The 72,089-nt window shown below is 46.6% G+C and overlaps 1 protein-coding gene across 1 annotated transcript; it reads left to right on the forward strand.

The window, feature by feature from the left end:
• Positions 1-37,610: 37,610 nt before the first annotated feature.
• Positions 37,611-52,139, forward strand: FOXF2 (forkhead box F2). The gene is made up of 2 exons (XM_084848127.1): positions 37,611-38,710; positions 49,550-52,139. Exons 1-2 carry the CDS (start codon positions 37,747-37,749, stop codon positions 49,717-49,719), a joined length of 1,134 nt encoding a protein of 377 aa, XP_084704253.1. The 5' UTR covers positions 37,611-37,746; the 3' UTR covers positions 49,720-52,139.
• The last annotated feature ends 19,950 nt before the right edge of the window (positions 52,140-72,089 follow it).

A 72,089-nucleotide genomic window follows, 5' to 3' on the forward strand; every position in this document is an offset into this window, starting at 1 on the left:
ACTGTTGCAAACCGCCCTAAGCAATTTGGCCTGCACTAGGAGTCATAGCAGGGCTGGGCACTGCACAGGATGCATAGATTCATAGATTCATAGAATAGTAGGGTTGGAAGGGGCCTACAAGGCCATCGAGTCCAACCCCCTGCTCAATGCAGGAATCCAAGTCAGAGCATCCCTGACAAATGGCTGTCCAGCCTCGTCTTGAAGGCCTCCAGTGTGGGAGAGCCCACCACCTCTAGGTAATTGGTTCCATTGTTGTACTGCTCTAACAGTCAGGAAGCTTTTCCTGATGTTCAGCCGGAGTCTGGCTTCCTGTCACTTGAGCCCATTATTCCGTGTCCTGCACTCTGGGATGATCAAGGAGAGATCCCGGCCTTCTTCTCTGTGACAACCTTTCAAGTACTTGAAGAGTGCTATCATATCTCCCCTCAGTCTTCTCTTCTCAAGGCTAAACATGCCCAGTTCTTTCAGTCTCTCTTCATAGGGCTTTGTTTCCAGTCCCCTGATCATCTTTGTTGCCCTCCTCTGAACCCTCTCCAGTTTGTCTGCATCCTTCTTCAAGTGTGGTGCCCAGAACTGGGCACAGTGCTCCAGATGAGGCCTAACCAGTGCTGAGTAGAGGGGAACTAGTACTTCCCGGGATTTGGAAGTGATGCTTCTATTAATGCAGCCCAAAAGAGCATTTGCCTTTTTTGCAGCCACATCACACTGTTGGCTCATATTCAGCTTGTGATCGACAACAATTCCAAGATCCTTCTCGCTTGTAGTGTGGTTGAGCCATGTATCCCCCATCTTGGAACTGTGCATTTGGTTTCTTTTTCCTAGGTGCAGAACTTGGCATTTATCCCTATTAAATGTCATTCTGTTGTTTTCTGCCCAGCGCTCCAGTCTATCCAGATCACTTTGAATTTTGTTTCTGTCTTCCAAAGTATTAGCTATCCCGCCCAATGTTGTGTCATCTGCAAATTTGGTCAGCATTCCCTGCACCTCCTCCTCCAAGTCATTAATAAACATGTTGAAGAGCACTGGGCCCAGGACTGAGCCCTGCGGTACCCCACTCGTTACCTCTCCCCAGTTTGAGAAGGTCCCATTGATAAGCACTCTTTGAGTCCGATTCTGTAGCCAACTGTGGATCCACCGGACCATTGTTTCATCTAGCCCACTTTGAGCTAGTTTGCTCATCAGGATATCATGGGGCACTTTGTCGAAAGCTTTGCTGAAGTCGAGGTATATGATGTCTACAGCATTCCCACAGTCTACAAGGGAGATGACTTGATCAAAAAATGAGATCAGATTTGTCTGGCAGGACTTGTTTTTGACAAATCCATGTTGGCTTCGAGTAATCACTGCATTGTTTTCAAGGTGCTTCCAGATGGATTGCTTTATCATCTGCTCCAGAATTTTCCCTGGGATTGATGTCAGACTGACTGGTCTGTAGTTCCCAGGTTCCTCCTTTTTACCCTTTTTGAAGATAGGGACAACGTTAGCCCTCCTCCAGTCATCTGGCACTTCCCCCGTCCTCCATGATTTCTCAAAGAGAATAGACAGCAGTTCTGAGAGTTCTTCTGCCAGTTCCTTTATGACTCTAGGATGCAGTTCATCTGGCCCTGGAGATTTGAACTCATTCAAAGTAATTAGGTGTTCCTTGACCATCTGCCTATCGATCTCAAGCTGCAATCCTGCCCCTTCAGCCTGTACTGGGAGCTTGCCTGCTTCTGTAGTCCCTGGACCAGCTGGAGCAGCTTGCTCTGCTCTGCTCTGCTCAGCTGGGAGGTGGGAAACCTCCCAGCTGCTCAGCTGGGAGGCGGGAGATGCATGCAGCTCCTGCTACCCCTGGTGTGGACCCCACAGGTTCCCCCACCCCTGCTGTTGAAATTTATGGGGGTGGCAAAAAAAAAAAAATTTTGCCCATTTGCCAGCAAAAATCAGTGGCAAAGTGTTGCAGAATGCTACAGTGGCCAAGCTTTGTTCAAAAACAAGCTACATTTGACCATTGCAGAATTCTATGGTGGTCCGCTGCCAAAAATCCATGGAAAATTGGCAGGCAGTTTTTACAATGATGCCAAATTCTTCAGGGCACCAGCAGCAGGAGTAGAGCCTGTGGGGTGGGGGATCCAGGTGGGCAAAAATGGCCCCTGGACCTCCCAAAGTTGCCCATCCCTCCTTTATAGCCTAGTGATCAAGTTAATCCCTCCTAGTGATCCCTCCTTTATAGCCTAGTGATCAAGTTAAAAATAACTTCACCACATTAATCATGGATTAGGGCCAGATGCCGTTGGACTACAACTCCCATCATCTTTGGCCATTGGCTATGCTGGCTGGGGCTGATGGGGTCTGGAGTCCAACAACATCTGGAGGGCCACACTTTTGACATCGCTGCTATGATTTAGCTCGTGCCAATATTTCCTTCAGATTCATTTTTGAAAATATTTCCCCTTCCACAAGCTCAAATTGTTTGCGTATTCTAGCTGAGATCACTTAATGTAATGTGTCAAACATTCCATTTATATTTGTTATTACTGTCAGGGGAAAAATCTATTCATAATTGTACACATGTGGATCATGCACTCACACAGACCACTCAGAACTCCACCCATTATCCTGACAGCAGAATAACACAGCCTATCAGACTCCATTCCCATTGTGAAGTGGGGATCCAGGTGGGGTGAGGAGAACGATCCATGGCTACAGAAATGGACTGCAGCCAAAGGCAAGCAGCCAAAGCCAAGGGCACCATTTCCACATTTTGCAAGACGTCTTCCATAATTGCTGAAATGTACAAGAACACATTCTCTTGTATCAGCCACTTTGTATCAAAATGGGTGAGAGTGAATCCAGAGTTGGGGTTCTGATTAAAATATCTATTGATTCCCCCGCAGCTGTATTATAACAACTTTAACTTCATTCACCTGTATTCCTTATTTTGTATGATTTTAGGTCTGGAGTGGGTAATTTGTGGCCCTCCAGATATTTTGGCAGATAACTCCCTTCAGCGCTAGTCAGCATAGGGGAGAAAAGCCCTAGTCAGATAATGGGAGTTGTAGGCCAAAACACTGGGAGAGCCACAAATTGCCCACCCCTGGTTTAGGTGATGGTAGAACTCAGCCCAGATAAAGGCATAGGTAGGATCACCAACTCCTTTGACTAGCCATTTTCCTGTGCCCTTTAACATTAGTCTAATACACAGGAATTTAGCAGGGCAGCATTTTCTTGGCATGGAAATAGCTGATGGGGAAACCTCACTTCCATAATTTCTGTGGATCAGGCTGCAGGAATAGGACTGATAAATAATGGTACCAGCCCCGTTAGACACAGTGAGGGAGAAAAGAGGCAGACAATGCCTGTGGGTGGAATAAGGTTTGTAGTCCTAACACTGTATAAAACATAAACCTGCACAAACATGTCAGAGTAAACATGGATAGAACTGCACTGCAAATATTTTACTGAATCTCTTCTGGCACACCTAGCTGTGATAGCAGTAGAACCCAAGGTGTATCCTCCCAAACTCTTATAAACGGGGTGGCAGAATTCAATGGAAGGTTAAGAAGGGGGAGATGAACCCTACCCCCACTTCCGCTTTTCCATCTGAAATTTATTTTTAAGCCATTTTTCTCCCAGCATGAGTTATTTCTGGCCTCTAAGCACCATCTGAAAAAAACCAGCCCCTTCTTTTTCACGTTCTAAGAACAACAACAACAACAAAAGGTTTCAAGGATAAGACTTTGAGGAAGAGGAATCAGCTCCCCATCCTGTCTCACCAGGCTCTGCTTTAAATTCCTGCATCCACTTCACAGGAATTCAGCGGCAGAACTAATTTCACACATGGCTCAGCCGGATCACATCTAGTGTAGTCCCACAAGTTGCCCAGCCCTGAAAGAACTCAATGTATTTTAATGGGAGAAAGCTAAGCAATTTGCTTCTCTCTCCCACTGAAACCAATGGAACTATGGGTCAGTTTTCACATTACCTTCTTGTTATACGAACAAGTCCACTCTTGAAAATATAAACTATGAATAAGAGGGACATGCATGCGAAGATATACATCAAACTTATTTGGACTTTGTTTCACACATTCATGTACATTGAGATTTCCTCTGCATTGGATAACTGGCATCTAAGTGGGCCAGTTTGTACAACATGACAGTTTACTGTGCATTATTGAATCCATGGTGAGGCTGCAAATTGTGTGTGGGGCATGTGCAGCAGCCATTTTGCATATCCAATCCCCAGTCAGGAGTTGTTCTGTCATGCAAACCCAGCAAGTGTGGGTTATGCGAGGGTTAAACAACCCTCACATATCTCTAGAACAGACCATGGGTTGTTTGACCCTTGCATAATCACACTTGCTGGGTTTGCACAATACGACAACCCCCAAGAAGGGGTTGGATATGCAAAGTGGCTCCTGGGTTAAATAACCTATGATAAGTAGCACCATGTCATGTGAAACAGGTCTGTGTGTGAACTGATGCCACTGAAATGCATCTCTTAGGAATGCTTTATCACTTGATATTGCAGACATCAAGGCTGAAGTCATCACTTGATGTTGCATGAGGAGACAGAATTAATGCATGCATGAAACCTGATTTGCCTCTATATAATGTGTGGAAAAAGCAAAATGTGCATTGCTAATCACATAAAAGATTTGGAGCACAAGCCCATAGGACACAAATCTGCATAAAATATGTTGGTACTAATTTATATCTATATATGCAGATGTAGAAATAATTACTAGGATTTATTTAACTGTCACAGAATGCAAGAGCAGCTAATTAATTTCCCTTCCAAATCACCTCAAATAAATTAATTTCTTCAATCAATTTGCACACCACCCCAGATCATCTCAGATCAGTAGTTCCTGTTCAGTTACAAATAATTTACAATGCTGTGAACTAATCTAAAGGGGGGGGGGAGTGGCTAGTAGGTAGTAGGAGGGAGGGAGAGGCAGAGGAGGGAGAGGAAAGGGGGCAAGGAAGGCAATTAGGAAGGAAAGCAGAGGCAGACTGGAAGGAAGGAAGGAAGGAAGGAAGGAAGGAAGGAAGAGGCAGGTTTGGGGATGGGCATCAGCGGGAGGGGGAAGGGCTAGCAATGACCCTGGCTGGAACCCTGAGCAGGAGGGCTCTGCACTGCAACATCCACCCACCCACGAACCACAGCACACAGAGGGACACAAGCAGAGTAGCCTAGGAAGCCCCACACAAAGTACTACCTCTGTGCACCACAATACAGGGCAAGGAGACACACAAAGATCCGGAGGAGCAGTACCACACACGGCCAGGATCTCACACATACTTGGGGTACTTGGAGAAGGACCTGCGGCCCAGGATGTTTAACCTTTCAAGAGGACAATAAACATATCTGTTTCTCTCTCTCTCTCTCTCTCCTGGAGAAAAATTGTCCTCATGGCATGCAATTAGCTTAGCGGGGGAAAGCTTCCATCGGCACCAATCAATGGTGCCGCTAGGTAATTTTAGACCCTGGAGTAATGATGGGGGGGGGGGAGCTTTAGGCAGCCATGTGTATTACTTTAGTTGCGAAACACAACTCATATTTCTCTTCTTCCCCCAACAACCGCCCTTCCATGATTTAAAACTAACATTCCTGGTATGTTAGAACAACAACAAAACTGTTTGCCAACCCTGATTTTAAAACAACAACAACAACAACACTCTGAGCATGTGCAGTTTTGCATTTTAAGCTCACTGAAATCACAGCGCCATCATGACTATAGGAATAAAATGGAGCTCGTTTCTGCTGCCCTCATCACCCGATTCTCTCTAGATGGCCACTTGGGGGAACCTGGGCTGTTGGGTCGGGTCATACATGGAAACTCCCCCCCCCCCAGCCTAATTGCCCTGTACAGGGAGTAACGACATGTGGGGAGCAGAGAGTAACCCTTCTCCCCCCTTGAAAATCCCCACTGCATGACAATTAAGTTGAGGAGTAAAACCTTCCACTGACACCAACGGAGGCCCTGGGAAATCGATTGGGGGTGTGTGTGTGACGCAGGCCTAGCAATATCCATTGTGCACTTTTGGATCCTTGTGCACTTTTGGATCCTCCTGTTTGGCAAGATAGAAGTAGGATCGATGGAACAACACCTTCCTTTCCTTCCAACGCATTAGCAGCCCAGTCCTATCCATTTTTACTCAGAAGTCCCCCCGGGTTCAATAGGGTTGCTGTTCCAAGAGCTTGGGGTGGGGACTGCAAAAAATAACAAAGTGGCTTAGCTGCTACTGGAATAATTCTCGCTCGCGCGCTGTGTGTGTGTGTGTGTGTGTGAGTCACCCTGCAGATAACCCCCCCCCCCGCCCGCCCCTTTAATTCTCGCTCCGTTGTATCCTGTATTCCTAACTGTTCGGGTCTGTTTCACTCGCTCTCTCCCTCCCATTTCCTCCTCCGACGTGGGTGTTCCTCGGTCTGTGAACTGGATTCCTCCCCCGGCTCCAAAAGTAAGCAAGATAGGGCCGCGGGGTTCCAGAGGCCGCGCCGCAGCGGGATTGCCCTTTGGGTTATCTGCCCAGAGTTATCTCGACGGACTTCCCCTTTCGTTTGCGGCCTCAAGCAGCCCCCTGCCTCAGCACCGATCCTCCAGTTCATGACACCAGCAGCACGAAGGGATGCTTCAAACAGTCATACTGTGACTGTCCTATGATCCAAACCCGGTTCTGTTCCATCCAATCAGCTTATATATCAACACTACAATCCCGCATAGGTCTACTCAGAGTAAATTCCATTGCTTTCTTGGGGCTTGATCCCAGGTAAGTGTGTATGGGATTTCTTCCTAAAGAAGAAACTTGCCTTAGTCAAGGAATGCATCGCCCTTCAGTTACTTTAGTTTAAGGTTTCAATCCTGTATTCCCTTACCAGGGAACTGCGTTCTCTTGGACTCAGTGGGACTTCGTTCTGAGTAGAGATGTATAGGATTGTGCTGTCAAACGCATGTATTAAAATTGCCACGACGACCTAAACTTGGGTTACAATCTTTTCTTATCTTTTTAACATCATAAATCCTATGCAAGTTTACTCAGAACGAAGCCTTGCTGTGTCCGACGGAGTTTACTCCGAAATGAAGTGTGCATAGAGTTGCTTCAGCCTTGGTCGGACGGAGACCCAACCTTTAAAATGCTTTCTCGGAAGTAAGTTTGAAATGAGAGTTTCTTTCCAGAACACGTGCTGAGCAGACTGGGACTCCAGGGTGGCTGCATCCGAAGAGCTCTGTTGATTGTAAATGCACGAATACCGATCGTTCTCAAGTTCAGATACTTGCAAAATAGGAGAATGCTTCCTTTGGTCAAACCTTGATCAGAAATTAATATAAGCTTAGATAGGTGCTACAAACCAATGGCCGGGCAACGAAACTGACGTGACGTTGTGAATTTCAGACCAGTTCTTGCAAACCCAGATTCGCTCCGGAATAGCCCGAGAAAGTATTGCCGCGGTGGCAGGAAACAGACAGGAGTATTTCAGTAAGAAAAAAAGAACTACCGCCCGCCTTTTGAGACATTAAAGCCAAGCAAATAAACTGGTTGAAATAATCCTTCCCTCTCACCCACCTCTCCTGGGATATAAACCATGAAGGGGGGAGGGCTGGATTGGCCAGACCCCCTTACTTGTAAACTTGCTTTCAAATCTCTGTACATTTCAACTCCAGCGTAAGCATATTTCAGGTTAGCAGGACCCGTTGAAGCTAGAATGGCGATTTCTCTCGCCTTTTTGGAGACAAGTGGCAACGTGGCTTGCTTTTGCCCATTTTTGTAAGCGGAGGCTTTGGCTGTCGGTTTGACTACTGCTGCTGTTTTATTGTCTCCTGCATTTCTTAGGTGTGTGTTTTTTTTAAACGTCTTATTACATATTCGCTGCTGCTTTTAACCTTTTTCTATGTGACCCTCTTTGGGATGTCCCTGCTGACAACGTGTGTGTGTGTGCAGGTTAGATACACACACACACACTTTCAACCGTATAATGTATAGTCTCTGTGCGATGCTGGGTCATTACACCTGAGTCCTCCATTCCCACATGCGTAAGGGATGAGTGGAGGAAGCGTTTCATTACAGTAAACAACAACTCGATTCACAAACCAGTTGTGCCCTGATTCCCATACAAGCTTCACAGTGTATGTATATACAGTATATGTACGCCTTCTGTATATCTTACTCAGGAAGTAAGCCCCAGTGATTTCAATTAGACTTACTCACAGGAAAGTGTATAGGATCGCAGCCTAAGTAAGATAAATGCTGCAATCATATACAAATTTACCTGGCAACAGATCTCACTGAACTCAGTGGGACTTACTTCTCAGTAGAAATACATAGGAGGATTGCGCTGAAATGACCTACACCTTTGAAGCAGATGGAAGTACTAGATTGAGGAGGTAGAACATTCAATTTCAGATCGCACGATGGGGAGGTAATTTTTTTTTGAACAACCAGAACAACCCCTTCATGATACACTACCTCATCAGAGATAAAGGTTTAGCACAATCTTCTTCCAGATGTTCTATTTATTATATGGAGGAAGCTTGTTTGGGTTTTTTTAACGGAGATAAAAGGAGGGAAAATCTCTCTCTCTCTCTCTCACACACACACTCACACACACACACACACACACACCTGTAATGTGAAGTGGGGTGAACATTCCAAAATTCTGCCACTGTATTCTATGGAAGGTGCAGAAAGGCTCAAAATCTGTGATTTGCTGCTTTGGAGTAGGCTTCTCCTTTCCCCCTTTCCCTTCACGGAACTGACTTTAGACACGTTGCTTTAAATAAAAACAACAAGACACGTAACAAAACCCAGCTTCAAAAGTGGCAAAATCCTAAAGCCAGGGAAAAAAGCGAAGGGTTCAGAAGAGCTCACCTCGGCAGCTTTCCTCTATAACATTTAACAGCGTTAGGACTGTAGGCTTTTAATCCTTGTCCAGGCAGGGGTCTCAGAGAATCGGAGCCCATTTAAGACAAAGTATTAAAATATCCTGCAGCGCAATCCTCGTCAGAAGCAAGAAGCAATCGCGCGTTTGGTCACTGTGTGCTTCTTATGCCTGCAGTAGGGGACAGCCTTTTGAATCGATAGCATCATTTCCGCTAAAACGTAGAGCCCGCACATACATGCACAGACACGTAGAACACTCGATCAAATACGAAAAGGTCACATTTCCTTTTTTGAAACGAACCGTATGCGTCTAGTCCTCAAGATGGCAAGAATAAACATTTAAATTTGTTCTTGCTTTGTAGGCGGGGGGAGTGGTACCTTGGTGGTCATATCCTCTTACCACCCCCACTTGCTGTAGGAGCAGTAATCGCTTAAGGCAAAAAAGCATTTAAACATTGTATATGTACAATCAGGCTGGTTAATAGGATGGATTTCCTGCTCTCTTTGGTTGTTTATGTCAGGAATAGTGATTGTAAAGTGGTTTAGGCTGCGGTTTGATAGTCACATAGCGCCCGACCCAGTGATGTTGCTTACTAGGAAGTTTAGTTCTGCGGAGTTGAATGGGACTTAACTCCTAAGCATCAGTGGTGCATCCTGCCAAGTTCGGGTTGCAATTCTACACACGCTTACCTGGGACTAAGTCACACTGAACTCAATGGGGTTTCTTCTGAATCCTACATGGGTAGGATTGCGCTGTAAGTGGAGGAGGATCATGTACGCCGCCTTGAGCTCCGTGGAGGAAAAGGCGGGCTACAAATGTAACAAATAAATAAATATGAAGTATTCAGGTGCCAGAGAGGCTGAGGCTGAGCGCAGTGCATCAGAGGGCGGCTCTTCCAGATTAATGTATTCGGACCGAGGCTGATACTTTTTATTTATGTATGACCTGTTCAAACTTCCGAGCCAATCAAGCCACCAGCCTCCATCATCCCTTTGTTCCCATCCGAGAGAGAAGAAGCGCGTGTGCTGGGCTGAACTTTGACATGTGCTAAGGATACAAAGGTGCCGTTTCGAGGAGCTGCTGGCTTGTTCTTCAGACAGTCCTGCTGCCTCCGGTCCCCTTATCAGCCACTTGAGGAGGCTTAAGTGGATCTGCAGCGCAAGGGGGGTGCCAGGGAGAGAGCAAATTGGGACGTCAGTAGTCCAGAGAAGGCGGCGGCGGCTGATGGTGCCGCAGCTCCATCCTTGGTTTCCGCAAGAGTTCAGCGCCCCCTAGCGGAAAGGACAAACCGTGAGACAGAAGCTGTTAAGATCGGCTTCGTGCCTGGGCGATCTTGGTCAGTGGAGGCTGGTGGCTCCGATTTCGGTGGGGCTGTAAATCCATTCTGGGTTTCAGCCAGAACCAGCTAGAACTCTAAAGGAGGTATCCAAAATGCTGAACCCTATCCCCAAACTAGGTTCACCACCTTGGATAGCTCCTTTACAGTTCTGGCTTATTCTGACTGAAACCACAGCCTCACCGAAATCGGAGCCACCAGCCCCCGCTGATCTTGGTTCATCTTTTTCTTTGGGATGGAGGCGTCTTATACATATTCAACCTTGTGATCTACTTGCAGCTCAATCCTAGGCATATATACTGAGAATTCGGTTCCGTTCCAGTACTCCCAAGTAAGTGTGTATAACATTGCAGCCTTAGATTTCAATACTTTCCTCTATTCAGGGGGTGGGGAACGTGTGTGGCCCCTCAGATGATTTGGATTTCAACTCCCATCAGCTCTAGCCAACATTGGCCATTGTGAGACATGATAGGACTTGAGGTACAGCAACATCTGGAAGCCCACAAATTCCCCATCCCTTCTATATATAGAAGTTTTGGCAGCTTCTAGAAATCCCCCCTCCCTCTTTTAAGGGCACAATCCTTAGGGTATTTAGACAGAAAAAAAGTCCTACAACTCCCAGCATTTCCCAGCCAGCCATGCGGTGTTGCTTTGCTTCCTCTGCGTTGGAGTTCTCCACGATTAGGTAAACGTCATTTCCCGAGACTGGGCCACGCAGTGTAGAAAGAAAAACGTTTCCTGTTTCTCAGCGGCTACCCGAAGCTTACTCATGTGGATAAACCTTGCAGCCCCCGATTTCTCTAGTAATCTGCGTAGTCCGGAAATACGCGAGTGTCAAATTTCAACATTTTTAAGTCATGTGGGAGTGGCTTCACCATGGGGGGTGGGGGGTGGGGGGTGGGATTTTTATACGTTTTCCATCTGCAGGGGGAGAGAGATGCAAGCGCTCACTGCAAATAAATTGATAATATGATACTAGAAATACATTTTAAAAGTCAAAACCTCCATTACTTCACTATCAGCTACAGAATATCCCGATAAAAAGGAGATCAGATCTGTCCATATACCTTTAACAGCTGAGTAAAAGAGGACATGTTGTGAGGTACAACTTGCCATGGAAAGAGCTGGATGTCCAGCCCCTTGCATGGTGTATTGCTAAGGTGGAGCCCAAAGGAGGCAACATCTATAAGACCTGACTAATATAGCACAGCCACAGAGGAAGTGGAAACCATGCCACTAGGTGTACATGGGGGGGGGGGGACTGCCTGATTCTATTCATGTTCATTTGGAAGTAGATATCATTGAGTTCAATAGGACCTACCCACCAGTAAGTGTGCTTAGTCCCACTCAGTGACCAGATGCAAAGGAGGAGGATCATTCCCTCTATTTCCACTATTTAACCTTCATGTTTTGACAGGTAGTCAAAACAGTGCCACCCATGCAAAAGAGGGAGATGTCATCACCAGGCATGGAGGAAAACTGAGGTTTGCAGAAGTGTACAACATCTTTAGGGAAAGAAACCCTAAGGGACTGTGGTCTCCATAACAACCCAAGGAGGACTGAGCAAGCTCAGTGGCCACAGAGTGCTGACTGCTGTGGGGGGGGAATGAAAAAGGGAGAAAAGAGAGTGAAATGGAATGGAGTGGCTGAATTTCTAAACAGGAAAGAGCACTCCATGCTATAACATTTTGTTGCAGTTCTCCTCTACTTTTAATTTAGAAGGGAGAATTTCAGCAAGTGAAACCTCTTTCACAGCTGGGTGATAAGTTGCACTCATCAAAATCCCTCTTTGACACAACTCTTTGAGATCCAAGGTTAAATTATTCAGTATGCATGATTGTTTTATAACTCCTTGAAATGTGTTAAATTTTGTTTCTGTACACTTCCAATAAAATTTTTAATGGGTGGGGGGAGTTGGGGGAGTTGCAGGAAAGTTGTTGTTCCTAGTATATGATTTTTCTATAGCCCAAGTATATGGTTGAGCACAGCCCTACACTCCTATTCCTTAATGCAGCCTTCCCCAACCTGGTGCCTTCTGGATGTGTTGGACATGGTTAGCTGGGGCATGCTGGGAGTTGTAGTCCAACACATGTGGAAGCACCAGGTTGGAGAAAGCTGCAGTAAGGTATATTAATTCTTTACATGAGTCAGTGGGTGAAGGACCAGAGCAAACCCTGGGAGGGTGGAGAATTTATGTCTTTTGGTGTATAGCCTTGATTTGGGCAATTGTGATCCCTGCATTAATGAGAAAGAGATGAGGCATTCCTAAACTTCTCCTCAGCATTTTGTCTAATAATCTAATACACAATTCAGTCAAACTGACATACCTTGCTTTAAGCCAGTTGATTCTCATTGATTTCAATGGAACTAAGATGCTTCATATCCAGGTTCTTGGCTTTAACGGGCATTCTGAATCCAAACAGGCCTGGGAGGTAGGTTCCACTGAAAGCACTGATATGTGCTTCAGTACTATCAATAGACTGCCTTCTTCCATAGGTTCCTCCCTGCATGTTCCATTTATCATCAGAGTTCCTGACAGGCACAACAAAGAGTAGGGCCTTTTCAGTGGTGGTCCCTACCCATGGCCTCCTGGTTGAGATACACCAAGTTCCAACACTTTATGGCAGCTTTCCCCATCTTCACTTAATTTATTATATTTCTATACCACCCCATAGTCTAAGCTCTCTGGGTAGTTCACAAAAATTAAAACCATTACAGTACATTATACAAAATATAAAAACCATTCACATAATGACATAAAACAAATAACACACAACAACAACAACAACAACGTATGTCTAAAACAGTTTAAAACAATCAGCTGGAGACAATCAAGAGACTCATTATATGCTGCCAGATGCCTGAAAGAAGAGGGCAGTTTTAACCTGGCACCAAAATATGACAATGTTGGTGCCAGATGGGCCTCGTCAGGGAGATTATTCCATAACTGGGTAGTTACCACCAAAAAGGCCCTCTCCCTTGTTGCCACCCTCTTAGCCTCCCTTGGAGGAGGCTCCCAGAGGAGGGCCTTAGATGCAGAGCTTAGGGTATAGAGCTTAGGGTTCATGCCAGGAGAGGCATTCTGTCAGGTACTGTGGTCCCGAGCTGAGTAGGGCTTTATAGGTCAAAACCAGCACTTTGAATTGTGCTCGGAAGCATATAGGCAGCAAGTGCAAGCAGGCCAGAGTTGGTCTTATATGTTCAGACCTTCTGGTCCCTGTTATCAGTCTGGCTGCCATGCCCCCTTATCTTGGCACCTTCCAGATATTTTGGACTACAGCTCCCAACATTCCTGACCACTGACCATGCTGGCTGGGGCTGATAGGATTTGAAGATGAGGTAAAAATATCTGGAGGGCACCAGGTGTGGGAAGGCTGCTTAATGGTTGTAGGCCTTCAGCTTCCATTTTTTAAAAACAAAACAAGGATTTTAGGGTTAGAGTGACAGATCAAAATCCTGAACACAGCTATTTGAAAATAAATCTCACAGATGTTGATATAGCTTACTTCCAAGTAACCATGTGAAGAAGCAAAGTTATTCCTGTGTACCTCTCAAACTAGCCAATAAAAGGGATCTAAAATAACTTTACTGTTCCTGCCCCACCCCCTACACCTGGTCATTGTCCAGGCCAGGATGGAGACTGAGTTTCCCACAAAGCTATTATCTCAGGACTTGGCACAAACTTTTTGAGGTGCTTATTTCTTTTCCAAACTATTTTCATATATCATTTAATAATCCAACACTTGGTAACTCAGCTCTACCTTTGAGCCTGGGTTGTTATATTTTATGGGCCTTGACTTTTAAAAGACAAAATTAAATGAAAACCTCTCACGAACAAGGAGAGAGAGAGAGACCCAAACCTGCTCCTGATTATTAGCACATTTCCATGTCTGGCTTGTGAACAGCTGGGAGAAGTGCAAAGCTTTCCATATACTGCGCCAATTGCGCTCTTTGAATCTGAATTAATCAATCTGCAATAACAGCCACCATCTGGTTCAAACTGGATTCACGTGAACGAAGTAAAATAGCATTAGGCACTTCTGTAGCAAGGACTCATAGTACACTGAAATCTGGTTGTTCGAATACTATTCATGCACAGGGATATATTCCCCATTTCCATCACCATGAAAGAAGATCATATTCAAGGAAATCACATTATGATATTCTGAAGTTCTCCTTTGGTCTTCTTTCTGGAGAAGTCTGTGGCTGATGCATTGAGACCCAGAGTGGCATAGTAGTCAAAGCAGCCTTCCCCAACCTAGTCCAGATGTATTAGAATCCAACTCACATCATGCTGGCTGGGAATAATGGGAGTTGCAGTCCAACACATCTGGAGGCCACCATGTTGGGAAAGGGTGGATTAAAGTGTCAGAGTAGGAAGGCCTAGTTTAAATCACTGCCAAGCCATGGAGCTCACTGGGAGACCATCACTATCTCTCAGTCTAACCTACCTTACAGAGTTGTCTGTGGGGAGAAATTGGGGGGAGAACACTGTAAATGCAATCTTGAGCTCCTCAGAGGAAATGTAAGATATATAGGCAATTTTAAAGGAATTTTCAGGAGAGCTGAAAGTGGTTTGAGAGTGGATTCACAGGATCATAGTGGAAAGGAACGTAGCTCATGGAATAATTCATGCTTTGCCTGAAAAAGATCTGTAGATTCCACCACCAGCAACTCTGATTAAAATGATGTCAGGTAGCTAAACTTGAAGGAAACTCCCTTCCCTGAGACCTTGGAGAACCAGTATATCTCAGATCAAATAATATTGAGCTAGACAGAGAGCGATGGTTTGACTCAGGATAAGGTAGCTTCATACGATACCTGTTTTGCAAGTCTTTCAAATCACACAGAAACCTGGGAAAGCTCATTACAACAGGCAAAAGTGGGGTGAGTGTTCCCATCAAGGGGGTGCAGTCCAGGCCTGTAGCCAGCCTAAAAGTTTGGGAAGTGCTAAAAAAGTAGGGGGGAGCAGTTCATCTGGTTTCCAGGCCTTTTAAAGACAAAATTGTAAACTGTTTTTAATTATTTGTAAAAAAAATTAGGGACCAGAGAAAAATGCTCTCTTTAGGGGGGTCCCCCCCCCAGCCCTGGCTACTGGCCCAGTGCAATCCCTCTTTCAATCTGCCTTTAGTCTCTTAAAAACTATTGTTAATCTCCAGCCATCGCCAGTCTTCCTATAGGCACATCTACTACACTACCAGTTGAACTGATTGAGTAGTCATTCCCTTCCCCCACCTCAACCCCCCCCCCCGAACTCTGGGAACTGGGGGGCGGTACATGGAAGTCTGATGGGGGGGGGAGATGACATCATCATCCTTGCTAATCAAAAAGTGTCAGTGTTGTATCTCTGCAAGCCCTGGATATACAACATCACTGCCCATTTCCCAAATGCACCCTGCTGGAAGTACTGGTCTTAATGGGATTCCCCTGGTACAGTGCTGAATTTCTAACATGAGAAGTTGCTGGGCTGGAACCTACCTGGAATTCATACCCTCAGACCAGGAAGTTCTCTGCCCTAGATGTATGGGGAGTGTTGTAGCAGCCTTCTTCAACCTGGTGTCCTCCAGATGTTTTGGACTTCAACACCCTTTAACCCCAGCCCGCATGGCCAATGGTCAGGAATGCTGGGAATTGCAGTCCATAACATCTGAAGGGTGCTAGATTGGGGAAGGTTGCTTTAGTCCCTGCCAGCCTCCAGGAAAATAAATGTTCCTGTTCCCAATAGGGATAGGGAAGAAATTTGTTCAGTTTGTATTTCAATGTGAACTGAATGAATGTTACTGTGAACTTACCTGATTTCTCAATTCTGAACCAAGATGTGACCTGAAACTCAGTTATTCTTCAAATTTCACACTTTCCTGAATTTTGCAGCAGACTTCTCCAATAAAAAAAAAAAAGTGCAAAAATGTGTGTAAGAGGGGAAATTGTACACAAAAAGCATATATTAGTGAAAGTAATGTTAAAATGCGGCATACACTCTGTGGTTTTAATTTTTGTGAACCAACCAGAGAGCTTCAGCTATTGGGTGGTATAGAAAATAAATACATAAATCAATCAATACATCAATAAATATATTAGGAACGTTACTTGCACACACACAAACAAAGCAAAACTGCATAAAACAGTGCACGTATTTGGAGCTATGTGCACAAAAATGTGCATGGATTTTCTGGCAATTTTTAAAAAAATCTCAGTCTGGGATACAGCAAAAAATGAGAAATTAGTGCATCCCTACTTCCCAGGCAAAGAATGGATTTTAAAGCCTTGTGACTAGCAAAAGGCAGGAACAGTGAGTGTTATGGTCACTGCTCATGCAGAATTGGGCCAAGTAAAATGTGAGAAAAAGGTGGTTGTTTGTGCACTGCCAGTTGGCAAATGAAGTGGGAGAGGGCACAGTCCATGTGCATGGCAAGAGTACAATGCACTCTCATCTGTGCAAGCATGAACAGATGATGTCAAAGGGCTGCCCAGGCTGCTATAAGCACCTGACTTGCATGTGTGAAACATCAGCCACAAACAAAGAGGGACACTGAAAGCTGCCCTGAATCCAGCAAGGGGTCTGAGGCAGAGAAATGTCTTCCTTATGTCTCCTTCCTTAAGGAGGCACTGTAGCTCAGTGGCAGAGCATATGCTTTTCACACAGAAGGTCCTAGGTTCAATTCCTGGCATCTCCAGTTCAAAGGGGCAGTAACACCTAGTGTGAAACACCTCTACATTGTGATGAAGTGCATATCTATTCAGAAGTAAATCCCACTGATTTAAATGGGACTTATTCCCATGTAAGGTGGTATATATTGCAGCCTTTGTCAAGTTACTCCACTCTTATTATAAGACAGTCCATTCGGAGCAAAGATGTTAGGCTTATCATCGCCTGTGGATTTTGGGGGTGGCTTTTAATTCAATTGGACATGAGAGCTCAGCATGTGCAATATTTATTGGACCTCCAGAGTCAGGGAGTGCCATAGAAAATGGGTCACCACACAGAAGGCTCTTCTCCAGCTGGACTCCAATCCAGTCATAGGTCTGTGAGGAACCACCAGGAGCGAGCCCTTTGATGACCTCAGTGACCAGGCAGGTTGGTAATGGAGTAGGTGCTCCCTCAGGTATCCCGGTCTCAAGTTGTTTAGGGCTTTGTACACTAGTCCCAAAACTTTAAACCTGGCCTGGGAGCAAATGGGCAGCCAGTGCAGTTCCCTCAGCAAAGGAGTTGCATGCTGAAAAGGGGCAGCTCCCGACAACAGCCGAGCTGGTGCATTCTACACTGTTGTCAATTTCACCTTCCAGTAGAATTCCTCTGGATCCTGGCATGAACATGGAGAAGCAACCCCGTGAACTTTTCCTAGGCCTTTGTTTATGATGGTATTTCAGGGAGTTTACTCCAAGCTACTTAAATTAGATCAGCTGCTCTTAAACACACTTCAGTCACCCCTTTATCATTACCAGCAAAATTGCTTGTGAGGGGCCAAAGGAAAGATTTCTCTGTATACATTGTAAATGTTAGGGTTGGAAACGTTTGGTTAAACTAAGTTAATAATTGTGGACAGGGAACCACAGTAAGTCATTTTGGATTAATGAATATCGATTTGAACTGTGATACTGGTGGTTATTCCGGATTAAGGGTGCAATCCTGTGCATGTTTAGAGCAAAAAGAGTCCAACATCTCCCAGTGTGTTGGATGTAGGACTTCTTTTCCTCTCTAAACATGCACAGAATTGCACCCTTAATAATTTTAAGGGGTGTGTGTATGTGTGTGTGTAGGGGTTAATAGTATGATCATGTCTATGCACTCTACTAAAAGTAGTGAAAATATTCCCAGTGATAGGCAGCCTGTGTTATGTGAGATCTACTTTTTTGACCAAATCGAGTCATTTAGAAGGGTCCCTTGCCTCTCCCACAGCTCCTTCCCAACACCCTTTTCAAGTTTGCAATCTGCATAGTCCTATATGAACTTTCCGGAGCATCAAAATAGACCCCCGCTGCCATCAGGATATAAAACTGCCCTTGTCAAGGAAACATAACCCTTCCAAAAATATAAAAACTGCTCTGAGGTTGTGGGGGGAGAAATCTTTTGTCTGGGCATCCTTTGCCTGTGTAAATAAAACGTGACAGAATAAGCTATATTAAAAACAGTCTGAGATACATTTGCTTAAAAGCTATGGGGCCTTATTCCGGGGCCTTATTCTTATAACAGGCCTATTGCAACAGGACTGAGTTGTAATAAAGACAAACCTCTAAGACTTGCTCTAAGACAGAAGTGGTCTGCAATCCTATACTCACAATCCTATACTCACTTCAAGCCTCATTGAATTCAATGGTACCTACACTCCTGAGTAGATACATATAGAACATTTAAATGGTAGTTATACACACGCTTAGAGATAAAGGCTGCAGTTCTATGCATACTTACCTGGGAGTAACTCCTGTCTCCCATTGAACTCAATGGGGCGTTCTTCTGGATAGACATGTATAAGATTGTACAGTAAGCCTGCAATAGCTACATGAAGTCCAGCTGAACTAAAAGGGATGTATCCCAAATAAATCTTTTTAGGATCTGGCACCTGGGTTTTTAAGTTTGGCTAAGTTGAGCCCACAACACGCAAGATCCACCTTGCTCAGCTCTCATGCACTCCGAGTGAGCTTACGTAGCAGATTTTCCCGGTGGATTGGGCCCACTGGCGAAAATTCTCAATTGTTCGGCGCGATTCCCCATTTCCGCCCCGCCCCCACCTTCCCAACTTTAGGTAAGTCGAGGCATCCAACCTCAATGCTCACAATTCTTCTAGTCCACGCTTAAGTGCGAGTAAGTCCTACTGAAGACATGGACCGGGTCGGGCTGTCAATTTGAGCTGTAACTTCTGAATAAGGCTGAACCCTCTGCAGATTTAACCGCAAGTAAAACCCATTGAGATCTTTGGGGTTTACTTCAGAGGAGACATGAACCGGTTGTATCTTGGGCGTTGCTGCTATTTTGCCACGTGTGGGGTCTTATCCAAAGTACACTTATAATCTAATTCTGTGCATGACGACTTGGAAGTAAATCCCATTGAGTTCACTGCCATTTCTTTCTTCTCGAGTAAATGTACTCAGGATTGCAGTCTTGCAAGTGCAGAGCTATACACCTCTAATCGATGGCATTTACGCCCAGGTAAGTGTATGTGGGATTGCAGCAGCCTTAATCCACCTTGAGTTACTCGAAAGTAAGTGACCACTGGGCAAAGAGTTCTGTTGCGCCCTAAGGGTGTTGGACTACAACTCCCATCAGCCTCAGCCACGGTGGTCAATGGTCAGGGGTGATGGGGTTTGTAGTCCAAAACATCTGTAGGGCTTCGGGGTAGGGAAGGCTGCCTTACACGTTTGCCAGCGCAATCCTGCCCATGTCTCCTCAAAAGAAAGTTAACTCCGAGGGACGTGGCTGTAGTGTTGCATGCAGCCTGACCGTGCGGCGTGACCTTTCACGGACTACCGGTGAGGCATGGGGCGCTACTCCACGGACATGGATGCCACAAGAAATCTTTTACGGTACTGCAGGAGGGTTTGGTAATGGACCAAAACCGAGGCGGAGCCTCTTGAATTCGCAAGCATCCGCTAGTTTCCCATTAAAAGCAAGAGAGGGCCGGATGACCTCCACCCAAGCGAGCGTCGCCAGGATCCGATCGCGGCGTGGTCAGGAAGAGGGGCGGGCCTGGGTGCTTCTTTCGGGCCGAGCCGCAGCCCCGCTCCGTCTGGGCTGGGGCTTCCGAGTGTCAGGCTTTGCCTTGGCAGGCACTTCAAGCGGAGAAAGCGAAGTGACGACAGGAAGAGACGGAGGGCGCCAAAGCCCCGAACCCCGCGAACGAAGATTCCCACGGACATCCGAGAAGGGGTGGTGGCGGAGGGCAGTCCGGAGTCAGCTCTGCGGGATGAGGCGGCCTGGCCCAAGCTCGAAGGTCCGCAGTCTGCAGAGGCCCTGCCGGGCCTTTGCGAGGCAGAATTGCTCGCCGTCGACCATTGGGGGGCGCGGGGGGGGGAGTAGCGTCGGTCGGCTTTCTTCCAGGAAAGCTGAGCCTCTAGAAGGGCTAACGCCAACACCCGTTTTGTGTGGCTTGATGAAGGGCTCCCGGGTTTATTTTTTTATCCCGAAGAAATTAAGGCTGCCTCCTTTTAAGAAAGCTACTTCCGAGTTAATAACCATAGGGCTGGGTTGTAAATATTCCTCTGCTTATCCGTAGTAGAATCGTCCAACGTGATAACCCCTAAACCCACCCTCCACACAACTTCTTAATCGAAATATTTGGGTTTGAGCTGAGTAAACCTGCCGCTTGGAAGCAAGTTCTCTTGACCTCAACGTGGGCTGATTTCAGACACACGCTTCCGTCCTCGGGTGTCTCAGCAGGCCGCGACTTAGTTAGGGCTAGCTGACGGTCGCGTGGACCGCTTCCACTTCGGGAGTCTAGCCTCCGAGGAAAATGTAAAAGCGCGCCCGCGCTCTTTCTGGGGTGCTTAGTCGGTGGTGGCTCACGCACACGTCCAAGCCCCACCAAGTGACAACTTGCATGTGTGAAATAAGCCGTCCCCGTTCTAACACCCCGGACAGAACTTTCTTGTCAGACGCAGCCTTTTTCAATGGAGCTGTGTGAACTGAGTAATGGGCTGACGAAATCCGAGTGCTGTGCCTGCACGTGTGAACGAGAGCAAGAGGTCGCCTCTTCCCCAGGCTGTCCTTGCGCTTGCTCTGGAGGAACTGCAGTTGATCCGCCTTTCTTCTCCCTGCCCTGCCTTTCTAGCTTTCGTCCCTTCTCGGTCTCCTAAGCGGCTTCCGAAGCTGCCTGTTTCGCCAGCACAGCTGCCTCTCCCGTTCCTCGAAGCGGAAAGGGCTGTTGGGGGTTCACCCCGTCTGAAAACAATGTAGGGGAAGGACGGGAAGAGCAGCGCAGCTAGCGTCGGCCTGCAAGGTTGCCTGAGGGCGAACTAACTGAAAGCTGAGAGACACCTTCTCAGCAGGCTGGAGGGGAGACGGCCTGGGAAAGAGAGCCACCGCAGCCAGACGGGGCGGGAGAGCGAAAGTTGATGGACTTCGCCCACTCGTTTAGATAAAGAAGCCGATGCCCCGAAGACAAAACCACACCATTTCCGCTGCCCCCCTCTCCAATCCGGGATAGCTGCAGCACCTTCCACATACCAAATCATGCAGCCTTCCCTAACCTAGTCTCCTCCAGATGAGTTGTACTACAATGCCCATCTCCCCCAGCCACCCTGCTGGCCGGAGATGATGGGGTTTGTAGTCCAACACGTCGGGGCGGGGGGCTGGGTTGCGGGAGGCAGATTGATATGCTGTCAAAAGGTGTGGAAAAGGGCATTCAGAAGATCCCGCTCCAGATGCTTTGCTCTGAATTACTCCGGGGTTGCTGCCCAGGCCAGATTCCTCACTCGCAAACGCCGATTGTAATCCCCGCTTCACGCAGGCGTTGAACGGCTTAAAAAATCCCACTCTTAGTCAACTGTGAACCAACCTGATTGGCAACAGGACAAGGAAATGGCCAAAGGTTTCGCTGTGATTGTCAGAGATCCTGGGGCTAATTCACATTCTCATAGTCGTCCCCTGATGACTTCAACATCAAGTAATGATGTGCATGTGTGAATGGCCCATCACAAATGCAACGCTATAGGCAGGTCCCAATTTCTGTGGGCTTTTATATTTTCAAAGAATACCCACATATCTCTGTCCCCATGGCCCTGCTGGATGAAACTACTTGAGATCTGTGTTGCACCTCATTCCATTTAGCCTCTTTAAGGGCGTAAACCTATGTTTAGACAGAAAAAAAGTTCTCTGACTCCCAATATTCCCCAGCCAGCCATGCTGGGAGTTGTAGGATTTTTTTTTTTTCTGTCTTAACAGGCATTTGGATTGCACCCTAAGTCTGCATAATACCTCATGTGCTCATAAGACTGTTACAAACTGCAAACTTAAAAGCCCATCCATCACATCCTGAAATATCTTTTTCTCTCCCCTTCCCCCCACTATTTTTTTGTTTCTGTATGTGTTTAGTTTAGACTGACCATCTGGCCAGATGAACAGTTCTGGGGAATTGAATATTTGTTCACATTTTAGCTGGCCCTAATCAAAAAAGTATGAAGTACTGTTTTTGGATTCCACCCCCCACCCTTCCCCACCCCATGGACAGCAGGGCTTCCTGTGATTTTTGACCACAGAGGGATTGTTCCTATTGCTTTTTAAACACAAGTCATTTCAATGGCTTCAGTTCTACATTCAGCTCCCAGTCAGTAATATTCAAGTAAAGAGAAATCAAGGGGTGCAGGTTTAGATGTGAACCAGCCCACAGAGTGAGAAAGGATAAAAAGTCCTCAAAGACAGAGCAGGATTCCCTGATCATGCTCTCGCTCATTCATCCTCATGTATACTTAACAGGAGATCACCTACAATGACAGGGGTGGAGGATCTGTGGCCTTCTAGAAGATTTTGGACTCTAACTCCCATCATCCCTGACCATTGTCTCTGCTGGCTGTGACCAATGGGTGCTGGAGTCCAACAACATCTGGAAGACCCCTTCACTATGCCATCCTCACACACCTAACTTAGGCCTAATTCTCACCTGTGGGTTGTCTATACCCAGTGGAGGCTGGTGGTTCTGATGTCAGTGGGGCAGTGACTCCAGTCCAGGTTTCAGTCAGAACCAGTCAGAACTATAAAGGAGCACCACAGCCCACTGACATCAAAGCCACCAACCTCCACTGTACCACTTCAAATGGTAGGTGGGGACTCATATAGTGAATACCACCCAAAAAAATTGCCTCCACATAAAAAAATAGAAGTACTGTTGCTTGCTGAGTTAGTAGATTAATCCAATGGGATTTGATTGATCAATTGGTTTATGAAAAGTGCATAAATGTGCATGTGGATAAGAACAACAGGTCCTAAGTGCAATCTTATGCATGTCTTTTCCAAAGCCCCACTGACTTCAATAGGGCCTACTCCAATTAAAATGTGTATAGGACTGCAGCCTTACTTTGTTTTTAGAAGGTGCATAGCAGGCATTGTTTCAGAAGAGGCATTCCCTTCTGTGTAAGAAAGAAAGAGGAATGCATCTTTTAAGATGCTGCTTACTTACTAGATGCATTTTAAGTACTTGTATTTTTTTAAAAAAAATGCTGCCCAGTTAACAATTGCTTTGTTCCATCTAAACATGCAGTCCTATGCACGTTTAGATGGAAAAAAGGCCTACAACTCCCAGCATGCCCCAGCCACCTGAGTTGTAGGCCTTTTTCCATCTAAACTTGCATAGGATTGCACCCTAAATGGATTAATTGATTTGTTTACTCACAAATCAATTGAGTTTACTCCCAGGAAATAGGAGTATAGGATTGCATCTAAAAGTGCTTAGTTTCATTTTTTAAAAAATCAGTTTCATACATCAGATTGGATACAGGAGGATGAGCTTGGTGGCCCCATTGAGAGCATCTGGATCAAAATAAATGGAGCAAAGAATAAAAGGAACCTGGTGGTCGGAGTCTACTACTGGCCACCCAATCAAGGAGAAGACAAGGATGAAACTTTTGAAAAGCAAATAGCCAATGTTTTAAGGAAGCATGATGTAGTAATAATGCAAAAATTCTAAAGCTGAGAATAATTCTAATTCTAAAGCTGAGAATGAGCTGAGGTTAGCGAGGGATGCTAAAAGCAACAAAAAGTCTTTCTTCAGCTATGTGCATAGCAAAAGGCAGAGGAAAGAAATGGTTGTTCAGCTATTAAATAAGGATGGCAAAATGATAACAGATGACAAAGAAAAGGCAGAGGTGCTCAATTCCTACTTTGGCTCAGTCTTCTCCCAAAAGAGAGTCTATGACCCCCCTGGCAAAGGTAAAGTACAGGCTGAAGGGGCAGGATTGCAGCTTGAGATCAATAGGCATATGGTCAAGGAACACCCAATTACTTCAAAAGAGTTCAAATCTCCAGGGCCAGATGAACTGCATCCTAGAGTCATAAAGGAACTGGCAGAAGAACTCTCAGAACCGCTGTCTTTGAGAAATCATGGAGGACGGGGGAAGTGCCAGATGATTGGAGGAGGGCTAATGTTGTCCCTATCTTCAAAAAGGGTAAAAAGGAGGAACTTGGGAACTACAGACCAATCAGTCTGACATCAATCCATGGGAAAATTCTGGAGCAGATGATAAAGCAATCCATCTGGAAGCACCTTGAAAACAATGCAGTGATTACTCAAAGTCAACATGGATTTGTCAAAAACAAGTCCTGCCAGATGAATCTGATCTCATTTTTTGATCAAGTAACCTCCCTTGTGGACCATGGGAATGCTGTAGACATCATATACCTCGACTTCAGCAAAGCTTTCGACAAAGTGCCCCATGATATCCTGATAAGCAAACTAGCTCAAAGTGGGCTAGATGAAACAACAATCCGGTGGATCCACAGTTGGCTACAGAATCGGACTCAAAGAGTGCTTACCAATGGGACCTTCTCAAACTGGGGAGAGGTAATGAGCGGGGTACCGCAGGGCTCAGTCCTGGGCCCAGTGCTCTTCAACATGTTTATTAATGACTTGGAGGAGGAGGTGCAGGGAATGCTGATCAAATTTGCAGATGACACAACTTTGGGCGGTATAGCTAAAACTTTGGAAGACAGAAACAAAATTCAAAGTGATCTGGATAGACTGGAGCGCTGGGCAGAAAACAACAGAATGACATTTAATAGGGATAAATGCCAAGTTCTGCACCTAGGAAAAAGAAACCAAATGTACAGGTACAAGATGGGGGATACGTGGCTCAACAACACTACAAGCCAGAAGGATCTTGGAATTGTTGTCAATCACAAGCAGAATATGAGCCAACAATGTGATGTAGCTGCAAAAAAGGCAAATGCTCTTTTGGGCTGCATTAATAGAAGCATCACTTCCAAATCCCAGGAAGTACTAGTTCCCCTCTACTCAGCACTGGTTAGGCCTCATCTGGAGTACTGTGTCCAGTTCTGGGCACCACACTTGAAGAAGGATGCAGACAAACTGGAGAGGGTTCAGAGGACGGCAACAAAGATGATCAGGGGACTGGAAACAAAGCCCTATGAAGAGAGACTGAAAGAACTAGGCATGTTATCCTTGAGAAGAGAAGACTGAGGGGAGATATGATAGCACTCTTCAAGTGCTTGAAAGGTTGTCACAGAGAGGAAGGCCAGGATCTCTTCTTGATCATCCCAGGGTGCAGGACAAGGAATAATGGGCTCAAGTTACAGGAAGCCAGATTCTGGCTGAACATCAGGAAAAACTTCCTGACTGTTAGAGCAATACGACAATGGAACCAATGACCTAGGGAGGTGGTGGACTCTCCCACACTGGAGGCGTTCAAGACAAGGCTGGATAGCCATCTGTCAGGGATGCTCTGACTTGGATTCCTGCATTGAGCAGGGGGATGGACTCGATGGCCTTGTAGGGCCCTTCCAACCCTACTATTCTATGATTCTATTCTATGATCAAACTACTTTTCCCCTAACATGGTGACCATGCTGGCTGGAGATTATGGGATCTGTAGTCCAACACATCTGGAGGGCACCATGTCAGGGGAAGGCTGAATTAAACATTCCAAAACTAAGAACTAAATATCCTTCCCACTGATATGTGTGTTTTCTGTGTGGAAGGATTTATTGTTGGTATTATTATTATTATTATTATTATTATTATTATTATTAAATGGTTATTATTCATAGGGAGAAGCCTTCAGTCATGTGAACAGCCCCCACCTGGAGTGGTACAGCCTTGACACAGTTTACCACAGGGAGAACTAGGTCTTAGCCCAGGGGTAGGGAACCTGGGTTGTTTTTGGACTATAACTGCCGCCATCCCTGACCTTTGGCCCTGCTGATTGGGGCTGATGAGAGTTGGGGACCAACAATATCTGGAGGGCTCCAGATCCCCCTCTCCCACCCAGAAGCATCCAAGGTATTCAAATATGAGGGTGGTTGAAAAGCTCATTCACAAGTGTCAAAATGCCCTTTGGGCATTTGGTGCTTTTTCTTGAGGAGTAATATCAGGGATGGAGAGAGTCTCTTTTTTGAGAGAAATCAAGAGACTGGTCTTGGCACACACACCAAGGACAGTTCCATGACTACCTCCCTTAACTTGAGGCCTGGACCCTGCAAACCTAAATACATTTCTTATGGGATTTACTTCAAGAAAGAATCCTCAGAATCTCACCAAACAAGGGAGATAAATCCCATGGAAAGCAGAGGCCAGAGGCTTCCTTCTGAGTGAAGGGCTTAAGACTGGTTCTTTGAGCAACCAAATCACCCAGATTTAAGAGAATGCAATCCATTTACTGCTTCAACATCTTGGTGTAGATCCAAACTTAGTCATACTAACTTAAGTCCCATTGTCTACTCTGACTATATCTGGATCCAATCCACAGATTTGGGACTAAGATTACAATCTGATATACACTTACTAGGGAGTAACTCCCACTGAACTGGGTGATGGGGAGGGCACTCTGGAGCATGTATAGCTTGTATCAACTACATATCAGCTTAACGGCTACACCCAGATCCTTAAAAGGAATGGGGGGGGGGGAAGGGCCCAACAAGGCAGCTCTCCCACACCTGCAGCCTAGCTTGACCCTGATCTGTATCATCATCCTGCCATTTGGGAAAGGGGGTAACCACACATCAGGTGCGGATGTGTGGTGGAATGTGGGATGAAGCCAGGGCTGATTGAAACCACCCACAAGACTTCATTTTGCTTAGGACTTCGGTGTGTAAATCTTCAGTTTAAATGGGCTACAGACACTCAACCCAATTCCCTACCCAGCACAGTGCAACCTGATGGACTGAAGAAAAGTCACTTCTTACATCTTGAACTTCTAGCACACAGTCTCTTGGATTGACGTCCATCTTGAAAACTGCTCCTAGCAGTCTCTGCCCATTTGTTGTACGTCTCCCAGCTTCACGGTTCCCTCTTGTGTCTGGCCCTCAAGAATGTCCTGTTGAAGCACCCTCACATGTTCTCCACCTTCTGTATTACATCTCTCTCTCTCTTCGGATTCCATTATATCCTGGAAATCGAGGAGACTAAGTGCTGCAGGTTAGGATCTAAATCAGCCTTCCTCAACCTGGTGCCCTCCAGATGTGTTGATTTCAACCCCATCATCCCCAGCCCGCATGGTCATGTTGGCTGGGAATGATGGAGGTTGTAGTCCAACCCATCTGGAAAGCGCCCGTTTGGGGAAGGAATCTAATGATTATTTACAATTACTTATATTTACCCCCTTTCTCCCCTAGTAAAATCACCAGCCTTAGAATTATTTATTTATTTATTTATTTATTAAATTTATTAATCGCCCATCTGACTGGTCACCCAGCCACTCTGGGCGATGTACAACCCACCATAAACAATTTAAAACAGTAAAATTTTACCATAAATTTTTTTTAAAAAAATACCCTAACCCACCCCAAATGCCTGCCTGAACAACCACGTTTTTAATGCACAACGGAAGCTCATTAAAGAGGGGGCATGACGGAGTTCCCTAGGGAGGGAGTTCCACAGAGTGGGGGCCACCACAGAGAAGGCCCTCTCCCTCGTCCCCACCAGTCTAGCTGTCCTGGCTGATGGGACAGAGAGAAGGCCATCCGAGGCTGATCTTGTTAAGCGGCCTGTCTGGTGTTGCTGGAGGCGCTCCTTAAGATAGGCTGGGCCGGAACCATATAGGGTTTTAAAGGTCAAAACCAACACCTTGAATTTGGCCCGGAAAACAACTGGTAACCAGTGCAACTCCTTCAGCACTGGAGTGATGTGATCTCGTCGGCGGCTGCCTTTAATCAGGCGAGCCGCCGCGTTCTGTACCAGCTGCAGTTTCCGAACCGTCTTCAAGGGTAACCCCACGTAGAGCGCATTACAGTAGTCTAAACGAGAGGAGACCAGGGCATGTACTACCGATGGGAGCAGATGGTCGGGAAGGTAGGGGCGCAGCCGCCGTATCAGATGGAGTTGATACAGCGCTGTCCGGCTCACAGCTGACACCTGAGCCTCCATGGACAGCTGGGAGTCCAAAATGACCCCCAGGCTGCGGACCTGGTCTTTCAAGGGTAGCTGTACCCCATTCAACACCAGGTCAACATCCCCCAGCTTCCTCTTGTCTCCCACCAAAAGTACCTCGGTCTTGTCAGGGTTGAGCTTCAGCTTATTCCTCCCCATCCAGCCACTCACCGTCTCCAGACATTTGGACAGGGATTCTACGGCCAACCTTGGTGAAGATTTGAATGAGAGGTAGAACTGAGTGTCATCCGCATATTGATGACACTGCACCCCAAACCTCCTGATGATAGCCCCCAGTGGCTTCACATAGATGTTAAATAGCATCGGGGAGAGGATGGAACCCTGTGGCACCCCACAAGTAAGTGGCCACGGGTCCGAAACCTCCTCTCCCAGTGCTACCCTCTGGTACCTGCCAGAGAGGAAGGACTGGAACCACCGCAATACAGTGTTTCCAATGCCCAACCCCTCCAGGCGGTCCAGGAGGATACCGTGGTCAACGGTATCAAAAGCCGCTGAGAGGTCGAGGAGAACAAGGAAGGAGCATTCACCCCTATCCAGAGCCCTCCTCATATCATCCACCAAGGCGACCAAGGCCGTTTCTGTACCATGAATTAAAGAAGTGCTTATTAATGCATACTGGGGGGGGGGGGGTCTCAATCCGAACGACATGCGAAACGGCTCCCTGAAACACACTCACGGGATTTGTGAGTTCTCTAGCTTGGGATGGGAGCCGATCCACATTGGAACCGGGATGCACAAGTAACATCCCTGCAGGATGAACTCCCCGGGCTCGTTAAGGAGGACGAAGAGCGGATCATCGAATGTTTTTCTGAGACCAACCGACACGAGGTCTCCTGGCAATCTGCAGTGCGCGCCGGAAGAGACTCGCCGGCTATAAAAAGCTGCGGCCCTGGGACAGGCGTCTTTGCAAAACGGAAAAGCTATCCAAATAAACAGGGCGAGGGAGACGCAGAAGGTCCGAAGACAACGGAGTCGAGAGGCTTGGCGGCGGCAGTGAGAGGCGACAGCGGGAGCAAGACGTGGAGTTCCCCTTCTAACCCTCCACCCATCCAGTCCCACCGCCTTCCATCGGACCAGCTGCCCTGTGCGGAGTATGTCCGCCTTCTCGCCCTCGGACGTTTCAAAGGATGGGCAGAAAACGCTTGTGGATTCATCAGCTCCAGCTCCTAAGAGTATTTATAGAGCGCTTTTCCTGCGTCCTCAAGGCGCTTCACATCACATTGTTATGTGGCAATCACCAAAACCGAGTCCAGCAAATCAAGATTATCCCCACCTTGCGGGGAGGAAAGCTGAGGTGCTCCTGTGCGGCCCTTGAGCCTCATTCACACCCGAAGTGAAGTCGCATGGCTTGAAGCAGCATTGCCCCCCATTCCTCCCTTGAGTCTCTCTTCCTCGCCTCCTGCCTACATTGAGATTGTAACCTCCTTGGGGCATTCCTTCTCCTATGTTACTACGTAAAGCGGCATATATACCCTGATAGCACTATGTAAAACAGGCATCCAGTATGTCAGAAATGCAATTTTTTCCCCAGTCATTTGTAACCTGGCCCACTCTCTAGAATATATGGGTGTGTGCGAGGGGCGGGTGTGTGTGTATATTATAAGCTTGATTCTGCTACGCTTCTATTCTGCCTGAAGAAGGGTTCTGTGAAACCACGGAGCTTACACATTCTTACACCAAACGAAACCAGACAGCCTTCTGCCTGAGCCTCTGCAGATCTAAACTGTGTATGTCCTGAAGCTGACAGTTGAGGAGAAAGGGAAGAGAGAAACGTATTTCTTTTACATGAAATCCCCTTAAGGGGATTTGTTTACAGTTTCAGTCTCAGATCTAATTGAAAAAACGCTTCCTTTCTGCGGGATCTGAAGAAGAGAGCGGTTGGGAGAGAGAAAGAAACGTATCTGGAGGGAAACGGAGGCACAAGGGAGCGGGGGAAGAGAATGATAAGAAAGAAAGATTCTGGTCGATGCATTGCAATCCGCCAAACTAGTTACTCAGAGGTAGGCTCCTTAAAGTCAATGGGACTGCTCTAAAATGAGTAGTTTGATAATCGCTCCTAAAGCAATGGCAGCAGAATTTCCTAAACCTTTTCTAAGGAAAAAACATTTCATCTTAGGTAGCAAACCTATGCAGATTTACCTGGGAGTAAATCCATTGAATTCAATGGGGCTCAGTTTTGAGCAGACATAGATAGGATTGCTCTGCAAGAAGCAAAAACCCAGAAATATTTATTTTAGTGAAAAACTTGTTAAATGGGGGTGAGATGAGGGGATAGCGGAGGAGGAATCTAGAAGCTGACAGGAGGAATAAATGCCTCCCTATTGATATTGTAGAGCAGCCTTCCCCAACCTGGTCCCCCCCCCCGATTTTGGGGGGGTCTACAACAACTCCCAGCATTCCTGACCATTGGCCATGCTGGCTGAGGCTGATGGGAGCTGAAATCCAAAGCATCAGGAGGGCACCAGAGTTGGGGGAGGCTGGGATATAATATTTTCACTGATCTAGTCCATTTTAAAAAATGCCCTAAAACTCATCTAGAAATCGAAAGAAAGAAAGAAAGAAAGAAAGAAAGAAAGAACCAAATGCCCACTGTTCCTATTTGACTCTCCTTTTTTCACCACTGGATTAGTGTCCCATTTTTTACTGATGCAATCCCAGATGCGGAGGGGGAGGATGTCCTGGGCAAGAAACTGAAACCCGTAATAGTGAAGTGATTTCCTAGAACGAAGACTGTGGTTATTCAGAACAACAATATCTGAGTAACCAAATCAGCCCCGAGTTTCATTTCCGTCCGTTCTGGTCATCAAACAAACCATTTCGGCGTTCCCAGAGGCGGGCTCGAGCTCGAGCGTGATACACGCACGCAACCCAAGCAAACACCGCCCGGACTCCGGCTTCATCAGAAGCTCAGGAACGCGATATCAGCCTCGCCGGCAAGCGCCCAACGACCAATTCCTGGGGGGAAGCTTCTCTCGCGTTTGGCTGTAGTGGCAAGTCCAGGAGGGATGGTGGGAGACAGAGAGCGCCGGATCGCCTCTGAGGCTGATTCAGGTTCGTCGGACTGAACACCTCTCCCCACGAATAACGAGAGGGGGGCGCAGGGCCGCGCCCGGCCGGCTGCGCTCCCTGATCAACCCTGGGACAGCTGCGCAAGCTGCAATCGTGCATGTTCCCATCGTAACCCGTTCAGAAAGGGCTCGTAAATAAGGGAGCGTTGCCCAGTTCGGTGGAGACAGGTCGGATGTCTGCCATGCGCGCAGCCCTTTTTTATCCACCAAGCTTACTGAGAAGTAAGCCCCACTGATTTCAGCGGTGTTTGCTTCCGGGCAATGGTGCAGCTCTGTAACTTTAGACCCGCTACTTGATGGTCTTATGGGGGCCCCCTTTAGATGGCCGTGGGTATTACTTCAGATGTGAAGCACACACTACTAGCTTTTCTCTCCCCCACCCCACCGAGCCCCATTTGCATTCCATGCTTTACAACAGCTTCTACATTCCTAATACCTTCCAACAGCAAGAAAACCGTTTGCCAATCCAGATAGTTAGATAGATACTCTGAGCATGTGCAGTTTAAACTCACTTCCATCATGACACCATCATGACTACAGGAACAAATGGAATTTGCCTCTGCTGCCCTGACACTCTCATCACCTGCTGGACAGAGGTGGCTCTATATCTGGGATGAATGGGGCAGCGACCCTCTGCCTCCCCCCCCCCACTTGTGGCAGAGAAAATCCCCCACACACACAACCAGGTACATTTGCTCCAATGCATGACTTGCAGGATGCAGCTGCCCTTGCCACGCATGATCTTCTCTTGCCCTCCTCCGACAATCTCAGTAGAATACCTGCCTTCTGCCCCACCGGCCGCCACTGCTGCCGGGTGGTCATTTCTCTCCCTCGCCCCCTCCCATGCGGAACCTCGCTGCACCACTGCTTCCAAGTAAGTCTGCTGAGCGTTGAGGAAGGCTTTTCAGTCCTAAAACCTAATCGCGACTTGGCCAGAAGTTCTGTCGAACTCGCTGGGAGTGGCTTCTCTGACGCCTCGATCCTTAACGCATTTTCTCAAGAATAAGAAGAGCCGCTCAGTTCCACCGGGCTTATTTCATTATGAGTCCACAATAAGGCTGCAATCCTATACACACTTCCCTCGGAATAAGACCCACTGAATTTAACATACCCCACTTCTGAATAGTCATGCATAGGGTTGCGTTGTGAGCCTTCGTTGTTTTTGCTGCAACAGGCTCACTTGGCTACTTCGCCGCTGAGCCCCGTTGAACTCAGTGGGGCTTACTTCCCAGTAAATAGGCATAGGACTGGGCTGTGAGTCAAGTTGCTCTGGTTAGAAAGCGAGGAAGTATTCAGAAGATGAGACTGCCCCCTTTTACTCCGGATTAAACTAATTCGGAATAACCCGTCAAGACCTTCGTACCCCCTTCCCCCGTCACTGTAACGCCTGTTAGTATGGCCACTTCATAACTAAGGCGCGTTAAAAGAATAAGTCCCTCTTCTGTTATTCTTCAACCACCAGGAATATAAAAAGATAGTTTAAAAACTATGTAGAGGCCGGATAGTTCTAAAAACACACCGACAGCTTACAGGAAATGATTATTCACGTACTCCTTGGAACATAATTGGATTGAAAGCAATGGGGCTTTGTGACCCAAACGAATGTCTTTGTGATGGGAGTGCCTGATGCAACCTCCTTATCTGCTCTCAAATCTCTTTCCTTCCACCGAAATTCGAATTATTCTCAACGCGGTTAGGATCGAGCCCCGCCATATTTATATGTATATATACATCCCCTGGTTGATCTAGAAAATAATACTCTACTAGTTCGAGACCAGAGTGCCGCGTGACGGAGTGAGCTCCCGTCTTCAGTCCCAGCTCCTGCCAACCTAGCAGTTCGAAAGCAAGAAATTGCAAGTAGATAAATAGGCACCGCCTCGGCGGGGAAGGTAACAGCGTTCCGTGCACCTCGGTGCTCAGTCACGCCGGCCGCATGACCACAGAAGCGTCTTTGGACAGCGCTGGCTCTTCGGCTTAGAAACGGGGATGAGCACCACACCCTAGAGTCGGACACGACTGGTTGGGGACACCTTTACCTTTAATAGTTATAAGGACGCCCTGTGTTTTGTTTTGTTTGACTCAGCTCTGTGATAGGGACCCAAGCAAAAGTCATCTCCAGCTGACAAATGAGCGATCCTGGAACTGTGACCCTAGGGCTGCAAAGGTGCATCAGAGGTCATCTATCCCACCCACTTGTGGCCAAAGGTTAACTTTCCCAGTCTCAGAATGAGAAGCAGTCCTTGTCGTGGGTACTTGACGAAGGGAGGAATATAGCGCCACCAATAGGTATGACGCTTGACAGAGAACAGGGCCCTGCCCGGAGGATCTTACACTCTAAAGCAGCCATTCTGAAGCCCAGATGGGATTGTGATCCAAGGCTTCTGGAGGATGCCAGATTGGGGAATGCTGATCTAAATTTTGACACAGGGAAGACAAAAGAGGGGTGGGATGGAGATGGAGGCGAGATTAACCAGGAAAAGACTATGGGCTCATTTAAATTACAAGTTCTAGTTGCAGAAGATATCAGACAATGATAAGTATATTCTGATTTTGTTTAGGGTTTTTTGTTTTTCTTTAAACTGAGCTGAACACTAATTGGAACGGCCCCTTCCACCTCCACCCCCATTATCGCTTAAAAGCAACTGTCTGAAAAGGCTTGTTAGCAGTTTGGAGCAATTTCAGGGCAAATGCCTCCCTTCTCTTGAACCTTTTCGGGGATTTAAGATGCCCTTTGCCAAGGAAACGATCCGTTGAAGCAAAAGGTCACCCGAGGAAGGAGGAAGGAACTGAGATGTCACTCACGGATCAGGCTTGGGGAAGTGAAATGTTGTTGGAACGGAAAATGTTTGAGATTTGGTGGGGTTTAGAAATTCTCCGAAGACATTCAGCCACGTCTTGGGCCCCATGGGCTGTGGGAACGAAGGTGCCCCCTCCCCACCCCCAGGCTGCAAGGTAAACAATCCCGAGTGACAGGGCGGTGATCCCGTCTAGTCCCCCCCACCCCCCACCAGCACACACGCACGCGCGCGCGCACACACACACACACACACACAACCTTTCTGTGGCTTAAATTGTGTCGTAAACATTGTCGAGCTTAGTCGTGTTTTCTTAGCTGATTTTCAGGTACAATCAAGCCATTTTCGGGCCCTCTTCCCAGGGACGGAGCGGCGGTGATCTGGAGGAAGCTGTCGACGCCTGTTCAGTTAATTTCGCTTTGCTTTGTCTAATTACTGGCGGAGCTTAGGGAAAAGGAGTCCGGCTCAGGGCGGTAAACTGACACTTGGGCTCCGTGGGTGGTATAAGCTAGGCAGAGGGTTGATGATGGAAAAAGCCTGCTTCCACTCAACTCCAGGTCACTGTCTGGGACCAGCGGCAGCCCCTCCTCTCCCCCTCCCTCTCTCCCCTTCCCCAAAGGCAGCTCAGAAAAGCGCCACCAACTCCTAACTCTCACGGAGGTGGTCAACCTGGGTCTGGGCTGTGCCACTTCAGGCGGAACACATGTGCCTGGGGGGGGGGGGCGGGAGACATCTTTGAATAATCTCCATCCCATTCATAAACAAACAAATAAATGTTACTCCATTGGCTTGCCAGAAAGAAAGCTCCCCGACAGCTCTCCGCCCCCTATATACGGGGAATCCTTGTTGTATGGAGGACCATTCAGACGAGATTGTCGAGCGTCACCTGCAGTCTGAAGAGGTACAGTTAGCCGGGTACATGGCTTTGTTTGGATCAATATCTTCTCAGCATCTCCTTCCCCCTCCCTCGCCACACACCCCCCCCTTCTGTTATGGCGTTGTAGTCTTCGGTGAGAATCAGAATGGAGAGACAAGTTGGTTTGGCGCTTGAAGGAATCACTGGTAGGTTTAAAGAGCAGTGTTATTCCTGGACTCACTGAGGGGGGATCAGCTTGGACCACTCGCGCCCAGACTCGGAGGTCTCCATCTGTAAGAATGGGAATAAGCAGGGACAATGGCTTCATGTGCTCTGAGAACGCGCACAGGATTAACCTGTGGATAAACAAGGCTGTTTATTCCCACTCCCTGTGAGGCCTTCAGAGCATCAGGAAAATGAAGCTTCCAAAACTTTTTGCAGTGGCAAACAAAAACCAAAAAGCACGTGCATATAAAAATGATGATTAACACAAGGAGTTGGCTCCAGACTTAGTCATACCCACTGACCTAAGTCCCATTGATCTGAGTAGGTCTGCTCTAAGTGTGACTAAGGGTGCAATCTTATGCATGTTTAGACAGAAAAAAGTCCTACAACTCCCAGCATGCCCCAGCCAGCTGTGACCTGGCTGGGAATACTGGGAGGTGTAGGACTTCTTTCTGTCGGAACATGCATAAGATTGCATCGTAAATCTGGATCCAACCCAAAGCCCTCTTCAAGTCTTCTCTCGTTCCTTCCTCCATTCAATCCTGCATGATCGGAGTATATTTTGACTTGAATTCATTAGCTCCTGGCCAAGTCTGCGCAAGAGCAAATGGGTCTTCACTGGAATTAAGTTTGCCTAGGAGCAACTTCCCCATGCTACGAAGATCCCTCTCAAGGATTGTTGCCCAGACTGCCAAGCGCACCACTGCTTTCTCCGAATTCTTATAACCAGGTTTGTGCAAGGGTATAAAGATAAGGCCCTTCATGAATCACTGCCTTGTTGTGGCGAAGGGGCTAGCGACTGAACAACAAATAAAGATAAGGGACAAAGAAGAGCATCACAGGCAGAAAACTGAACGGCTTCTTCACGCATAGACTCTGGGTGTGCTTAAGCAAATCTCTGGGCCTGAGCATCATCTCTTCTCTCGTTCTGTGAAAGGGTTCTAGACTAGTGGAGGAGTGTGCACTGCACTCCCAAGGTCTGATGCGAGAGCTAATCTGTAGAAACGTTTTTAAAATGCTTTAAGAAATGCGGAACAGAAATGGGATTCAGGTGGCCTCCACTTTCTGATGCCGAAAGGGAGGAAAATGCAGCTACTGCTGCAAAAGTCCTCCTCAGTTTATCTAACATTTCTAACACACACACACACACACACACACTGGAAGTAGGTCCACTGAGTTTCTTTAGTCACTCCATTCGACAAGGAAGATCGGTGCCAGGATATGCTGCTGATGCGCAGGCCTACTGAACTCCGTTGATGGGGACAGACATCTAGTCTGGGATCCCTAGACCTGGGGCCAAGGCTTCTTTTAGGATCTTGGTGATCCAAGTGTGTCCAAAATCACATTCCCCGGGGTCGGGCTGTGAACCTGTCACCCTGGTCCTCGCTGAAGCCAATAGTAATTCCTTTCCAGTTGGCCTTTTCAAGTGGGTTAGGGTTGCACACTTCAATAAATATAGAAGCCACAGCAAGCCATAGCATTGATTTCCCAGGACATGTACTGGAAAGACATCCCATCGATCGCTGCGGCTCCTGACTTGTACTTGAGTGTGCAATCCCAAACCGCTTGGAAGGCCAAGGCGGGAGGATGTGCTTAACGGCTTAAAGTCCGAAGACCTGACTGAGGTGGAGATTCCAAAAGTGGTACAGGCACACGCGCGCTCGCTTGGAGGAAAGCCTTCCCCCTCCGGAGTGTAATTCTTCCTGGCCTGCTGGCAAAACAAAAACAAAAACCCGAAGCATTCCTTCGAGCTAGCTAAACTCGCTGGCAGTAGCCACACAGCCAGGCCAGGAAAAGGGGAAAGAGAAGGGGAGAGAGATCCGCACGTTGCTTTCGGAATCTGGTGCCGGGTATGCGGCTGGCTGGGGAGGCTTAACAACTTGTCTCAGGGCAATTTGATGGATGGTGTAATTGCGTGTACTGAGGAGGATGGCAGCCAGAGGGATCCGGAGCCTCAGCGGGCAGCCCGCAGGACTGGAGGCGGGGGTGGACAGAGGCCAGCTGGAGCCGAGCCTCGCCCTCCCCCACTCGCTCCCTCCCGCCTTCCCTCTCTCGCTCTCCTCTTCCCCTGGGCTGCTTTTTGGGATACAGTCATTCGGGAAGGAGGTTTAGGAAAGGGGGAGGGGGAATCTCTCCAGCAGGCGACAGATTTCCAGTCCTGATAGGCGTCCGCGCGTTCTGTTTGGCTGCGCAGCCTGATACGCAAAAGCGGCCAGGGGTTTTTGTGGATTTCCTCCTCTTTAAAGGCTTCGGGATGGCCACCAGGCGGGGGGCAGAGAGCGGAGCCGGAGAGCCAGAGAGAACTGAAGTCTCCTGAGTCGGAGGAGGAGGAGGAGGAGGAGGAGGGGGGGGGCGGTCAGACAGGGGAGAGAGGGAGAGAGGGAGAGGGAGAGAGAAAGAGAGGGGGCGGGGGAGGAGAGAGGGGGCGCTGTGCTTGTGTGAGACAGACAGACTGACAGAGGGAGAGAGAGTGGCTTGCGCAAGCAAGGAGGGAGGGATGCTCCGGGCGCCGCTTCCAGATCGCTGAGGAGGCGGCGCAGGAGGAGCAGCCTCCATGAGCTCCGAGATCGGGGCCCCGGTGCCTCGCAGCCCGGCCTTGATGAGCCAGCCGCAGCCGCCGCCCTCGGCCCTGGAGTCGTCCAGCAACAGCAGCAGCAGCAGCAGCAGCGCGGCTTCCACGTCCGCGCCGTCGAAAGCCAAGAAAGCCAGCTCGGGGCTGCGGCGCCCGGAGAAGCCGCCCTACTCGTACATCGCGCTCATCGTGATGGCCATCCAGAGCTCGCCGTCGAAGCGGCTGACGCTGAGCGAGATCTACCAGTTCCTGCAGGCGCGCTTCCCCTTCTTCCGCGGCGCCTACCAGGGCTGGAAGAACTCGGTGCGCCACAACCTCTCGCTCAACGAGTGCTTCATCAAGCTGCCCAAAGGCCTGGGCCGGCCGGGCAAGGGCCACTACTGGACCATCGACCCGGCCAGCGAGTTCATGTTCGAGGAAGGCTCTTTCCGGAGGCGCCCGCGGGGCTTCCGAAGGAAGTGCCAGGCGCTCAAGCCCACCATGTACCACCGCATGGTGAACGGGCTAGGCTTCCTCCCTCAGGGCTTCGACTTCCAGGCGCCCCCGGCCGCCCCGCTGGGCTGCCACCCCAACGGCTACAACCCCCTGGACGTGATGCAAGCGGGCGCCGCCTACGAGGCCCACCACGTCCCGCACATGTCGCCCAACCCGGGCTCCACTTACATGGCCAGCTGCCCGGTCCCGTCCAACGGCGCCGACTACGGGCCCGACAGCAGCAGCAGCCCCGTGCCCTCCTCGCCGGCCATGGCCAGCGCCATCGAGTGCCACTCGCCCTACGGCAGCCCCGCGGGACACTGGACCTCCTCGGCGGCCTCGCCCTATCTCAAGCAGCAGGCCCTGCCGCCGCCCGCCGCCGCCGCAGCCCCCACGGGCATCCACTCCGGAGTGGCCTCTTACTCGCTGGAGCAAAGCTACCTGCACCAAAATGGCAGGGAAGACCTCTCAGGTACCAAAGCGACCCCACCCCAGGCCAGCCCACCCCAGGCCAGCCCCACCCTACCCTACCCTACCCCCTTGCAAGTAAGAAGGATGTGTTTTAAATATATATATATATATATTCTATTTACTTTCAAGTGTGAACGCAATCTTCCTGGGATGGGATGGGATGGGATGGGAAGTCCATCCATAGACCCCCAGCACTCCCCAGGAAGGTTTGGGCTGCAGTCTTAAACGAGCTCGGGCAGAAGAAGATGGGGGAAAATCCCCTTGCGTTTCTAAGTTAATATAAATTGATATATGAGAGTCCAGACGGCTTATATTGCTCGATTTTCCGTTCCTAGCAAGCGCTCCCCCTTGCCTCGATTGCCTTGCTGGAGATCCTACCTAAAGTTGGGATGCCAAGCGTACTTAGCTGGAAGTAAGCTACATACAAATCAAAAAGATTCAGTTGCAAGTGGATTTATGTGTTAAACGGGGGGCGGGGGCAAACCTCAGGGATCAGTCGCCTTCACTGTGGCGGCTGGGGCAACTGGTCGCACCATAGCTAGCCTAGAGCTGGATCAGGGCCATTCTCTTGAAAGTCAATGCTGTTGATTGCCTTGTCAGATAAGGGCGAGTACTGCAGATGAGGCAGATGGCAGGGTAACTTGAAAAAATATATTCGGTTGAAATGAAGGAGGACGAAGGAGTAACAGTGCAGTCCTATGCAGGACTACTCAGAAGTAAGCCTCTGAATAAGTCCCATTTAGTTCAGTGGGACTCACTCCCAGGTAAGTGTGCATCGGATTGCACTGTAAAGTGCTTAAAGCCTGTCTGATGCACTTGCGATCAGGCCAGAAACGGTATCCCTTCCGCTTTCACCTACAGGCGCTTTCAAAGTATGCAAGGGTTCCAATCCCCCTTAGAAATGACGGGCGCAGCATCGGGAGATACTAACTGTTCCTCTGAATTACTCTTGAGTATGAGTGTGTGATGTGGTTTGTGGTCCGTGCACACTTGCGTGGAAGCAAGAGCCACTGGAATCAATAGGACTTACTCCAAGTAGAAGTGGTTTACATAGGGCCGTATCCAATGTTAGTCCTTCTTAGAGCAGACCGTTAAAATGAATGGGACTGAAGGTAGTCATGATTAACTTAAGTCCCATTCATTTCAATGGGTCTACTCTAACTAGGACTAACATTACATACAACCCATAGGCCGGCGGTCAACCCATTGCGCTATTTAAGACATCGATCCGCAGAGCACTTTGGGGGTGGGGGGAGAGAGAAAGAGAGATTATTGTTTTCTTTAAAATGGGCTGGAAATGTTGGGTTCTTGAGGGGAAGGAGGGAGTTGAGCAGTTGCTTCAGCTTCTAAAAGCGAGTTTCCTGGCAGAAAAGTGGCAATACTTCAGGGTGTCTGGCTGCGATCCTAAGAACGCCTATACCTACTTCGAAGCAAGTGTCAGTGAAATTAAGAAGCTTCATTCCGTTTAGCATCCGGACCTCAGACGAGCTCATCTGGGCAGCATTGCAATCGTGTATGAATCTAGCCACTTCATAGTTGACATCGACCCATCTCATACATAGATTGTGGTAGATTACACAGTAGATTTTAGTAGATTAAATTTCTCTTAAAACCACGGGTTTTAAGAGAAATCGCCCGAGACCAGTGGTCTGCTTGCTCCTGAAAGGGAAATCTTGGGTCGGTTTTTAAAAAAAAGTCGGGGCGGGAAGAAACACCATAAATCCCTCCACTCGCTCAGGTTAAGTTGTAGCTGTCAGATAACGCTGCCCCAATAACAAGCCGCGATGCTCGGTCTCCTCGGTGTTTTGTCTGAAAACACCAGCTTTGACGTGAGAAAACAAAAGCTGCTTCCAGGGGGAAAATAGACCTATTGTTCAGAGAGAAGGAGAACTGCAATCGGGCCGTGTGGGCTGGGGGTCTGGAGGAGAGAGATTCTTCTTTAAAAAGGAGGAAAGAATGAATATAGCCCCAGGTCACCCTTGCGACTGTGCCGTAATAAAGCCAGCTTCGAGTTGTTCAGTAGAATGCCGGGTCAGTAGAGATCACCGATGACATCAGATTTTTGTTACCTTGTTTCACTGTTGATCAAAACCTTATTTAAATTCTCACCCCTCCCCTGATCAGCCTTTCTTAGCGAGCATGCTAACACAGCAAGCACCCAGTAGTTTTCTCGGCAGTAAACCGTAATTACTGCAGTGTTATTAGGATTCTTAGGTCGAGAATGAAGTTCAGACAGTTTCCCCCGCCCCTTCTAAAATATCACCAGGGGTTTTCTTGATCTTGTTTATTATGATCAATACCCAGAGACTAAAATTCTAAGCTCATGTGCGAGCCAAGCCTGTCCATGTTTACTTACAAATAATTCCCTCTGTGTTCCATGGGGCTTATGCTCAGGTAAGTTATGCGTAGGTTTGCAGCCTTCCTTTGCAATAAGTTCCACTAATCTCAGTGGGACGTAATAGGCTGAAGTCCTAAACACACTTCCTACGGAGTAAGCCCCCTGGAACACAGCGAGACTTATTTCCGAGTAAACATACATAAGGTTGGTCTGCTCATCTCGAGGAAACGCTCCTAGGATCGGGTTTTTGCAGAGGATGGTGGCAATCTAAAATACATTTAGAGCTTGAAAGTCATTCCCGTTCAACTCAATTGGACTTACTTTCGAGTAAACGTGGTTAGACGTATCGTGTTGGAGAGTTTATCTCGGTGTCATTTTTACACCTTCTACCTCTTCTTCGATGAGAATGCTGGGTGGGGGCGGGGAATACCCAGCTTCTTAGGAAAGCAGAACTTTTACGTCCTTCACTGGAGACGTGGAAAGCACATGCTTAATGGTGCAATCCTATACATGTCTTCTCAGAAGTAAACCCCATTGAGATCAATCGGACTTACTCCCGGGTGCGTAAGTCTTTGGAGTAAGTGTAACCACCACTGAACTTCTGAGTGAACGTGTATAGGATTGCGCTGAAAGAAATGAAAAATGCTTTGACTGCATCGTGTCCCCTTAAAAAAATATTGCAAAGCGTTTAGTAAATATTACAGGACATAGCTTTATTATTCCGTGGAAGTTCCTTTTTAAAAAAATTTCTCAGTCGTTAGGATAGTGGGGAAAACATAACAAATCGCAAACTAATTGAAAGAGGGTGAAATATTAGCTGCGTCCCCCCCCCCCACCGTCCCCCAGAGATACAGGGGGGAGGGGGAGCTTTTCGGGATTTCTTTCAAAATGCAAAAGAAGGTGCTAACATGAGACTCGGGCGATTTCTATAACTGGAAGGATCTGCTGTTTTCCTCTCTTCGCAGTATGTTGCTTTAAAAAAATTAGAAAATCTGGGTGGAAGAGACCGAGCGGAGAAAATAAGGCACCGAAATGGGTAAAAGATGTTGGGCTCTTACGGGGGAAATTTTCCAAATAGCCCTTTTAAACGTGGGTCTTGGAGGTTAACTAAACAAAGACAGTCTGGGCTGGACCACACCGAAGGGGATTGGAGCTTGACTTAACCCAGATGAGAGCGAGGTCTTGTTCAATTTTATGGGAATTTCAACAAGTAACAAATACAGACGACCTTGTCCACTGCCTCGGTTTTCTTGTCGGCGACCTGTTGTCAATCATCGTCTGAGTCCTTCTCTACCCCCCCCCCTCCACCCCCAGTCGGTTCCTTTTTTAGCTTGGGATTTGAAAACTGGAGTCCTTGCCTGGTGGAAACTATTTCTGAATGATCTCTGGGAAGCATCTTCTTTCTTTTCTTTTTTTAAATGACTGGACGGGGGAGTAGAGTTGGGTGAAATTGACGCCCCCCCCCCCATCTCCCAAACTAAGTACCGCTTGGAGGGCGATTAAGATATTGAGAACGTGGTTTCAAACCAGGGCCTTGACCTTTTGTTTTGTTTTTGTGCATCTCCCAACACTTCGATTCTGATACAGTTCGACCGCTGGCTTTAATGCGAAGGAGAATGCACGGAGGAAAGCCCCCTGGGTGTAAATGGGACTTTGACTGCTCAGTCATGTATCGGGAGAAAAGATGATAGCCGCAAAGCACCCTGTCGTCCCTCACACACCCCAGGGCCTATATCCCAACGCACCCAGTTATACTGTCCCTTTCCTTGATTTGTAAAAGGTTTGCATCCATGATCAAAATAATCCAATCAGTTCCAGGACACACACTCGTTAAGGAGGAGAGGTGGGTGTTGTTCTTGTCGATCATTACTCCTTCGGGATTTCCCCCCCCCTAAACTTTTAGCAGTTTTGACATTGCGGGGAGAGAATCCAGCCCCCGTCCCCGTCTCAAACGCCTTTCGTCGGAAGTGTTGACTTCAACCCAGCGTCCAGGTGTTGTAAGGTTCGAAGTTCTGTTGGCTACAAACCTAGGCTGAGATTTCTGCTGGCTGTTCGGACTTCTCAGATCCATGGAAGGAGATGTGGTTTAACTTATGCATTAACTGCGTGCGGCAGGACTGTCTCTTCGACGCGCTGCAATCCCCCAAACTAGTTTCTTGAGGCAGGCTCCTTAAAATCAGTGGGACTGCTCTTAAAATAATCACATTGGTAACCGCTGCTAAAGTAATGGCAGCAGAATTTCCTACACGTTTTCTGGGGCATTTCATCTTGGGCTGCAAACCTATAGCCATTTCCGTGGGAGTTAGGCCCATTTAATTCAATGGGACTTACTTCTTAGTAGAGATTGATAGACTGCTTTGGGAGAAGGAAAATCCCAGAGAGAGAGAGAGAGAGAAGCCCGTTTGATGGGGTGGGTGAGAGAGGACGAGAAATCTGCTTTTAGAGGTGGCCAGAGGGAATAAATCCCTCTCAGTTGATATTATAAAACTAGAGGGATATTATAGGACTGGAGGGTACCAGTGCCCTCCAGATTTTTTGGACTACAGCTCCCAGCATTCTTGGCCATGCTGGTTGGGGCTGATGGAGGTTGAAGTCCACAATATCTGGAGGGCAACAGGTTGGGGAAGGATGGGATAGCTCGATCTACCTCTACTTTAAAACAAAACACACACACACCCAACATAAACAAGATATCGAAAGAAAAAAGAGCTGTAAACACATTTCCTTGGAAGTAAACAGCCCAATACTTTTCATTTTACCGGGAAGAAAATCTCCCCACGTCCAAGTGCAATCTTAGTACAATCCCATGCGTGTCTACTCAGAAGCAAGCCCTATTAAGTACAATAGGACTTCCTTCCAAGTAAGACAGTAAAGGACCTCAGCTTTAAAACCAAGGGAGTTTAGCCCAGATTGGCAGGTCTATGCACACACACACACACACAAAAGAAAGCCCCTAGGGTGAAATGAAATTTCCGGGAAAGAAGGCACCAGGGGAGTATGAGTCGGGAGGGCAGAAGATCTGCCCATCAGATCCTTCCCACACTGGAAGCAAATCAAGTTGATTTGCAGTAGGTCCTTCCGAGTAAATGTAACCTCCTCGATCACTGGCATTTCACATCTGAGGAAATGCGTCTAGGATCGGGGCCATACACGAGTCCAGCGGCTGAAATCCTGCCATCTCACTCAAGAGCCCTAAACCAGGCGTGCTCGGTGTCTCCGCCCCGCGCGGCATACCAGGCGTGGTGGAGTCGCTCTTTTATGAGCCGAAAGAGCTGCAATTTCGGTCCCAATTGATTTTTATCGGTCCACAAAGCCTCATCAAATCAGGCACGGTTTAGCGCCGCGGAGATCCTAAACTCCGGCCTCTTTGGAGCCTTCAGCCCGCCCTCCCGCCTCCCCTCGAAAGGCCGAGCGAGATTGGAAACAGAGGTCGCTTCTCTAGGAGGCTTAAGCCGGGGAGGGAAGGAGAAAGAGGAGGGAGCCGGACATTTTTCGCACACTATTAAACCGAGCCGAACTGATTGAATCAGGGCTGCAATAAAGTGCGCCGGTTTCATTATGAGCATACCAGGCGGGTTATTAGAAAGACGAAGGAAATCCAGCGAAATAATCGCTTTTACCAAAGAGAGCGCTCCGGGGTGAGCAAAGGGGCAGCAGGCGGAGAGGAGAAAGAGACAGCAGGCGCGCTTTAACCACTATTCCGCACGCCCCGCGGAATCACAAGGAAGGTGTTGGGGGCGGGGACCAGTTTAAAAACAAAAAATCACGGGGCTTATCCATTTCCCACTCTTGACCATATCCCCCCCCCCCCCCCCGCCCCAGTCCCGAACATTGTCTTTCGAACTGCATAATCTCCGCCTAAGCGACTTGGTTTAAAAAGACACAAGTTTTGAGGGAAGGGGGATCAGTCCGAAGCCATTGTTTTCGGATCTTTGCACTCGTCTCCTTTACATCGGGGGTGGGAGAGGGCAGACTAAATAAGAGGGGCCGAACGATACCAGTACAATCCTATGCATGTTTACGGAGAAGATTGAGGGCAAAAGGAGAAGGGGACGGCAGAGGCTGAGATGGCTAGATAGCATCACCGATGCAATGAATATGAACTTGAGCACGCTCCGGGAGAGAGCGCAGGACAGGAGGGCCTGGCGTGCTCTGGTGCATGGGGTCACGAAGTGTCAGACACGACTGAACAACAACAAAGTGCGCATAGGATACCAGCCTAAAGATGCAATCCTATGTATGTTTAGACCGAAAAAAGCCCTACAACTCCCAGCATTTCCCAGCCAGCATTAAGGGGATGCTGGGGTCTACCTGGAAGTCGTGCTCCCTGCCCCGGAAACTGTAATGCCCAAGCTGATCGCAGACAGATGCAGGCTGATTTTACTTAACAGAAAAAGGAACATACTCCAAATGCTCGGAGCTCTTCATTTCTATGGCGTATTATTCATCCCACTCACTGGAAGCCTGTGACTGCCCTAAGCCCTGGCGAGCCCTAGCTACTTAGGAGGGGAGCGGGTGATGGTGGTTTTGTTTTCTCAGCGGCTTGGAGGCCCAACCACACCTCTGGGTTGAAGGGCCTGCTAGCGCGAAAGAAGCCTAGGAACTCGCGTGTCTGACCACTTAAAGCTGAATCTACAAACACTGTGGCCGGATCCACCTTTAACTACACCCTAAATCCCTGTTAGAGCCTGGAGCCCTTGCGGATTTACTTGGAAGCAAGCTCCATTGAGGTTATTGGGATTCAGTAGTGCCAAGTTGAAGGTGGCACTTTCGGTGGCTCTACAGTCATAGAATCATAGAATAGTAGGGTTGGAAGGGGCCTATAAGACCATCGAGTCCAACCCCCTAGTTTCCAAGTTGTTTTTTATGCCCTGTTCGTTCCTTTACTGCCCAATCCTATCCATGTCTACTCAAAAGTGAGTCCTATTGAGCTCAATGAAAGTTACTCCCAGGTAACTGTGTATAGCAGTGCAGCCTTAATGGGCCAAGAATTTGGTGGGAGGCTATTCTACAAATTCAGGAAATACCCTAAGTGTAGGGGGAAAGTCTCATTAAAATCGATGGGCCTGTCGTATGAGCTGTTGAGGATCCGGACGTATAGTCAAGTAAATTCAAGTACTATCATCAAGTGAGTAATTCGCTTTAACTGGATTGTGGATTGCGTCTCTTTCGCTGTACGCAGTCGGTCAGCTGCCATACGCAGCTGCGTTTGTGCGCATCATCTTCCGCATTTCGCCCTAATGCAGTAAGCATATTCTGTATTGCAAACGACTTGAGAGCCCAAGTCCTGGAAACGGGGGCGGGTGGTGGTGGTCTACTTTTCCCAAGCCCTCACCTGACTGATCAGAGCCATTCTGTGGATGTGGGAGATCTTGCTCCAGTGAAGAGATTATTGAAAGAGGCAACTCTCCGATCCCTTCAAGAATTCTAGGCAGTGAACTACACTACCCTCAGCTCAAGCACCTTAGTTTGAAGAGGAGTCCCTTTGATATCAACAGGGCTTACTTCGAAGTATCAGGATGTATAATCCTGCTGCCGTTTCGCAATGTGTGTTATCGCGGTCGAGGTGGAAACTAGAGTTTAGCTGGAATAAATCACAAATCACTAATTTATAACTGGGGGGCGGTGTCTGCTGGAATCAAGAGAGATTAATTGAGGATCTACTTTTATAATAGGGTCTGAAACATTAGTTGTCACGGGGAATGTGGCCCTTTGCCGGAAATCGGCATCAAATTCCACATTTTGTTTAGCAATGATGATTAATCCCAACAAGAGTGCGATTCCTTTCACCGCTAGGAAGGATTTATGGACGATATTAATGCTATAATTTGATTCTAAATGGTTGGAATATAGATAGATATGTGGTCCATTTTGCCCCCACTTTTTGGTTCAGCATTTTTCCCAGACAAGCTAGAGCAGGAAAACCTCTGTACGTTTCCCGCACCGTCCATTGAAAATCAAGAGGGATTACTTCGACGTAATTGTCGTTAGGAATGCACAGATTCATTGAACTGCGGGTCTCACCTGTAGGCTGAGAGCGTCTAGAAGTGAGAGAATCGAGGTCTATGGGACGTGATTTACTTAGGGTGCAATCTCACTTACCCGAGAATCAACCCCATTTGAACTCTGTGAGATTTACTGCTGAGTAGACATGTGTTTGGTAAGGGGACGAAGTACTAATTGAAATCCAAATACTTTGGTTGCAACTCAGCTGCCTGCACTGTGAATCGAGCTGGTTTGGGGAGGACTAACCCTGAAGGAGCCGCTCCCCCCCCCCATATTTTAGACTCCTTATGGAAGCTTTCAGCGATCGTTTAAAAACGAAAAAGGGAGTAAAGAGTAGAATCCCCGCCCGAGTTAAAGCCGTTAGTTTTAAAGAAGCCCAACGCGTTTCGGCCTTTTTTCTTCTTTTTAGCCCTTCTTCAGGGGGTAAAGAAAAAAAGACTGCAGAATTTCAGTTTGGCATCCTGTGAACCTGTTTGCCTTCTTTGTGATCTACTTTGGGTGTTCACCTCCTTCTGTTTTCTTCGTTAGTTTTAAGTCCAACTGATTCCAGTGAGAGAGTATCCATCTGTGACTGCAAGCAAGCCCTATCCTCCCCCCCAAGGCAATTCTAGACAGGGTAGGATTGCAGCTTTACTGGGCGATGTGTCCCAATGAACTCCTTGGAACTTACTTCCAAGTGAACCTGCATTGTCTATTTGTCCCATCGGAACCAATGGGATTTTCAAGTGGCTGGGGCTTTCCCTAAGATTCTAGCACAGTCTGGCTGTCCAGATGTTCTGGCCTACAACTCCCAGCATTCCTGACCAATGGTCATGCTGGCTGGGGCTGATGGGAGTAGAAGTCCAAAACATCTCGAAGACACCTGGTTGGAGAAGGGTGCTCTAGCACTTAGATGAAGGGTGCAGGCAGGATTCCACCTGAGCAATGGCTCAGTAGGGAGTAAATCATTCCCCACGTTCCATTCTTTCCTGCCTAGGGGTGCAGAGGCACGGGGATGATTGACAACCACCTTGCACTGATTTTTTAATCTGATTTACATAGCATTTGCATCCATACTTACCTGGGAGTAAGTCCCATTGAGCAATACACGTCTTCTGAGTAAACATGTGCACGATTGCTCTGCAAATGTACTTCTAGCACAAGCTGTATTTGTTTACTGGGAAATGAATCTCCGCGTTCAGTGGGCCAGCATCCCTTAATTAAGATACCATTGGGCTTAAAGTTAGGGCAAGCATGAGGCCAAGGTTCAGCAGTCTTAAGTTGCTTTGATTTCAAGTAGAAAAAGTTTAAGCAGGTGCCCAACTCTCTTACTGTCTTAAAACTGAGGCCTGCAACCCTATGCAAACTTACTCAGAAGTCACTGCCACTGGACTTAGTGGGACTAGCTTCCAAGTAAACATGCATAGGATCTGGCTGAACCAAAGTCCTTGACTTTGGACAGAGCCTGCCGTGGGTTCCTTGCTGTTGAACAGTCCTTCCCTCGCAGCTCCCACCATCACCACAACGTTTCTGTCTATGGTGACAAAAACAACAACCCCAGACATTTGATTGCATCTGTGAGGAAAGTCACCTACAGATTCCTACGGGGCTTCCTGCCCTTTTAAGAGCTGGATCGTATTCTTCTGCACCGTACATTTATAGGCTGCCTTTCTGCCAAGAAGCTCGAGGCAGCGTACAGAACCATCTCCCCCCCCCCCCCAAGTTATCCCACGGGTGGAACTCTAGGTGGCCAGACCTACCTTGCTATTTAAAAGGGTGGACCCGCCTACCTCGTTATTATTAACGTGGGGTCTCCGTATCTAATATCTTACTTGTGTTAGTTTAGCAGAAAACAATAGAAATATTTTAAAATTTTAATTTCAGTTTATTTTTATTTTAATCAAAACATCACACACACACACATATACCTTTAACAGTGCAATCCTATATATGCCTACTCAGAAGTAAATCCAATTACGTTAACTTGGGCTTACTCCCAGGTAAACGGATATACGATTGCAGTCTCTATACTGCAATCCAGAGCGGCTCGGATGTTATTGCTACCGCTGCCCCGTGTTCCTTTGGCTCGCCTTTGTCTTGATCTGGGTGCTTTAGCATTAAACGGTGTCCCCTCCGCGCCCCACCAGGAGCCTCAGTTTGACGAAATGCGTTGGGCTAAACGTCTGCTTTGTTGGATCGGTTTCCTTTAATGAAGAGTACGCAAGCAAGTCGCTTAATGGGGAGGGAAGGCTGTTAAATCCCAACTGGGTGGAGCGGGGTCCTCTTCTAGCCTTAGAATTCCACCCCACCGTTTTACTCACGACAAGCCTGTGAGGTAGGCCACGTGGAACGATAGTGAGCGGCCGAAGTTTGGGATGGGTGTTTCAAGCCCCGTCTCCCCCTCCCCCCCCCCGGCCCTAACTGGGCACCCCAAGCCAGGCCTTACTCGCCCCGCCGGTTCTCACGGGCTCCGTTTCGAGCTGCTTGTGGACTCGCTCTTTCTCGCTTCCTCCGCAGTGGGGCTGCCTCGCTACCAGCATCACCCTTCGCCGGTGTGCGACAGGAAGGATTTCGTCCTCAATTTCAACGGCATCTCTTCCTTCCACCCGTCGGCCAGCGGCTCCTACTATCACCACCACCACCACCACCAAAGCGTCTGTCAAGACATCAAGCCCTGTGTGATGTGAACAACGGACTTGTTAGCCGTATCGACAGAAGGGGGGGCGGGTCGAGGACTCGCTCCAACCGCACACAGCAGGCGAACTCGCGCGAAAGAAGCCAGCCAGCCACCTACCGGCACTCCACGTAGCCCTCCTTCAGTAAGTACAGTTCACCAGTCACGTAAGCAAAGCTACTCCAGGAAGCAAGTGGAGTCCCCGTCCCTCCACACACGTTCATACGCACACACGCGTTCTGCTTTGATTTTATGAAGCGCGACCTTCAGCAGGCTTACTCGGAAGCATGTTTCCCCGGGTCCAGCGGACTTAAGAGCCGACGGAAATGCGCCCATGGCGTTGCACCCGATCCTACATAGGCTTCCTTGGAACCAAATCCCACCGACTTCCAGGGGGCTGATGTGCAAGAAAGTGCCCAGGATTTTAGCCTCCAGCGCACTCCTATACATGTGTCTCCTAGGAAGTAAGTTCCATTGGGTTCAGTGGCACTCACTCCCAGGTTAAATTGTGAGGGGTTGTTTGCAGCCTTAGCCTTGCAAAGATCGAGGCTGCAAAGCTGGACTAACAAGGAAGAAAATCCCGTTGAACTCGGGGGCTTTTTTTCTTCTGAGGAAAGCCTGTTCAGGATCATGGGCTGCATACATAGGACGAGCGATGCATACACAGCTGGGTTTATTTTTGTATGTCTTTGGGAGAAAGGCAAGAACTTGGTTACTGCAACGCCAGCCAGGTTCATAACAAATCAGCCATATTCTTTTGATATCCAAGATGGTGAATCAGTGTTTATTTTTTATTTTTCTTTTTACCTCCTTTAAAAAAGTAAAATAAAATGAGTTGAATCTGGATTTAGTCATACATAGAGGAGACCCACTGGAATCGATGGGACTTTCTCTGATTTCCATGGGTCTTCTCTAAGAATGACTAGTCTGAATCCATTGTAGCTTTTTGGAAAACGGCAACTTAGGCTGGCAGGTGCCAGCTTTTTCATTACACAGAACTCTTCCTTTAAGGGGCACCTTTTGCACCTGAAGACTTCCGTGTGTAACTCAGGGCTGGCCCAAGGCATTTTGTTGTCTGAGATGGAGCAGCAAATAGCCCCCCCCCCAATCCTTTCACCCAAGTCAAGGTGCATCTTACCCAAAATCAAGCAAGTTATTTTGGCATATGAGCCAGAAAAACCTACAAGCACCTCTCCCTATTCCTGGTACTAAAAATACAAGAATACATCAAATAACTTACCATCCTCCTCTGCCCTTTCATGGCATTCGAAATTTGCTGCCTGAGGCAGCTGCCTCACTCTGCCTTTAATGGTAGGGCCGGCCCCGGTGTAACTTAAAAAAAAAGATCTGCAGCCAGTGAATTGGACCTAGGCCACGATCCAGGTGAACTACTTTTAGGGCACAATCCTATGCATGTTTAAGACAGAAACAACTCCCAGCGTTCCCCCACCAGGAATACTGGGAGTTTTGTATGGCTTTTTTTCTGTCTAAACGTGCCTAAGATTGCACCCTTAAAATCCCATTACATTTCGATGAGAGAGATTTGAAGGCATGTGCATCACAGCCCCAACTCATGCATATTTACCGGAAAGTAAGCCCCGCTGAGTTCAAAGATTTCCAGAGTGGTCGCTGTGTATTGGACTGTTGCAGCAAAAACAACAAAGAGTCTTGTGCCACTTAAAATGCTAACGCATTTACTATGGCATAAGCTTTCCTTTCTTGTTACATAGGTTTGCAACCAAACTCTCCCACTAAAATCAATGGGATGAAAAAGTGTTTACATTTAACTGAATCATATCCCTAGTTTTTTTTTTTTAAAAAAAAAGGAAAGGGAAGGGGGGGGGAAGAGATGTATTTGTATTTGTTATTCTCTAGTATCGAAAGAGCCATTGTTTGGGATGTTGTAAAATAAAATTTTAAAATATAGGAAACTGGACTGTGTACCAAAGTTTCCTACATTCCCCACACACACACTGCAGCCCCCCACCTCCAAGGTTTGCCCTCTAGCTGTTGTGGTTTCAGTGTTAAATCCCTACCCCTTTCAATGTGCCATAGATGAAGTCAGCTCAACAGCACCAACCAGTATTAAGAAGCATTGTTTTAGATTTTGAAGTGTGTGTAGCTTTCAAGAAAGTTCCCAGATTTGGTTCGTTCATTTTGTTTTGTTTTCAAATATTACAACAATACCACGTTTGGAGTTAGTTTCCTTTCTTTTTCTTTCTTTTAATTTTTTTTTTTAAAAATGTTTATATCACAGTCTTAAAAAAATATTTGAAATAAATCTCGTGTATACTCACACACTATCGCTTTTAAACCGGAGAGTATAATTTGCACTTATGTATAACGTTTGTTGGTTTGTCAAAATATTGTGATGTACAAAGTTGTTGGGGTGGGTATGGTTTGTTTTTTGTTTTTCAATAAAATGTATATGGCAAATGTGTATTGCCTTTCCCTGGGTAAAACCAAAATTCCCTGGTAATAAATACCAAAACCTAAGAGGAAAAGTACAAAGCCAAGGTGGAAAAGTGGGGGCTGGTTGGTAAGGTTGTTTGACTACTTTACTCATAGCTTCTCTTAATGTTGGGGGTTTGTTCTTGTTGGTTTGAAAGCTATAGCTAATAAATGGGACATATTGGCAGATAAGCATAAAAACGCTCTGTTTCAGTGATGCAGGTAGATACTTTTAGACTCTGGACTTAATGGGTTGGATCCAGACTCAATCAAAATTCTAGTAGATCCATTGAAATCAATGGGACATGGATCCCATTGATTTCAGTGTGTCTACTCTAAGTATGACTAATTCTGGATCCCACCCAGAGGTCTTATTTTCCTCTCCCCCCACCCACCCCCGCCCCTTCATGGTAATGTGTATTATTTGATTTCCTTCAAATTGTGGCAAGTTAGTCCTGCTGTGTTTGGGGGCCCACCTGCTGATTCTGCTGCGTGGGGCTCTGGAATGCTGCCCCAAAGTCCTACCCTGACGGCACCACTGCTGCCGTTTAAAAATGCAATCTGACTATTCTTTCCTATCAATAAGCTTTTCCTCCCACTCCACTTGCAACGCGTGCGTTGTTACGTCTCTCTCTGATGCCATGGATGCCATCAGAGATCATCTCCAGCAGCCCCCTTATCTGCATTCATTCAACAAGGAGAATTACTCTCTTTCTACCCCAAACCCCTTAGGCGAGAGAAATTTCTGCCCGGGGACACACTGTGAGTTTAATAGCGGAGTGAACCTTGCGGTAGGAAATTATCTGAGCACCATTATCTATTTGCATGACAAAGGGGGGAGTTTTAGCAGATTAGAAAGTCACCCCATAGGTAGTACTTATGTCTTTATAAGCTTCTTGCTCACCACTCACTCTTGTTCTGTGAGATATTTTCTTCCCTGTTTGCCAGTGTGTCTATAGAAAACTGCAACTCCATTTGGGAAGCCAAGAAGGAGACGCTCCGGTGAGGAAGAGCCGCTCCCCAAATCCAGTTGCGGATCCTGCACAATTCACTGCACAGTTAAGCCAAAGACATCCCGGCGTTTAAATTGCCGCGTCCTAAGGAACAGCACCGACTTACAGAGCCAGGTAGAATTAAGAGCCACAAACCGAACCGTTTTCACCGGGCATCCTCCTACCTCGGGTTAAATGCTCGTTAGGTCTTCCATTTAAGCAGGTGGATAACATAATTAGCCTCCAGCTTAGAAAAGAGCCTTCAAAAGTAGGAGCAGATAAATTCATGGAGGTTTATCATCAACGGCGATTAGGCGCGATCTCGAAATGGATCCTCCGTGTACAGAGACAATTCGCCTTGGGATTACAGCCCTTGCCTGTTGCTTGTGAGAATCCCGAAGGCATCTGATCCAGCAAGGCAGGGCCTATGCAGCTCTCTGGGGTAGCAATCCTATACTCACCCGGGAGTCACCCCATTGAACTCAATAGGACTTACTTCTGAGTAAACATGCTTAGAACTGCAACGTAAAGATCAATAAAAAGGTAAAGGTGTCCCCAACCAGTTGTGTCCGACTCTAGGGTGCGGCGCTCATCCCCGTTTCTAAGCCGAAGAGCCAGCGCTGTCCGACGACGCTTCCGTGGTCATGCGGCCGGCATGACTGAACACCGAGGTGCACGGAACGCTGTTACCTTTCCTGCCGAGGCGGTACCTATTTATCTACTTGCAATTTCTTGCTTTCGAACTGCTAGGTTGGCAGGAGCTGGGACTGAAGACGGGAGCTCACTCCGTCACGCAGCACTCGGGTCTCGAACTGCTGACCTGCCGACCTTCCATTCTGCAGTTCAGCGTCTTAACCACTAAGCCGCCGTGGCCCCCAAAGATCAATACCCCATCCCTAATCATGTGTGTGTGTCTCACTCGTGCTAGCTTTAAAGACAACAAGAACGGATGCGATACATATTTAAAGCGCAAGTAAGTCCCGCTGCTGCTTTCAATCAAGCCGATTACTTTCTCCGAAAATTGAAACTCGGGGTATTGTTTATGGGAGTCTTTGGAGCAAGGGAAATGCATTTGCCCACCCGTCTCTTCCTGCAACTCTCCCAGCCTTGTACAATGTGGCGCTGTCCAGATGTCTTGGACTAGAACGCCCATCATCCCCAGCCAGCATAGGCACGTTATTTATTGATTTGTTTATTAAAGATGCTTGTATCCTGCTTGATATAATAAAATCTCCAAACTAGTTACATGCAGTTGCACTCATAAGAACAGAAGAAGAGCCGTGCTGGATCAGACCAAAGGCTTCTCTGGTCCATTATTCTGTTCCCATGGTGGCCACTCAGATGCTCCAGTAGAAACCCAGAAGTAGGAAGATGGGAGTGCAATAGCTCCTTCCTGCTAATGTTCCCTAGCAATTGATATTCAGAGGTATGCTGCCTCTGATCCTGTAGGTAGTATATAGCCAGCCATCATGATCAGTAGCCACAGATGGCCTTATCCTCCATGAATTTGTCTAATCCCCTTTTAAAGCCATCCATGTGGGTGGCTATCACTGGTCGTCCAACACATCTGAAGGGTACCAGATTGGGGAAGGCTGCATGGAGAAACTGACCCAGGAAATTGACCCAGGTTTCAGTCCAGTTCCCTTTCTCTGCCCTAGGATCGAGCTTAACTCAGGTTTAAATCCAAACGGCCTCTCGCCCGCTCTGAAGGCGCCTCGCATTCATTTCCATGCAACATGCACAAGAGATCTCGCATTTGTGGGGGAGGGGGGAGGTCGTCGGGTACATCTCTGAACGCCCCGGACTGAATGAAGCCGGCGCTAAATTGAACAGCCCTCGCATAAGAAACACCTTTCTCCACAGTACACGGGGGAAGCCACCAGATCCATCGACTAACCGATGGGACTTCCTTCCAAAGTTCCTAGGAAATGCGCTGCTGATTGGGTGAAAGTGGGTTTGGAGCGATTCCTGATTCTTAGGAGGGAGACCCGTGATCTCCCTCCTAAGCAGCCCCCTTCTGATTTAATGCCAACGTTTCTCCTGTATAATGCATTAACACCCTCGACCCTAAAAAGAGTAATAGCCGTTTCCTATTTAAAATGGGGCACCCCATCGATCTTGCATTTCCAAACAATAAAGCAGAAAGTGAATTTGTGCATAGTCTTTTCTTTCTTTTTTACATCTCCATTTTCATATTTATATGCAAGCACGCTGCTCCTTGGACTACTCGGGGGCCTGCTGTACATTATAAAGTCAGTTTCAGAGTACGCTTCGACCACAGTGCTGTGTTTACATTCTTTTCAAGGCAAGCCTGCATGGACGTAATTTATAACCTAAACACTCGAACGTAACTTGTTTATATAGAGAATGACAAGACCTCAAAGACCGAAAAACTGAAGTTGCCCAAGCAGCCCAAGCCCCAAGAACTCCCGCGAGGTTCCACTGCCCCCTAGCGGACCGATAGAACTTCTGGGCAAACTTCTCAAAATCTTAACGACAGTAAATCCCAACGTGTCTGGAAGCGAGACCAAGGGAAATCAATGGAACCTACTGTCAAGAAAACCATGCAGAGCATGGGGCTGGTAGAGAACGTGCTACATTTCACTGGATGAGTGTTTTAAAGAGTTATTTATTTATTTTGCTATATCTGTGGACCGCTTCTTTCAACCATCACAGGTCACAAAGCGGTTCACTGTAATCATCAAAGCAGATGTACAGGCAGATCATATGGCCTCCCCTCTGGCAATTAATGATCATGAAGTGATCATGAAGTGTTATGCCAATTGTTTTGTCAATGGATTCTTTCTGTATATTCAGAGGCAATGAACACACCAATGGGTGAAGGAAAGACGTTTATTTAGCTGAAATAGACTAAGAAAGCTAGACAATATATTCAAAAGAATAAAGCATACATTCCTTCAGTCACCAGGAACCTGTACTCTTATCAGATCAGCAAATCAGATAAGAGTGGTGATGAATGGCTCTGAAGGCCTGGCCCCTGGTACCTGTCAGAACCTCTCCATGGGCTGGGTTGACAGGGGCTGTGGGCCAGGCCTTCGGAGTCATTCATCACTGCTCTTATCCAATAACAGTACAGGGTTCTCGGTGACTGACAGAATATATGCTTTATGCTTTGAATGTATTGTCACCCATTGGTGTATTCATTGCCCCCGAATATCCAGAAAGAACCATTGCCTATTGACAAAACAATTGGCAAAACACTAGGAGTCCATGAATTCAAATGGCTACCCTGGATGTTGTACCCTGAATGGGGGTAGCCTTCTTCGCTACTGGCAGAAAAGATGTCCTTCAGACTTCTCTCCCCAGTCTACTAAGTGTTCCCAGTCTACTAAGTGCTCCTCTAAGCACCAACAGCACTGATACGGAAGCACAGGTATCAGTGGCCCCCAGACCTTACAGCTCTGAGGCAATGGCTGCTGGACACACCAGGGAGACAGTGAAGGATCAAGCTTCCGCTGGTGTTGCTGCAACCTCACCAGGTCTGCAGAAGGGGCCGTAGGACATAGCCCTCCCTCCTAAAATAGGATGCCTAAACTACCCTGTGGGGCAGGACAGGCTTAAGACATTGTGCTGCCTGAGGCAAAGGACAAGATGGTGCCTCCCACGTTCCATGTACAGAAGCCAACTGGAGTGGCAGTTAAATACTAAACGTTCTGAAGAGGCAGCATCCTCCACTGCACCTGAGAAGGTGAGCTCAGGGGGCGCAGGGCAAGCCACTGCTGCACATACATCTCTGTCCTCCAACAACTCGCCACCATGACTCACTGCCCTGCAGCTTCTGCTGCCTGAAGCAGCTGCCTCACTCTGTCAAAGGGTAGGGCCAACTCTGCTGTGGTGGATGGGTGTCCTCCTGTTGAGGCTCCTGGCTGTGTTCTGCTGAAAGGTGGTGGAGGCAAAGGATGTGTGTGTGCCTGCTGCCAGCGCTACTGCTGCCCTGAACAGACGACTTCAATGGCTCCCTCCCTTAGAACTCTCAGAGGTAATGGCTGGAGGCACGGATGGTGGGAGGGGGCGATAATGATGTATAAAGTTCTCGCCACAGTCCTCCAGCTGGTGTTGCTTCCTCCCAGGTCTGCAGCAGTAGTCATGGGGAACAAGTCCCCCCCTCCCCTTATAGTATTCCAGCTTTCCTTGGGTCCCAATCCATCCTTCAGAAGTTCCAAGGTAAAAAAAGAAACAGCTGCACCAATTGAATTCCCAAAGCATTTTGACACTTGGTCTTTATCAAGGGAACTGAAGAATACCAGGGAATACTAGGATGTTGTTTATTCATTCAGTCGCTTCTGACTCTTCGTGACTTCACGGACCAGCCCATGCCAGAGCTTCCTGTCAGCCGTCGCCACCCCCAACTCCCCCAAGGTCAAGTTCGTCACCTCCAGAATATCATCCAACCACCTTGCCCTTGGTCAGCCCCTCTTCCTTTTGCCTTCCGCTTTCCCTAGCATCAGCATCTTCTCCAGGGTATCCTGTCTTCTCATGATGTGGCCAAAGTACTTCAGTTTTGCCTTTAATATCATTCCCTCAGGTGAGCAGTCTGGCTTTATTTCCTGGAGTATGGACTGGTTTGATCTTCTTGCAGTCCAAGGCACTCTCAGAATTTTCCTCCAATGGCTGGCCTCCAGCACCACAGTTCAAAAGCATCTATCTTCCTTCGCTCAGCCTTCCTTATGGTCCAGCTCTCGCAGCCATAGGTTACAACAGAGAATACCATTGCTTTAACTATGCGGACCTTTGTTGTCAGTGTGATGTCTCTGTTCTTAACTATTTTATCAAGATTTGTCATTGTTCTCCTCCCAAGAAGTAAATATCTTCTGATTTCCTGGCTGCAGTCAGCGTCTGAAGTAATCTTTGCACCTAGAAATACAAAGTCTGTCACTGCCTCCACATTTTCTCCTTCTATTTGCCAGTTATCAGTCAAGCTGGTTGCCATAATCTCTGGTTTTCTGAGGTTTAACTGCAACCCAGCTGTTGCACTTTCTTCTTTCACCTTCGTCATAAGGTTTCTCAGCTCCTCCTCACTTTCAGCCATAAAAGTGGTATCATCTGCATATCTGAGATTGTTAATGTTTCTTCCAGTGATTTTAACTCCAGCCTTGGATTCATCAAGCCCAGCATGTTACATGATGTGTTCTGCGTACAGGTTGAATGGGTAGGGTGAGAGTATTCAACCCTGCCGTACTCCTTTCCCAATCTTAAACCATAATTATGGGAGTTGCAGTCCATGGAGGATGCCAAGTTGGGGTGGGGTGGTGGGCTGCTCTGCTCTGATGGTGTCAATGGCTACCAGTCCTGAGAACTCTCAAAAGCAATGGGTGTTGGAAGGGGGGGGAACAGCAGTGATAGATAAACCCCTTCCCTCAGCCCTCTTACTGATGGTGGCAAAGGGGGTCCTGGGGCAAGGAGGATGGAGTGCTCTCCCCAAACCAACAGGTATGTCTGCTAACAAGGTTATTATCAAATTTTATACTCCTTGCCCTTCAATAAAAGGTGGACAAGTACATTCATGTGCATTAGTTCAGCACAAGCCTTATCAACATTAAAAGAGACAACTGGGGGGGGGAAGGGGGGGACATATGGTTTGATCCAGAGCAGCACTCAGCAGAGTTCTGCTCTTGCACTTGAAGAATGGGGTGGGGAGGTGATCTTTGCCATTACTCCTTCCCCCTGCTGACCCATGGGCCTCCTGACAGCTGCTCTGGAGAGCTGGGGGACTCTCAAGAGCAGCATGAGACATGATTCGAGGGAAGAGGGAAGAGAGACCAGGATGACCTTCCCACCCTCTTCCTGTTCCTGGTGCCTTCCATGAATGAAAGAAGTGCTCCCATTCATGGCATCGCCAATCTGGATCCAACCCACAGAAAAGCTGGCCATCAAGCAAGTACATGTATCCATGCCAAGTCATAGAAAGAAACTTCAAACAATATCTTTATTACATCAGACAGCATACAAGTTGTCAGAGTCAGCACCAGTTCTAGCAGCCAAAGCTGCAGAGGAAGCCAGATTGTAAATAATGGTCCTATCTTCACCCAGGCACCAATATTCCATATACTCTGATTAATCAACAGATATACAATTCTATTGAGAACGAGAGCCAGCAATTTCTGTAAAGTGGGCACGCTTTCAGTTTGGGCAGAACTTGTGATTAGGCAGAACAAAGAGTTTCCTGTAGCTCAAAACTCTCAGATGAACACAACTTGTGGCCAATAAAAGACAGCTAATAGTTCATGAAAGCCTATGCCACAAAATGAGAATGATAACCTAGTCCTGTGCATGTATACTCAGATGCATGTCCTACGATGCTTACTCTCCAATGAGTTTGTATAGGAGTGCACTATGAGTTGCACTTTTTAAAATGACTTTCTAACTCATGTCTTATTTCTTAAAAAAATACATAACTACCTAAAAAAAAAAACAGAAAATACAACATAAGGGGCACATCACCAAGTGACTGGGCACAAAATCTTTCCAATATTTTCAAGTCCTTCTACATATACAACCTCACTTGTCCCGCTTTGGTCACTTTCATTTTCTTTGAAATAGTTACTTCCAAAGGGCACTGCCTACAAATTCTCCTGAAACAAGCCCCACTGACATGTGCTTTTGCAGAGAACCTGTTCATTTCAATAGGACATCTGCTAGAGAACTTCCTGGTGCATCATGACCTCCAATGCCAGTACAACATGAGCAAGTGCATCTAGACCACTGACAGCCACACTGCTGCATACATGAGAAAGGGTGGCTGCATGGTCCAGAATTATATGGCAGAATAGGGATGACTATAGATGACAGCTCTGCTTAGCATCCTCAGGGCATGATGAGCTTCACCACACGAGGTGAAGCTAAAATCCCACGTATAGTATTCACCAGGGCTTCTGCTTCTGGATTTTTGCGGGATTAAGATCAGCTCCTTTACACAGGCAGACATGGGCTTTGAATTGGGGAATTCCTTCCTTGGCAAGCTCTATATGTTTCATTTTACAGCCATTAGATGGCATAGTGGTTATAGCAAAACTGTGCAATCACACAGAGCCTATATATTGGATTAACATTCCTTAACAGGTTATCTCCGATCTTTAAAAAAGTGGGATAAAGGTCAGAAAGCATGGGAGATGCCCTGGAGGTTGACAACATCATGTAAAGGACCTGCAAACTTCCATGAGTGACCAATCACAAGCACGTAATAAAAGCCTCATGTAAAAATGCTCTATAGATACTTCCCATATCTACACAAATCAAGGTGCTTGACATTTGGTAGCAGGCTCCTTTCATGGGATTGCCACTGCCAGGTAGCATAACAGTAACTTTCCCCAGCCTCATGCCCTCCAGGTGTTCGGAGTACAATCCCCAGCATTCTGGACCATTCACCATGGTGGCTGGGGCTGATGGGAATTGAAGTCCAAACCTGAAGGGCACCAGGTTGGGGAAGGCTGCATAACAGGAGCTAGTTTATTTTTATTTATTTTTTATTCTTATATTTCAATCACAAGACACTACCATAACTAAAAGCAGAGGAGGTCCTCAGAAGTACAGGAAAAAATAAGACAGGGATTCTCACTAATGACATCATTCCTTCTAATAGTGAACTTGGGTGACAGAATGCCCATCAGTCTGGAAGCGAGCAAGGGGGCCACCCAAAAGTAAGGCAATGGTTTCTACATACCTGGGGGACTCAGGTATATACACTTGGGAATGAAAATGAAAATAGAATTTAACACATGCATCCAAATGGTCTGACAAGGACCTGTTTGCTTCCAGGAGGTATGGAATGTTGAGGAGTCAATGGGTGTAGCAGGGAAGAGGAAACTGCCCAAGCCCCTATCAGCTTATGGTAAGTATCCTGGAGCAGGGAGATTAGGGCTGGGGAGAATGCATGCTATGAGTTAAACTCCTCTCACTATAGTATACAGCAGTCTTCCCCAACCTGGTGCCCTCCAAATGTATTAGACTACTATTTCCATCATCTCCATTGCCATTGGAGGAAGGAAAGGAAGAAGAGGGGACTCCTTTTCCTTTCCCTCCTCTCTAAAACCACCTCTACCCCACCAGCCCCAAACCTGAGCCCTTCAGTACTTTATGACACAGGGGTGTAAAAAAGAAAATAGGTGTCCTTTTTACCTTTCCCACTCCTGAAACACACACACACATACACGTGCAAGGCAAAACAGCACTGCAACACTCCTCTTCCAGGAGCACTCTGTTAGAAGTTGAGGATACATTGCAACATTTTGATGCATGTCCCACTTGTACATTTTCACCTACATTTCATCTACATTTTAACCGATAGATGAAATTGGAGTCTCCAACGAACCTCTGGGACCTGAGTCTCCAAAGGTCTGGAATCAGAGTTTTTAAACAAGAAGGTGACAAATTTTAAGGACTAATGGATAATGACATACACACCAACCATTAGTGGAAGTCTGTAGGCTTCTTGCAGATCAGTGGCAAGGAAGGGACAGAGCAGCTGTTGCCACCTGCTGTTGGAGTGGGAGGATCTTTTAGCCCTGTCCTCTGGCAGCAAAAAGAACTATGCCCTCCAGGAAGCAAGAAGTCTTGGGTGGGAGAGACTCTATCAGCAACAAAGCCCTTCTCTCACACAGCAGGGAGGACCTGACTTCCCACACAGAAGGAAGCCAGACTCTAGTGACCAAGCAGGAAGGAAGTCTAGACAGAAAGGAAACAGAGCTTCTTGGTTCAGCCACTACCTACTGAGTGAGAAAAGGAACTCTATGTGAGCATGCAATGCTGTGTGTGCACACACATGCATGGATAGACATGTGCATGAATGGATCTAGTGTCTATGTACTTATTTTCTTATCACAGAGTGCATAGTTAAACTATGGAGCCCCCTACTACAAGATGAACTTTTGTAAACCACCCAGAGATCTTCAGCTATGGGGAGGTGTAGAAACGTTGTTTTTGTTGTTGTTGTTGTTGTCGTTGTCGTAATTAGTGATGGCCATCCATTTAGGCAGTTTTAAAAGGGCATTAGACATATTCATGGAGGATAAGGCTTCCAATGGGTATAAGTCAAGATAGCTATAGTGCAGGGTATTAGCCATGATGGTGTTGTGGTTAGAGCGTTAGACTGGAACTCAGGAGATCCAGGTTCTAGTCCCCAGTGGGCCATGAAGCTCACTGTGTGACTTTGAGCCAGTCACTCTTGTCAGCCTAACCTACCTCACAGTGTTGTTGTGAAGATGAAACATAAAGGAGGAGGACCATGTAAGCCACCTTGGGTTCCTTGCAAGAGGAAAAAGGCAGGATATAAATATAAATGTAATAATTAATAAATATTACCTCCAGTATCAGAGACAGTATGTCTCTGTATACTAGTTGTTGGGGAACATAGACACTCATGCCCTGCTCTTGGGCTTCCCATGGGCATGTGGTTGGCCACTGTGGGAACAGAATGGGCATAGTCAGGCCTTTGGTCTGATTCACCATGGCTGTTATGTTCTTATCACCTGTTCCTGAGAGAACACAGGCAAGTAGGATTAAGGCAAAACTGCTCCTCTTTCCATTTTACGGATGGATAGTTGAGGCTAAGAGACAGTGGTCTGCCCAAGACTATTCAGTGATTGCATGGCAGACAGGGGACTTGAACCCAAACTCAAAATGATCATCTGGACTACAGCAGGATAGTTCTGAGGCTTTCAATTTAGCATTAAAGTGTGAATGAAAAGGTGGGTAGGTTGATGTGAGGAAGCACCATAGACTAAATCAGGATAAAATTAAACCACTTATAGATGCTGATAAACTTTACAACTGTATATCAAATGCAGAAAATCTTAGTGATTTCATGATTGATTGATTTCATTGATTTCAATGGTTCTACTGTAAGTAAGAGTAAATCTGTATCCAACTCAATATTAATTGATTATGCTAATGTCCCACTCTTTCTTCTAAGGTACAGGGGGAAATATACATGGGTTCCTCCTTTTTTATTCTGACATCCACCATTTGAGGTAGATTAGGCTGTGAGATAGCGGCTGGCCCAAGGCTGCTAAGTGAACTTCTTGACTGATCAGGGATGTTTTCCCGGCTCACTGCTTGAATATCAATGCACCACAACATACTGACCACGTATATAGACAGAGAGGTTGGTTTAAGCGGCACAACAGCAAAGCAACAAGGAGGCTTTGGATCTACCATGGATGCATTAAGACTTAAGGTAAAATGTATACAAAAGATAGAAAGACTAACAACAACACAGTATTCAAAAAAATATATTTTAAGCAAGATGTTTCAGCTTCGCCCTCATCAGTAGCTGTGCTGTTAAATGGATATCAGGAGTGGCAGTTTGGAATGCCTGGGGAGGAAAGTTCCTTAGGAGAAAAAAACAGAGGTATGATTGGAATAATGCCTATGAATTGTCCTCCAGATTAAGGTCATTTGGACTAAGAGTTCTCAGTCTATAGATCCAGAAATTTTCCTTTTTGTCAAGTATGTCAGGGTCTTTTGTTTATTTTATTGGAAGCAACTGTAAATCTGAGAGACTCTGTGAAGGTGAGTTGAAATGTCTTGCAACAGGCTGCTCCAGTTTTTTGCTAAGAATCACAGATTTGTGGTTATAGAATCTTGTTCTTAGGTCCATTGTAGTTTCCCTACATATTGGATACAACATCCTTTTTTTTACATTCAGTTAAATAAACCACATTAGTAGATGTGTGTGTTAATGATGGTCTAATGCAATACATTTTGTTAGTAGCTGTGCTCCTGAAAGAAGTGGTTTCTTGGAGGTAACTGCAGGTAATTATGAAACACATTGATTTACAGTGGTATGATCCTGGGTTGCAAGTATCTTGTTTAAGAGCAGCCTTAACTAACAATTTATGTGTATGTGGTTGTTTTCTGAATGCAATGCATGGTGGAGAATTAATGGCTTCCATTAGACGAACACAATAGGATATAATAGGATAACTATCTTTAATTATCTTCTGGTAATTGGGGGCAGCAGGATGGTAGTCCACAACAAACAGTATGCAATTTTCTTTCAAAGAGTTATCCTTTGCTTCACAAAGAAGGGTATCCGTGGATATTACTGATGGTTGATTGTAGGAAGACGTTCTGCACATAGTTTCTTCAAGTTGTCCCATAAATAGATTGGCATATGATGGGGCCATACATGTTCCCATTGCTGTACCTTGAAGTTGTAAATAGTGATTGCCATTGAATATGAAATTGTTACAAGTGAGTACCCACTTAGCCAAGGATGTTAAGGCTCCAGTACTGGGTTCATTAGAGGTTCTGTTGTTTAAGAAGTGCGTTAAGACAGAGAGGCCATCTTTGCTGGGTATGTTGGTGTGTAAAGAAGTAACACCGAAGGTTGTGATGATGCTATCATTGTTAAATTGGTGTTCCTGATTTAGGGAGCAATCCTGTGGCTGCTAGTCAGTGGCTAGACGGCCATAGGATACGTCAGTTTCCAGGAACTGACCTTGGAGCCCACACTCCAACATTGGTTCCCCACGAACCGACCTTCCCCCCTCCCGCGCTGCCTCGCAGGCAGCTCGGAACGGCTCCATGCTCTGCGCTCAAAAGAGGAGTGTGGAGCAGTGAAAACGGGGTGCTCTGGGGGGGCATTCCAGGGCGGGGAAGGAGGAAATGCTGCTTCCCCCACTTCACCTTCCTGCGGCTTCCCCTCCGTGCTTCTCCTGCCCTGCATTGGATAGGCGGTCACCTCCAAATTCAGGTTTTGGCAGGCTTGTCATATTATATATAATATCATCCTAAACACATTTAGCTGAAAGGAAATACCATTTGTTTCAATGGAACTTACTCACTGAGTCCAAAATGTTTGATAAGGATCATAGCTGTACACTTTGAAGTGCTAGGCACATTAATTTAAAATGTCTTAATATTACTATGGAACTTGCTTATGAATAAGCAATTCTCCAATAGTGGGGCTGTCCAATACTGGAGCCATTAAAATATTCTTAATTATATATCTGCACTTTATCATCTTGCAGTGTGAGAATAAGGAATTGTATCCAATGATGTCCGTCCACCTGTAGAATGGACACACGCGCGCACCACACAGTTTTTAGGAGCTCTACAGCATCCAACTTTCCACAAGTGAAATTCTGCTTGCACAAGGGAACTGCCCCTTTCTCTCTTCACTCTTCTCCCCCACCCCAAATCTTCTCCAGGAGGTCCCCCAATTGGGAGGGGGGAGGAACTGCAGGGGGGAGGGGGAATTTGTTCCACCATTGATGTTCAGGGAAGTAGTACAATGAATGGGATCCTAATGTATTATTTTTATTTGTTTAATTACTATTTGTTTTTAACTGTTTCAAATTTTTGAATGTTAAAGGTTTTATTTCATTTTTTATCATGTTGTATTTTATGGTTTTAATTTCTATGAAACACTCAGAGCTTTGGCTGCTGAGCAGTATAGAAATATAATAAATAAATGAATGAATTATTACAAGGTGCTTATTACAATGCTGGACATGGGTCTGAGAGACATATGTTTATGTCACATAGCTCCTCTAGAATTAATATAAAGCATTAGTCAATTTCCCATGTACTACCATCAGTCTTCCATCTGCAAAATGGGAATAATTGTGACATACCTCAGAGGAAAGATGCAACAGCAAATACAAAGATCGTTAGGGTTTGTTGCAAAATGAGAAGCAGTATAGAAATTAGAAAGATTAATCACATCCGAAGGCTGTTCACTAAAACACAACAAGGCTGTTTCAGATATAGTAATAAAATAAATGAGAAGAAGAAGAAGAAAACCATGGTGAGGTGGGTACCAGTCCTCAGCACAGACTAGAAAGAAGCACCAAATGGCCAACAAAGATCATTTATTGGTAGTTATCATGTTAAATTATGCCATGTTCAGAGGTTTAGTGACAGCCAGGCAGAGCAGTGCCAATACAGCTTCTTTTTGGTCCTGTGTACACAGCCTAATACAGTAAAGCACATTCAAGTCTAGAGGGCAGAAGCGTGGAGAAAGAAAAATCAGAATCATGCGCCATCACTGGTGTCGTGATAAATTTTGAAGTGCAGGCACTCATCATGACGGTCCCCATAGCCACGCCCCCAAGGAGAGTCCAAAATTTTAGATAGCTGGACCCATATCAACAAACCAGTCCTAGCAGTTTTATTTCCACCAGGAACAGTAAACGGTAGGAGCAGGAAGCCTTCAGTAAAAGTAATGGGTCTTAATTGCCTATTCAAGACCAAGCCACTACTTCACATTACGCTAGATAACAATATATTGTTGTGTTGTTGGGAGCATTTACACACACACACACACACACACACTCCCTACTGTGTGGATTGCAGCTAAACTCAGAGGGAACAAGGAATTCTGAGAGCGTGGCTGATGACATCAGCATCCCTGCTAATAAAAAAAAGTGCCAGCACTGTGTCCCTGGGGGTTCTGGCTCCATTACACCACTGTGCAAGACTGGACAACAGAAACAAACACAACTGTATCTGAGCACATTTTCTGCACAATATCTTCAGAGCAGGAGCAGTCAGTCTGAAAAAGGAGAACTTGGGATCTCAGGAGTGGTCTTCACTCAGTCCAGTGCAGGTCCCTGAGGAGGAGCCTCCCCCCGCCCCTGTAGAATGACTCGCTGTGGCATGGTGAGGAAACAAATGGAAAGCACAGAATTCTTCCACTCTGAATAGAAATAGATTTTACCAGCCTTGTCAGCATCCATCTCCATGAAATATAGCTTTCCCTAATAAGAACACCCAGGCTTTATTTATGCAAGCAGCCATTTGAGAGATACAAAACGAGGAGAGGGGTAAATAGAGGCCAACATATTTTTGAACACGAGCCCAGAGGTTCTTTGAGAGTTTAATGATGTCAGTGACTAGATTATAAAGAATTCAGAGCAGCCCAGAGGAACTTGCCAACCACCAAATGGAGCTCCAAGACATCTGTAACGTTATACACAAGGTTTTCAACTCATCGTTCTGTCCCTAAGATGATTTGTGGAAATAAGCTCAGTTCTCCTCCCTGCCCCTTGCTAATTCATAAGATGAAATATATCAGTTGTTCACTCAGGTTTGGCAAGGTTTTGTCTCACCCCCAAAATCACAGCAGTTAATGGAAGTATTTTAATGTTGGATTTACAGATGTATTTAGGTTCAGATTACATCTCTACCTAATACAAAGGAGGATAGTCAACATTATATATGGAACTCCCACCCCAGGAATCCGAAGTTATTGCTTCAGTTCACTTCATGGTAAGATTGGTTATGGCTCTGAAAAGGAAGAAGAAAAAAGAAAAGGGGTGGTGGCCTACATTAGATGGAAGGGCTACCTGGCTAATAAAACTAGATTCATCTTCTAATATTCAAAAGGGAGGAAAATAAGCAGAAAAGCACCTGAAATTTGTGAAATTCTACTCAGTAGAATTTAGAGATGTGAAGATCTGGGGGTGGGGATACCAGAAAAAAAGTTGGGGAGACAGACAAAAAAATCAGGGGGAAAACATTTTCCCCAAATTTTCCAAAAATCCCTGGAATTAACAGATTTTTTTTCTGGAGTTTTCCTATTTTTCGGGGGGGGGGGGCGGGTCTGTCTGTCTGTCCGTCTTTCTTTCTTTTGAGGCTTTCACATCTCTGGTAGAATTTACTATAAGAAACATTGCCAAAAGATGAAAGCTAAGAAGAGTAAGAATGGGCTGATGAGGCAGTTCACAGGAGTGCTGGAGAAAACATCTAGATTACTATAAGAGAAGCATTTGCAGAGCAGGATATTGTGAACAAGGGCGTTTCCAGAAGGCTTTGTAGACAAATTGCAGGGAGTAGATCTGCTATGCATGAGACTTGAAACAGGGAGGAAATCTAAACTACAAATGACAAAAAAGGCAAAAGCAGGGATGGGTGGGTGGGGAAGGGACACAACAAATCCATGGCTGGAATATGGAATGGACTGTCTGCTCAGATGGCTTCTGACTGTTCTCCTAGATTCTCACCCTTGCAAAAAAAACTCCACTCACATTCATGATTCCCACATCTTATGCTTCTACCCCAAGAATATATAGCACAGGGGAAATGTTGGCCCTCCAGATATTGTTGGACTACAGTTCCCATCATCCTTGACCACAGTCCATGATGGCTGGGACTGATGGAAGTTGGAATCCAACAACATCTGAAGGGCCACACATTCCCTATGTCTGATCTAAAGCAAAAACTATTACTGTTACTATTCATCATATGCAGGCTTTTTCTTTCTCTTCTATTCAGTCTGGAGTTTTGTTCAACATCCAGTCTGAATAAGAATTCTGGAGAATTCCAAAGCTTGCCCACTATTTTGTGATATTTTAGTTGGTCCTAATAAAGGCATTACCAAACAGTGTGTGTTTTTTCCTAATGGATCAACATGGCTAGCTAGTCCTCTGTATTATGATTCATGGAGCCATTGTCTACCACCCAAAAAACAGGTCTCCTACCCTGAAATGCTCAGTCTAATTTTTGACATTTGGGAGGCAACACAGAGAAAGAAAGGAGGGGACAAAAGAGAGAGGGAAGGATAAAAAGGGATGTGTGCAAGCAAAGGCAGTCACATATGATGAGGCTTTGTTTGGATTGGGGATGACAACTGGAGGATTAAGTCCTGTGACAATTGCAGCTTCGTGCACTGCATGGCAGTCACAAGATTAGCTGCTCCACAAGTCCCATGGAACCAGCTGCAGACACAAGACCAACAAAAGACAGAACACAAGGCTATGCAGTGGCTGGATGAAGATGGGAATCCAGAAGGAAATGATTAATGGCATGTGGAAGAGAATAAAGGGAGTATCCTGGTTCCATTCCTGCACAGTATCCTCTCCCAGAAGATGATGGTGGACTATTTGGCACACTAAAGCTTCTGGGCTGGGGCTGGTAGTCACAATCTCCAGATTGTTATTTATTTATTTGATTTATATCACCTTTCTATCAAAAATGGCACCCAAGACAGCTTACAGGCATTATTAAAACTGATTAAAACAATAAAATGCATTAAAATGCAAGAAAAACATAATTACCAAATAAGATAAAAATAAAAACAGCACCCAACACAACAGAGACACATACAGGCCAAATGCCTTCTTGAATAAAGTGGTCTTTGCCTGCCAGCAAAGGACAACAGAGAGAGGGAGAACCTAGTCTTTGGGAGTGTCTCCTCAGCCTGGGAGCAGCCACCAAAAAGGCCCTCTCTTGCATCACCACCAAACATGCTTCTGATGGTGGCAATCTCAAAAGATGGGTCTCTCCAGAAGATCTTAAGAACCGGGCAGGCTCGTATGGGAAAAGGTAGACTTTCAGGCATCCTGGTCCCAAGCAGTATAGGGCTTTATAGATCACAACCAGCACTTTGAATTCTGCCTGGAAACATGGCAGTAGCCAGTGAAGCTGCTGTATCAAGGGAGTCACATGCTCCCTGTAACCGGCCCCATCAACAGTCTGGCTGCAGCATTCTGGACCAGCTGAAGTTTCTGAACAGTTTTCAAAGGCAGTCCCACATAGAATGCATTACAGTAGTCAAAAGCCCACAGTTGAGATGTTGCCCTCACCAGCATGCATAGATGAGTTTCTTTGGTGCTGATAGTGACATACAGTCATCCTCTTCTAAAACTTTTCAAGCCTGTTCAGAATATGGTCTGCTGTGTGCAGATTGAGTTTCCTTCCTCACAACATGCAGAAACCTTGATCTTGGCTTATTAGATTCCAATATTCTACATCACCTTGGATGTCTTTTTAAATACTACACATACAGTTAAGAACAACACTCCCATAAATAGAAAATAAATAGGAAACAAAATATATGAAGCTAAAGGCAGATCTGCCCCACCAATTTTCCTCTTCTGTAAATGCCTTCCCACTTCTGTATTCATGTCATCTCAGTAAAAAGGGGTTTAAGGACATATGTTTTCTGACAGAATGTGTAGTTCATCCTTAATTTTCTGCAGAAGCATTTCTTTACCCTGTTTCCCCTACCTGTCATGAGCCTGGAGCAAAAAGGTGGTCAGGAAAGGCTTCAGACAATTCTTCTGAAAGACTTTGTTTCTTTCTTATCACTTAAAGTAAGCACATCATGTATTCTGAAGTGTTTTTGTTTGTTTGTTTTTAAATCATAGCTTTTCTGGGACCTCACAATTGGATCGGCTGCCAATTTATTATAAAATACCTAAGTAAACAACAGGCTTTGCATTGGCCTGATTCTTTAGAAAGGTAGCATTCTTTCCTTGGATAGGACTTAAGCTTTATATGCTTAGATGAATGAAAATCAATGTTTCCTTGTTTTTAAGAGAGAAAGATCCAAACCATCCCATCAAGAGAGAGAAAGCACTCAAAATACTACTCTAAAGTCATAAAGTCATCCCGACAAATCCATATAAAATGTGCAACGTGACCATCAGTCAGTAGGCTTGGTATCAGGGAGGGCGGATGTTCTACAGAAGAAAGAGTCAATGTTTATCCAAATGCTGTAGAGGTCCCTGGAGAGTACAGGCACACACTAAACTGCCAACAACAATAGGAAGCGGCAGAGATGTGAAAGAGCACTCTTGTGCGAGAGACAGTGGTAGCAGCAGCAGCAGCGGGCACCGGAAATGGGCTGTGGATTCCCTCCTCCCAAAGGGAAACAGTACTTTGCATTTTAACAAAATGAGTTAGCCTTTGTCAACCAGCATACATAGACCAATTTGAGATGGGCATCTTGATCAGCACAGAAGGACATGTTGCAGATATATTATGAGATGAAGAGAAGCAGCCAACGTCCACATTTCATGGCATGCAATTAATTGTGCTGCTTTGTGGTGACCACTACAGCTGGTGGATTTGTTACACTTGTTCTACAATACTCTTATTCCCAGGTTGTTACCCACCAATTATAACAGCAACCCTTGACATGTCTTGCTATACTGAGCTTTTGAGATTCAACCATTAGACTCACACTGTAATTCTCAGCCAAGTTTGTTCAGTGAAGCTTATTGCATGATTATTGTACTATAAGTAGGAGGCATACATATACCAATTTGGGATGTTTTATTCTTCTAATTTGTATATTTATCATATACTTCGATAACTAACATTTTATCTTCTGGAAAGATCACTGCTATATCTAGAATAGATTGGATTGCCATTGTATACCATCTTTCCCCCTTTAAGTAACAACAATACAAAGAAAAAAAAGATTTCTTTTTTACTTGCCACTTTCTCTTCTGTGCTGTAGCATTTTGCTAACACATTTTCAAACATGGCTGCACAACTATAGATCTATAGAAACTAGAACTAGAAAGCTACTTCTTAGAAATTAACGAATTAACCAACAAAAATTAGAATCTTGGGATTCTTTAAACACACACACACGGGAATTCCTTTTCCCTTTCCTTTCCTTTCCTTTCCTTTCCTTTCCTTTCCTTTCCTTTCCTTTCCTTTCCTTTCCTTTCCTTTCCTTTCCTTCCCTTCCCTTCCCTTTCCTTCCCTTTCCTTCCCTTTCCTTCCCTTTCCTTCCCTTCCCTTCCCTTCCCTTCCCTTCCTCTTTTTGGTGTGCTTTCATATACTAAAAAGATATTCCAAGAAATTTAGGTTAAGCTTCTCAAATGCGTTATTTGTCAGAGACACTCCTTTAAAACAGACTGCCAGTTTCTGAAGTTGGTTTTCCCAATAATCAGAAAATCATTTTTCGCGGGGACCGCACATAACAAAGAACTGTGGTGGATGGTTTACAGCTTTCTGAGAAAGTATATCCTGCCAGATAATGCAGATAACTTGTAACAGTAACTTGTCATCTCTTCCCACTTCTCTACAGGTATATAATAACTAGTGCTGTGCTCAGCTGGGTTAGAGACAAGTGGGATGGGGAAAGAGCTATCTTGTCTTGCTCTTGCTAGGGAGTTCAGTGACTGGTATTCTGAATCATTATATCCCACCTTCCTACTGATATATAACTAGAGCTGGGCTG

This window comes from Heloderma suspectum, chromosome 4 (genome assembly GCF_057233095.1).
Source record: "Heloderma suspectum isolate Gila_16-S chromosome 4, 16-S_ref, whole genome shotgun sequence".
In the NCBI taxonomy this organism is placed as follows: Eukaryota; Metazoa; Chordata; class Lepidosauria; order Squamata; family Helodermatidae; genus Heloderma; species Heloderma suspectum.

What these genes read in the sequence shown, in the direction of transcription:
- FOXF2 (XM_084848127.1), top strand. Translation starts at nt 37,747, where the DNA reads ATGAGCTCCGAGATCGGGGCCCCGGTGCCTCGCAGCCCGGCCTTGATG. An exon ending in TGGCAGGGAAGACCTCTCAG is followed by an intron (nt 38,711 to 49,549) that starts GTACCAAAGCGA and finishes CTTCCTCCGCAG; the next exon opens with TGGGGCTGCCTCGCTACCAG.